This window comes from Hordeum vulgare, chromosome 2H (genome assembly GCF_904849725.1).
Source record: "Hordeum vulgare subsp. vulgare chromosome 2H, MorexV3_pseudomolecules_assembly, whole genome shotgun sequence".
NCBI lineage: Eukaryota > Viridiplantae > Streptophyta > Magnoliopsida > Poales > Poaceae > Hordeum > Hordeum vulgare.
Window position 1 is genome coordinate 657,207,289 of NC_058519.1, and position 70,958 is coordinate 657,278,246.

Consider the following 70,958-nt stretch of genomic DNA (forward strand, 5'->3'; position numbering starts at 1 on the left):
TTGACTCGGGTGAATAGGGAGGCGTCCTCTCATGAATAATGCCGTGTTCCGCACAAAATGAATCAAATTCGTTTGAGAAGTACTCTCCACCACGATGAGACCAGACTCGTTTAATTTTCTTTTCAAGTTGATTCTCAACTTCTGCCTTATAGATTTTAAAGTAGTGTAGAGCCTCATCTTTAGTATTTAACAGATATACATAGCAAAATCTAGTGGAATCATCTATCAATGTCATAAAGTATTTCTTTCCACCTTTAGTCAACACACCATTCATCTCACAAAGATCAGAATGTATGAGTTCTAATGGTGCCAAGTGTCTCTCCTCTGCAGCCTTGTGAGGCTTGCGAGGTTGCTTTGCTTGCACACACGAATGGCACTTAGAACCTTTGGCTAAAGTGAAAGTTGGGATTAAATTCAGTTTCGCTAGCCGCGACATAACACCGAAACTTATGTGACAAAGACGTGAATGCCAAACTTCAGATTCATTAACACTCGAATGAATATTGTTCACGACTTTATTACAAAAATCTGCAAGAGAAAGGCGGAACAACCCTCCGCATTCATAACCTTTTCCAACGAAAAGTCCATATTTCGTAACTACTACTTTATTAGACTCGAATACCAACTTAAACCCTTCTCTACACAGAAGGGGGCCACTAACGAGATTCTTCTTGATGGCGGGGACATGCTGCACGTTCTTCAGCTGCACGATCCTTCCCGAAGTAAACTTCAGATCGACCGTGCCAACACCAAGAACAGAAGCACTCGCGCCATTCCCCATCAATACGGACCCGCGACCGGTGGCCTGATAAGAAGAGAACAATGATAAGTCAGCACACACATGAATATTTGCACCCGTGTCCACCCACCAATCGGTGGACTGACAAACTGTAAATACAGTAAGTAAATTACCGTACCCAGATACACCACTTTCATTGTTGCCCACAATCATATTGGCAGACTTGGAGTCCTGCACCGGCTTCTTGTACTTGTTTGGACACTTGTGTGCCCAATGTTCCTCTGAACCAGAAGTATAGCAGCCATCTCCCTTCTTATTCTTCTTGAAGGGCTTCTTTCCCTTCTTCTTGAAGTCAGTATTCTGTTGGACAGAATTCTTTCCCTTGGGCTTGTGGGAATTGAGGTTCCTCTGATGTACCATATTGGCAGCAGAAGAGCTTTCCACCGCTTTTCCATTAGAGTCCTTTGCTCTCGAGTTCTGCTCAACACTCAGATGGCCGATGATGTCCTCTACTGAGAACTCACGCCTCTGATGTTTCAGAGTAGTAGCAAAGTTCCTTCAGGAATTAGGGAGCTTAGCAATTATACAGCCCGCGACAAACTTGCCCGGTAAATTGCACTTAAGAACCTCAAGTTCTTTAGCTATGCATATTATCTCCTGAGCCTGTTCCAATACAGAACGGTTGTCAACCATCTTGTAATCGTGGAACTGCTCCATAACATACATCTCACTCCCAGCATCGGTGGCCCCGAATTTAGATTCGAGCGCCTCCCACAAGTCCTTGGCAACATGCATATGTAAATATGCATCAACCAGCTTATCTCCGATCACGCTAATGACTGCTCCAAGGAATAGGACGGTGGCCTCCTTAAACATCTTCTCCTGTTCAGGAGTGATAGTTTCCGTAGGAGTGACACCGGCTACCCAGAACACGTTCATAGCCGTGAGCCATAAGGTGGTCTCGTTTGCCAACGCTTGAAAAAGGTACCGGTAAACTTATCCGATTTCAGTGCAGCAGCAAAACCATTACTCGAAAAATTCCTACACACATTAGGTTTTTGGATTGTTGAGTAAATAGGCAATTTTCCGAGTAGATTAATCCATGAAATAATTACTGACATGGCATTGACTAGGTTCATGACATACTGATCACGCAGTATACTAGCAAGTACTACGCATATAGAAGAAACATCTACGCATATAGGCAATACTACTAGTGCAGACAGAAACAGGAGAGAGACAAACATATGGCCGTAGCAGCAGCGGTGGCAGTATCCTCTGCCGCCTTCTTCTCGGCTTCGGCCTTCTCGCGGACGAGACGGTCAGCTTCGCTTGGTGAAGACATGGCGATGACGAGGGCGACGCGGACGTAGACGAAGCAGACGGACGGAGGCGAGCAGTCGCGTGATCGCTCCCCAAAAACCTAATCGCCCCTCTCCCGTACAGGCGGAGAGGCGAGGTTTCGGAGGCCTGCTCTCCCGTCGAGCGTGTACGCGGTAAACGGGACGGAGTCGCCGGCGGCAGCAGCAGTTAAGGAACGAACGCGTGAGGCAGATGTGATTGTTGGAAATATGCCCTAGAGGCAATAATAAAATGGTTATTATCATATTTCCTTGTTCATGATAATCGTCTATCGTTCATGCTATAATTGTATTAACAGGAAACACTAATACATGTGTGAATGAATAAATCACAATGTGTCCCTAGCAAGCCTCTAGTTAGCTAGCTCGTTAGTCAATAGATGATCATGGTTTCCTGATCATGGACATTGGATGTCATTGATAACGGGATCACATCATTGGGAGAATGATGTGGTGGACAAGACCCAATCCTAAGCCTAGCACTAGATCGTATTGTTCGTATGCTAATGCTTTTCTAATGTCAAGTATCTTTTCCTTCGACCGTGAGATTGTGCAACTCCCGGATACCGTAGGAGTGCTCTGGGTGTATCAAACGTCACAACGTAACTGGGTGACTATAAAGGTGCACTACGGGTACCTCCGAAAGTGTCTGTTGGGTTGGCACGAATCGAGATCGGGATTTGTCACTCCGTATGACGGAGAGGTATCTCTGGGCCCACTTGGTAGAACATCATCATGAGCTCAATGTGACTAAGGAGTTAGTCACACGATGACGTGCTACAGAACGAGTAAAGAGACTTACTGGTAACGAGATTGAACAAGGTATAGGTATACCGACGATCGAATCTCGGGCAAGTTCTATACCGACAGACAAAGGGAATCGTATACGGGATTGATTGAATCCTTGACATCGTGGTTCATCTGATGAGATCATCGTGGAGCTAGTGGGAGCCACCATGGGTATCCAGACCCCGCTGATGGTTATTGGCCAGAGAGGTGTCTCGGTCATGTCTGCCTGTCTCCCGAACCCGTAGGGTCTACACACTTAAGGTTCGATGACGCTAGGGTTATAGGGAATTGTTATACGAGATTACCGAAAGTTGTTCGGAGTCCCGGATGAGATCCCGGACGTCACGAGGAGCTCCGGAATGGTCCGGAGGTAAAGATTGATATATAGGACGGATGGTTTCGGAGACCGGAAGTGTTTCGGGCATCACCGGTAACGTACCGGGACCACCGGGACCACCGGAGGTGGTCCCGGGGGACCACCGAAGGGGGGCTGCGACCCCAAGAGGTAAGATGGGCTAAGTGGGGGTGGGAACCAGCCCCTAGTTGGGCTGGTATGCCTCCCCACTCAGCCCATGGCGCAGGGGAAAGGAAAAGAGGGGGGGAACCCTAATTCAGGTGGGCCTTAGGCCCACCAGAGGGGTGCGCCACCCCTCCCCCTTGCCCTGGCCGCCACCCCTTCCCCATCTGAGGGCTGCCGCCACCCTTAGGGGTGGGAACCCTAAGGGCTGCGCCCCCTCCCCCTTCCCCTATATATAGATGAGGTCCGGGGCTGTTTGAGACACGGTTTAATCTCTCTCTCGCAGCCCTGCTTCTCTCCCTACTCCTCTCTGCCGGCGCTTGGCGAAGCCCTGCCGGGAGACCTCGTCTCTCCACCAACACCACGCCGTCGTGTTGCTGGTCTTCTTCCCCAACCTCTCCCTCCTCCTTGCTGGATCAAGGTGCGGGAGACGTCACCGGGCTGCACGTGTGTTGAACGCGGAGGTGCCGTTGTTCGGCACTAGATCGGAATCGCTGCGAGTACGACTCCATCAACCGCGTTCTAGCAAACGCTTCCGCTTAGCGATCTTCAAAGGTATGAAGATGCTCTTACCCCTCTCTCGTTGCTGGTCTCTCCATAGGAAGATCTGAACAAGCGTAGGAAAATTTTGAATTTATGCTACGTTACCCAACAGTGATCTGATTCTCGTGACGGCTAGGGTAGGCGATATCCTGCTTATAAAGGCGGCTGGGTGGAGAGACGTGGGCCAAACCCACGTCCGAGTCGGTAACATCCACGATCCGACGTCTACCCTCGTCGAGGCGTGGCGAGGCGGGCGGCGGAGGAGGAGTGCGCGAGGGTACCTTCTCTTCTCACTCTCCAATAGCATGTGGAAGAGAGACCCTTATAAAGGGGTCCAACTTCTCCTCCACTAGCGGGGTGGGACTAAACTTCCCACCACCTTGTCATGCCACCACCTACATGGGCCCTTGGAGATTTTTCTGAAATTTGTCTTATGGGCCTAAGGCCCATCTCTAATTTCAACAACTTGTTCCCAAGCTTGTCATGCTGCGGTGCAAAGAAGATTCACGCTTTAATTAATATGCTATTTATTACTTGCAAATTCAAAAGTCCATGTGAAATCCTGATGGGATGATTGTAAGATTATGGGAACTCTAAAGGGGATCATCAAGACAGGCGCATCAAATGTCCATGGAGGTGTCCACGGATAGGATACTGGAGCCGATCATCTAAACGGAGTCATCAAATTTTCGCCGTTTTATGAGAACTCTAACGGGGATCATCAAGACAGACACACCAAATGTCCATGGAGGTGTCCACAGATAGGATACTGGAGCCGATCATCTAAATGGAGTCATCAAATGTCCGACCTTTTTCCTAAGATAAGGCACTAGTGGAAAACGGGCCTTTGGCTGGGACCCTTTAGTCCCGGCCTGCCTCTGGGCCGGGACTAAAGGCCCGGCCACGTCGCCCCAATTCTCAATGCCTCCCTCGAGGCTTTAGTCCCGGAACGTAAGGAGCCTTTAGTCCCGGTTCGTGTCCCAAACCGGGACTAAAGGGCTACGCGGTGGGCAGTGGTGGTGGCAACCGTTCGTATCCCCCTTTAGTCCCGGTTGGTGGCTCAACCCGGGACTAACTGCCTAACACGTGGCCTGCCGTGGTGGTGGCAACCGTTCGTATCCCCCTTTAGTCCCGGTTGGTGGCTCAACCCGGGACTAAAGGCCTAACACGTGGCCTGCCGTAGTGGTGGCAACCGTTGGTATACCTCTTTAGTCCCGGTTGGTGGCTCAACCCGGGACTAAAGGCCGGCAAACGGTTTGCATCTCGCGTCGTTTCGGGTGATGAAAAGCACGAACCGAAGCACAGTCGCCATTTCTCTGTTTCTTCTTCTCTCTCGCTCTCCCTCTCTGTTCTTCTCCTCTCTTCTTCCCTTCTCTTCTTCCACCATGCCAACTCGCTTTACAAAGGTGCTCGCACATGGCAAGACCATGCTCGATGTCGTGTACACGAACGAGAGCAGGGAGGTGCCGTTTTTTCTTGAACAGTTGAAGGAAAAATGGCTTGACGCCGCAATGGATCATGATAAGTTCTTGGGGCTTGATCTGGAGTACACAGCCGATCAACGCAGTGTTGCCGTCATCCAACTATGCTTCGCACGCCATGTCTTGATCTTCCAATGGGCGAGGTAAGTTTTGAGGCTTTCTTTGATCCAAGATAATGACATTGTAAGTTTATTTGTTTCAATCATAGTTGGTTCCCTTCAAATAGTTGTAGTGAAACAATTTTGATTAGTTGAAGGGGAACACAATCTAATTGGAACAGTGTTCCATAATCTGAAAAATCATATTAGAATCAACTAGTGTTTAATATGTTCCATTGGAATCATAGTTGGTTCCCTTCAAATAGTTGTAGTGAAACAATTTTGATTAGTTGAAGGGGAACACAATCTGATTGGAATAGTGTTCCATAATCTGAAAAATCGTATTAGAATCAACCAGTGTTTAATATGTTCCATTGGAATCATAGTTGGTTCGCTTCAAATAGTTGTAGTGAAACAATTTTGATTAGTTGAAGGGAACACAATCTGATTGGAATAGTGTTCCACAATCTGAAAAATCTGATTGGTTCAATATGTTCCATTGAAATCATAGTTGTAGTGATACAATTTTATGCGGTGTTCTTTGATCCAAGGTTATGAAAATTGCATATAGCTAGTGATCTCTCTAGGTTCCATTGGATAGCAATATGATATGTCATAGTCATGAAAATTGCATATAGCTAGTGATCTCTCTAGGTTCCATTGGATAGCTATAGTGATCTCTCTAGGTTCCATTGCATATGTTCTATTTGAATCCTAAAGATAATTTTCTCTTTAGTTGTAGTGAAATATGTTTCCTTATTGCAGCAGTATGTAACATTTGTTCCATTTTAATTTGTTTCTGTTGCAGTAGTGACAAGCATTGTCCAGAACTCATGGACTTCCTTCGCAGCGGCATCACTTTTGCTACCGTTGACATAAGGAACGACAAGCTGAAGATGAGGTACAGCTTCGGTATTGAGATACCAATTGGTTGCCTCATTGATCTCCAAACGGTATTCAGGCTTCGACATGTCAGGACTTCGATGGCTCATATGGCAGTTGCCTTGATCGACGAGGAATATGGTGATATGAAGACCAGTTTCCGAAAGTCTCAGCACAAACTTTGGGAGAAGGCCCCACTTGATCCTATCAACATTGAGTATACAGCAAAAGATGCATACGTTTCATACGAGTTATACCGCAAGATTCGAGTCGTCAACTATGGCCAGCGTCACCTCGAGGAAGGTGGACATTCTGATTTAGACGATTCAGACGAGTAGTGTTCTCAACATCGAACACTTGTATATATATCTATGGTAGCTATTATTATGTACTGTTTGGACTAGTATCACGTACTGCTTGGACCAATTTATATATGTCTAGTTTCTGTTTGTGCCATTATAGTTTCCAAATTCGAATGGTTTAGCCCTTTCTAACTTCATTTGCTACTTTTGAATGGTTTAGCCCTTTCTAACTTCATGGTATCATGCATTTCTACCACATATATATACAAAAAGTATTCAGTTCAAATAAGTCTTCAGAGATGAGTTCTCGTTCGAAACTCTGATACTTCAAGAGAGATTGTCCGTTTTGTACACGAAGTGTATCCAGTTTTTGTCGTAGTCCTCTCAACTTTTTAACACATGCTATGTGGGTGAAATGATGATAGCATGCCAACTTTCAACATTTTCAGAGTTCATTTGTAGTGCTTTTCAATTTCAGGGTCAACTAGCTCAAAAAAATTAAGTAAATGCACGAAGAATACCAAATGAAGTCAGAAATTGCTGAAATTTTGTGATGTGCCTTTGAATGGTGCATTTTGAACACACAAAAAGTATGGAGTTCAAATAAGTTCAAAAAAATGAAATCCCTTTGTAAGAGATGAGTTCTTGTTCGAAACCCTCATACTTCGAGAGAGATTGTCCGTTTTGTACACGAAGTGCATCCAGTTTTTGTCGTAACCCTCCCAACTTTTTAACACATGCTATGTGGGTGAAATGATGATAGCATTCCAACTTTCAATATTTTCAGAGTTCATTTGTAGTGCTTTTCAATTTCAGGGTCAACTAGCTCAAAAAATAAGTAAATGCACGAAGAATACCAAATGAAGTCAGAAATTGCTGAAATTTTGTGATGTGCCTTTGAATGGTGCATTTTGAACACACAAAAAGTATGGAGTTCAAATAAGTTCAAAAAAATGAAATCCCTTTGTAAGAGACGAGTTCTCGTTCGAAACCCTGATACTTCGAGAGAGATTGTCCGTTTTGTACAAGAAGTGCATCCAGTTTTTGTCGTAGCCCTCTCAGCTTTTTAACACATGCTATGTGGGTGAAATGATGATAGCATGTCAACTTTCAACATTTTCAGAGTTCATTTGTACTGCTTTTCAATTTCAGGGTCAACTAGCTCAAAAAAAATAAGTTAATAGTTTGGATAGTCAAAATAATTACTTTTGAAAATAGAAAATAGCTTTGCATTATTTATTCAATTTCAAACACTTTTCATTATCATAGTTTTGTCAAATTCTCAAATATGCAAAAAGAATTTTTAATAAACATAGTTTTTAATTGAAAATAACAAAATAGTTAATAGTTTGGATAGTCATAATAATTACTTTTGAAAATAGAAAATAGTTTTGCATTATTTATTCAATTTCAAACACATTTCATTATCATAGTTTTGTCAAATTCTCAAATATGCAAAAAGAACTTTTTATAAACATAGTTTTTAGTTGAAAATAACAAAATAGAGAATAGTTTGGATACTCATAATAATTACTTTTGAAAATAGAAAATAGTTTTGCGTTATTTATTCAATTTCAAACACTTTTCATTATCATAGTTTTGTCAAATTCTCAAATATGCAAAAAGAATTTTTAATAAACATAGTTTTTAATTAAAAATAACAAAATAGTTAATAGTTTGGATAGTCAAAATAATTACTTTTGAAAATATAAAATAGCTTTGCATTATTTATTCAATTTCAAACACTTTTCATTATCATAGTTTTGTCAAATTCTCAAATATGCAAAAAGAATTTTTAATAAACATAGTTTTTCATTGAAAATAACAAAATAGATAATAGTTTGAATAGTCAAAATTATTAATTATGAAAATAGAAAATAGTTTTGCATTATTTATTCAATTTCAAACACTTTTCATTATCATAGTTTTGTCAAATTCTCAAATATGCAAAAAGAATTTTTTATAAACACAGTTTTTAATTGAAAATAACAAAATAGTTAATGGTTTGGATAGTCATAATAATTAATTTTGAAAATAGAAAATAGTTTTGCATTATTTATTCAATTTCAAACACTTTTCATTATCATAGTTTTGTCAAATTATCAAATATGCAAAAAGAATTTTTAATAAACATAGTTTTTAATTGAAAATAACAAAATAGTTAATAGTTTGGATAGTCAAAATTATTAATTATGAAAATAGAAAATAGTTTCGCATTATTTATTCAATTTCAAACACTTTTCATTATCATAGTTTTGTCAAATTCTCAAATATGCAAAAAGAATTTTTAATAAACATAGTTTTTAATTGAAAATAACAAAATAAATAATAGTTTGGATAGTCAAAATAATTAATTATGAAAATAGAAAAAAATTGAAACTATATTCGAAATCATAGAGAAAATTCAATCTAAATTTTTCTCTAGTGAATTTAGATTGAATTTTCTCTATAATTTCGAATATAGTTTCAATTTTCAGCGAGTTTAGGCCCGTAAGCCTGCTTTAGAGAGGAAATCGATGGAGAAGCTGTGACGGGGCTAATAAACAAGTGTTAGTCCCCCTCGCTGGGCGAGGTGGGACTAAACTTATCGTGTAGAGGGGCTTTAGTCCCGGGTGGAGCCACGCCCCGGGACTAAAGACCCCCTTTAGTCCCGGGTGGAGCCACGCCCCGGGACTAAAGACCCCCTTTAGTCCCGGGTGGAGCCACGCCCCGGGACTAAAGACCCCCTGCTTCCCGCCTTTTGGTCTGCCGAAAAAGGGCCTTTAGTCCCGGGTCGTGGCTCCACCCGGGACTAAAGGGGGTCTTTAGTCCCGGATCGAGCTCCGAACCAGGACTAAAGATCCACCTATATAAGCGGGAGTTAGAAAATTTCCAACCCAAATCGTCCATTTCTCTTCTTCTTCCTCTCGTTCTCGTGCCCGGCGCGGCACAACGACGAACTCGACGACGCCGTCAGGCTGCCCGCCGTCCTGCTCGCCGCCGCCTGCCGTCCTCCTCGCCGTCGCGCCGTCCTCCTGGCCGTCGCACCGTCCTCCTCGCCGCCTGCCGTCCTCCTCGCCGTCGCGTCGTCCTCCTCGCCGCGCGCCGTCGACACCTCCGGCCGGTAAGCCCCCCGCCCCTCCTCCCCAACACTCCGGCCAGTAGAAGAAAAGAAGAAAAGGTAGAAGAAAAGAAGAAAAAGGAGAAGAAAGGAAGAAAAAGGGAAGAAAAAGATTTTTTTGTCATTTAATTCCTATTGTTATTAGGTTTGTGCTAGATTATTAGGGTTAGTAATATTTAGAATTAGGAAAAAGGAAAATAAGAAGAGGAGTAGAAGAAAATAAGAAAAAGGAGAATAAGAAGAGGAGGAGAGGAGAAGAAGAGGAAAAATAGAAGAAGAGGAGAAGTAGAAGAGAAAAAATTAGAAGAGGAGGAGAGGAGAAGTAGAAGAAGAGAAGAGGAGAAGTAGTAGAAGAAGAGGAGAAGTAGAAGTAGAAGAAGTAGAAGAAGAGGAGAAATAGAAGAAGAGGAAAAATTAGTTTAGGGTTACAAGAAGAAGAAATATTGTATAGTGTATATGCTTAAGTGTTAATAGTGTTTCTTAGATTATTGCTTAATTTTGCTATTGTATATGCTTAAGTGTTAATAGTTTAATTTTGCTATTGTATATGCTTAAGTGTTAATAGTTTATTTTTAGCAAGAAAATTAATAGAACTAGTTTATTTTTTTAGTTCATTTTACGATGCCTATCCCGCATCCTCGTCGTCGACTCGGCGGAGGACACCTGCTTGATCAGAGGGGGCCTGTCCGGGACTGGGCTCCGCCCGGCTGGTATTGGGAGGTGCTACCTTCCGGGGGCGTAGGTTGGTGAGGAGCCAGCCCGTCGTTGACCCGATCCTTGTTTGGTGGCGGTCGCGTGGGCCAGTGAGGGTGCCGAGGCTTCCGGACACCGCGGAGGTGGTACGTCACCGTGTCAGCGAGGAGGATGAGCACGTCCGTCGCTACATGGTTGCGTTGGAGGGCAGGTTCGAGCATACCTGGCAGGTTCTTCGGGGATCTCACTGGAGCTATGATCCTGTGATGGTTCCTTCTCTTTGGGTGTCCACCGCCCGTGCCGATACCCGTCGGGCGCTACGGTTCTAGATGTATCAGTGATGCTATATGTATGATTGTATTCGAGGAGTATTAGTGATAATATTCGACGATGTACGGACAAAAGAGATGATGTATTTTCTTATAATTGAATGCATGCTAATTTGAATACTACTTTATTTTACGATTTGGTTTTGCTTATTGAATGCTCAAATTGGAAAAGTACTCCTACTTTGAATACTATGCAGAAATCTAGGAGTCCCGGGTGGAGCCACGACCCGGGACTAAAGTTGTTTTGGAACGAAGTTCCTGATAGAGTAATTCTTTTTTGGTACAAAGGTTAAGAGAATCCGTTTTTTGTAGAACTATGGATCCACATATTAGGAACCTCGAAGAGGAAGAACTTCTCGAAGATATAATCAAAGATGGCCCCGACGTTGAACCAGCTGAATCTCCGTCGTCATATCTAAACCACGACGTTGGAATGGAGGTCGAGCGACACGAAGATGAAGCCGATGGGGCAGGAGATAGGTCCAATGACGGAGAAGGTGATAGCTCCACTGATGGAGAAGCCGGTGAAGAAATAATAAAGTCCGGCGAGGTATACATATGAAGTTCGACAATCACTTGTAATATGTGAAAAATATTGGAGATAGCTCTATATTGTATACATATACATTCATTTGACGAATGTTTCTCCCTCTTAGGCCTCCACATCGAGCAAAACTACGAAACGAGGCCCGACTAGAAAGTTGGATGCACGGACGCATTACACCTTTGAGGTGATATTGCCTACGGGCGAACCCAAGCTTCCGAAGAATGCTGCTGACACATTCAAGAAGCAATGCGGAGTTCTTGTTAGGGATCACGTCCCGATCAGCGTTCGGGAGTGGAACAAGCGCAAAGGGGCAGCCGATAGTGACTATGTCGCCGAAAGGTACAAAGATAATCTTTGGAATGATCTCATGTCACATTTCAACCTGCCAGAATGTGAGAATGAAGGCGCCGCAGACAAACTGAGGGCCAAAGTCAAGCAGTGGACTCTGAAGAAGATGGCCGAACTGCTCCGTAGCTGGAAGAAGAATCTATGGAAAAACTATCTGAAGACAAAGAAAGTGCGAGTATTCGAGGGGTATCTAGCCAAGCAGGCGAATCACTGGAAGGCATTTCAAGAGTACAAGGATTCAGAAGATGCCATTATCAGAAAAGAACAAGATAAATGCCGACAAGAAGAAATATCACCACAAGCTGGGGCCAGGGGGCTACGAGACTGCCATTCCAAAGTGGGATAAGAAAGAGCAAGTTCTACTAGATAAAGGCATCGTACCTGAACCACTCCGTGATGAGTGGAATTGAGAGCAAGAAATTGGTTCCTTGCGCATGGTGGGTCGTACGACGAAAAAACAGGGGACCTCATCTGCAATGACGGTCTTAGGATAGCCAGGGAGAATTGGAAAATGATAGTGAAAGTAATTAAGGAGGGAAAAAGAAAGTTCACTGTAGATAGAGATAAAGATTTGCTCACACTGGTCCTCGGCAATGACGAACATGGATGACGAACGCGAGGCTTCGGTCCTTCTTACCCGTGGTGGCTTGGGTTTGCCAGAGACCAAGACACTTACAGAAGCCGAGAGAGAGCAAAGAAGCGACAGCAGGATGAGGAGAATGACAAGTTCAACCAGTTGCTTGCCAGGATTAACGAGCAACAGAAGCAGATTGATGAGCTTAGAGGAGTACCGCGCCAGGAAGATCCTGCACTTGATATTACCGGCGCCCCATCTAAGCGGAAAAGCAGCGTGGCTGAATCTGAGGCCCCGCCCAACGATGCACGAAGAATGATAGAGGGCGGTCCCGGCTACCCCGTGGATGGAATCAAGGAGTCAACATCATGTGAACTCCATCAGAAATTCAAGAACATATCCATGAAGGTGGCCGTCGGACAAGCTTTACCTTCTGGCCCTGATGCACGCTGGCATGGCCGTGAGATTCCAGCTCGCTTTGCTAAAGTCGGGGTGGATGAAATCATGACGGGGTTTCATGATATGGAGCTCGACATAGCTGGACCCGAAGATGAGAGGACACTCGGAGAAGTACTGGGTGGAGTCATCCTATGGGACAAGAACTACATCAAGCTTCCAGGCTCGGCCCCAAGGACAACACCGCCTCCGAGTCGTCGCAGGTCACCTACACCTCCATTACCTCCAAGCCCTCCACATGACGTCGGCCAGCACAACACGAGTCCATCTCGATCACCGCCGCCGGACTTGGGTCGTCCGTCTCCGCCGCCGCCCGCACAGGATACTAAGCGGAAGCGTGCCACCAAGAACGCTCCGCCGACGATTCCTAAGCGATGGAGCCCCCCAAAGCGCAAACGGTCGCCCCTCCCAAAGGTACCTCATGCTAATCTTCCTATCAGACCTTATGATCGTACCCCCGAGGAAAACGCCAGATAGCAAAGGAAAATCATGATGCGCAGATGAAAAAGAAGGAACCCGAGCCCCGCCCGGAATACACCGAGAAGCAAATAGCATGGGCAAAAGACTTCATAACCCTTCCATCACAGTATGACTTACACTATAAGCCTGATGACTATACACGCACATTGCAGAAGGAAGTGAAAAAGAGGAGATCACGTGCAAGTGCAAGTGGGAGCAAATCAAGTTCAACTACAAGCAAGAAAAAATTAGACGTTCCTCAGCTTGGACAACAGGCCAAACAGTCGATCCCACCCCTCAAGGTGTTAACCGAGAATGTTCCCCCTCAGGTGCAGGGGCAAGCTTTTGAAAGAGCAAAGGAGTTGGCGGCTGAATGTGGTATCTCGGTTGAAGATTTGCTGGCTTCCCAAGACGACAGGATACCCAAGGCTGTGGTAGCCCCTAAGCCACAGTTTGTCATGGGAGAGCCTTTGGTCAGCAAAGATGATCTCCCAACAAATATGAGTTACTTGCATCAATGGTACTTAAGTGAATCAAAAAATGGGAGAACGATGATCGTGCTGAGTGTCCCACGGGAGTACTACGGCCGCTCCGAAGAAATCCATATCGACTTTGATGAACTCTTCCAGATGTACAATGGCGACGCCCTCGACAAATCGCTTATGAGTTGCTATTGTCTGTAAGTTTTTCAATTCGTTGTCTACATATAACTTGTTTAGTTATTTCAATTCATTGTCTATATATAACTTGTACTCTATTATGCAGAATGAAGATTCTGGATTGTAAAAGTAAGACCATCCTAAATATTGGGTTTATTGACCCAGATAAAATACATATAGCGACGCTAACTGATAAACCCAAGGAGACGGAGGAAAACCTTCTAAGGTTTCTAATAGATCAAAATTTCTGTGACCACATACTGTTTCCATACAACTTCAGGTGAGGGTCTTTACTCTGTTGTGTCCATTCGCTTATAAGTGTAATTGATAAGTTACTGACACACACACACACACACACACACACACACACATATATATATATATATATATAATGTGCAACTTTCATTGGATTCTGTTGGACATTCAAATTGATAAGGGAAGAGTTGATGCCTTCGACCCATTATCGAGACCCTTGAAACAGTTCCAAAGCATGCAGGACATGCTCCAAGGGTAATTTTAATCATTCTTGCGCTCTATCGGTCTCTTTCGATGATTTTCTGATATATCAATTAATGAAAAACTTAGCAAATCATTATCCTTGTCTGGCAGGGTTTGGAAGCGGTTCAAGTGTGTGACTCCCGGTAACTTTCCTGAGAAGCTGACCTTTAGAGCGGCTCAGGTAAGTAGTAGTATGATATACTTCTATTAATTTTCAATACATTTATGATGCTAGATTATTATTTTGATTATATATATTCTATTCTCGTAAAGTGCGACCAGCAGCCACGGGGAACGCATCTATGCGGATACTATGTTTGCGAGACCATTCGCACGTTTACCTCTGAGCTCAAGGATCACAGATTCGACGTAAGCAATGAACATTCACACCTCTATTTTTACCCGTCATTCTTTGTTATCATGATTGATATTCATATTCATCTCCTCTTCTTATATAGCACACGGCCATGAGGACGAAGGTCCTACCAGAGCAACGCGCGATTGCTGTTGCAGAGGAGCTTGCGGAATTTCTGAGGACGGAAGCTATAGATGACAAAGGACGATTTAGTGTAACTAGGGGCCATTACTGATGTTCATCCATGTAATCGAATAGACGGGCTCTAGTCCCGATAATTCAGATCTCCATATAATTGTATATATATGCTCGCTTGTAAGATAAGTTAATCTTATATATATATGCATAATTATTTCTATTTAAATTATATGAAAACTAATTCCCGAACACCAAACGAGGCATCACGTTAATCTCCCGAGCACCTAAACCCTAAAACCCTAAAACCCAAAAATAATTCCATTCAAAAAAAAAAATCCAAAAACCAGCAAAACCTGAAAATCTTTAGTCCCGGTCCGTGTAACGAACCGGGACTAAAGGGCCTGCCCCTGGGGCGCTACGAGGCGCCCACATGGAGCACCTTTAGTCCCGGATTGTAATAGGGCCGGGACTAAAGGTTAGGCCTTTAGTCCCGCCCCTTTAGTCCCGGTTGGTGAACCGGGACTAAAGCCCCTTACCGGCCGGGGCTAAAGGCCCCGTCCCCACTAGTGAGGGAGTAAAAGTAAACCAAATGTCCTCCTCTCCTCGCTTTGACATATGCATCTAGATCAATAGGAAATTAATCATACATTTACATCAACTCTCCTGCGTCAATCAGCTAACAGGCCGGTGAGCAAGAAAGGAGGTTGCGGAGTCAAATCAACTCTGAGTGACCATGATCCAGCAAGCGTGCTTAGCGCAAAGTTGGGCCAATATGTTTGCTGGCATGTTTACATGTTGAACATCAAATCAAGAGAAGAAGACGATTAATCTATACCTCTCCAATTTTCGGTTGGCTCCGAAAGAAAAAGCGCTTCATCTATATATGTTCAACTGATGCGTGTTTCTCTGTAACGGTAGAAGAAATATTGTCATAGATTTTTCAACTTTTGATTACCATTCAACCAACTAGTTCCAACGAAAAGTCATTCTAAATACCAAGTAATATCCTTTCTATGAATGATCTTAATCTCGGTTGTTTGTGGGTGTGGCTAGGTCTCACTCGACTGAGATCTAACCAAGTCTTAATCCAGTGACATACCATGTACGAAAGAAAAAAGTAAATCTGAAAAAGAAAACTATGCACGGACCTCAGTGTATGATCTTACAAATGTAATATCGACTGAGACATAACCAAGTCTTCGTTGAGCCCGGAATACATATTAAGCAGACTAGTCGAATGCCCGTGCGTTGCCACGTGATAAAATATAGATATGAAACATTTCTTAAGTGAACAATATTTGTCAAACAAGCTATCATGATTCTATCTCATGTCCACTCTTCTCGACAATAATTGTGTCTCCAGAACTATCCTCTCCTAAAAGAAAACATTATTCTTACCATACTTTCCATCGATCTAGAATTATCCTCTCCTAGAAAGAATACATTCCTCCTCACCCCACTTTCCATCGATCTAGAATTATCCTCTCCTAGAAAGAAGACATTAATCCTCACCCCACTTTCCATCGATCTTCAGTCTCGCCAGTTTGTTCAAACCTTCTATTCAAAATTGTATACTTGTACCCATTTTTTATTGAATGAAATAATTCTTTTTGTCTCCTGTTTTAGCATTGGTCAGTTGAACATTCTTTGAGTATTTTATTAGTAGTCTTATCTTCATCTACTTGCCCTAGCATTGTTGGTTACTTTTTGTGCACTACATAGCAAATGGATGAAACGGACCGCGAGACACGATAACCCATTGTATGTATGATTTAAAAATGACATGGTTGTAAACCACATATTACAAATAAAGATAAGATGCATTCCATAAAAATGCTACCTTCCAACATGTCCACTGTCCATAGAAAGCACATACTAATCACATAATACAGCTTGATCAAAATTCAGGAAACATTGATAGAAAATTACAGGCAAAAACATGACACACCGTTTTTAAAATAAGTGAAATACTCAAAAGAATTAGTGAACTGTACCGGAAACAAATTAAGTGGTACTACAACAACATTCACCATGATTATTTATTGTGCTAGTAAGTAAAACAGGTGCAAGGTTTTTCTTCATGTGAGAGAAAAAGGCATATTACAAAAAGGTTGTCTCATGCATACAACACATAGCCAAAGTAAAAATACACATGAAAAAACCCAGCACACATGACATTCTTGCATAGAGTTACTCAAAAAATATCCTCGCATATCATGAATTATACATTGCTTGGCTAAAAGAACTTAGACATAAACTACGAAGCTACCTCCCACACATCCCATCTAGTGCATCAAACATTCATGAAGCATGGTACCTCCAGACACACTGCCAAAATGTTGGCTTGTTACTCACACTTTGTTCCTCCCATGACCTCCATGCAACCCTCCAATAATCCCTTTGTGTGTTGTGTGCTTCAACTCTCAACTTAATTTGGCATTTCTTTGTCTTTCCAACAAACTTGCATTTGGTAGTGAAGCTGCGAGCGTGAGTACTTGTCCCCTAGCTGTAATATTTTGCGATAAATTAAGAAAAAGTAAGTGAAGATCATAACGATACACCATATTTTTAAGAGAAAATGATTTGTCCTGAAAGTAATATTTGTACATGAATCGGGTTCGCATTTTAGTTTTTAATTAATAGGCCTATCTTGATAAAAAATCATGAGCACACAATTCAACAGGGACATAAGAAGCAAGCGCGATTGCTCATATTAAAGAAATATCTCTTAAAAAAATATAATTTCACTTTGGCTTAGACACACCAGACAAAGATAGTTCAAGATCGAACAATGTAAAGAACCGAGAGTAATAAATGTTCAGCATACGTAGAAAGAGTGGTTGCCAAGAAAGCCTAGTAAAACTATTAATTAGTCATTCCATGTTGTAGCACATAAGAAATTTAATTCCGTCCAACATGTAGCACAAAGACTAAGTACTCTTATAGAAACATATACATCAAATAAATATAGTGGTAAGGCTCAACGAAAATAATGACATGCCCGCAAGAGAGCTTCAGCCTCAAGAAACGATACTGACCTTAATCAACACCGTAGAAACAATATTATTATTATGTTTTCTGCAACATGGTACACTATGTAAAAGAGAGCCAATTAAGTGAAAGATAATCAATTATCAAAAAGTAGTGTTATCTCAACATGATAGTCACCCTACATGCATCTAATTTTGTTTTAGAAAACCGAAACCTGACCATTTGACCATCTCTCCAAAACCTCCAAGTTATGGTCTTGGTGCAAAGGTGCTAGCTAGATAGTGTCTTTTTTATCAAAAGATGGAATCAAATGCCTTAAACACTTAAACTATAATAACTGAATGTCGCCTCGCTCGGCTCTTGATTTGCTAAAATTATGTTATGCACAAAATGGTGAGCCTAAAAACCAACCTTCAAATTCATCCAACTTCATAAACAAACCTTAATTCCTCCTACCTCTAAACACAACAACAAATCATTTTTTTTGAACTGAAAAGGATGAACAAATTGACAAATTTACCACAATACTAATGCATTAAGATAAATACCAACCACATATATCGATTGCCGGAGTAGCCATCGATGACATCGAGCTTCGAGATCAAGTGGTTCTCACTGCTGGTCAGAAGCATGGTCAGTCAATGAATGCAAACTAAGGTCCTTATTTAATCTAAGATCTAATACCACAAATGTTCCACCTAGGCGGTGCATTTGTTTCTCCTGATCTGTGTGTTGCATAAAATTGCTTTCATGACAGCTGGAGGAGACAACGCATGATACAACGATGACTCATGGTAATATGCAGGAGACTGTGGCACCGGGACCACCGGAGGAGTGGGGCGGTAGCATCGATCACATTCCTGCTAGGAGTGTGTTGGTGCCAAATATTAGAGAGATGACTCATAAAAAAATAAAAGTGCCGAATTATTTTCAGAATACACGGAATTACCATACATTAAAATTCAAATGACCTTACAACATGAACCTCAAAGAGGCTTGGCGTTCATGACAGCCTTGAGAATTTTCTTTTCCGTTTTATGTTCAGCAACTCAGATTAGAATTCAACTTGCGGAAGAGCTATGTGTGCTCCACCTTACTTTGTTCTTTCAGCCTCTCCTTGTCCGTCCATCTCTCTAGCTTCTCCACTCTTTCATTCATCTGCACATCATCACATATGATTTATAGGCATATTTTCATACTGTGTAGATCTCCTCTAGCTTTACATGCATACACGCCTAATGCAAATCTTAAAAAATGCAAGGAAACGATCGAGGGAGAGGTTAAATTATGGGGGCCTGGCGGAATCGAGCTCGAAGGCTCTGCAACCTTGGTCTATGCAAACATGATCATCAGAAGTATTAAAAGCCAAATCTCATTGTTTCCTTGTCGACTTCACCATAGTCAATTTCAAGCCATGTGTATTTCTTTGCATAACACTCGAAATTTTTGCGGTTGGACCAACTGTTCTTAGTTTTGTCCTCAAACTTTCCTTCGAACTCATATATTGCTTCGTCTCCTGTTGAACAGGGATGTAGCTTTTGTTGACCTCGTGCCCCTACTCTCCCCCATCTATTGAGAACCATGAAGCTTCCACCAGCATCAGATTCTACAGTTAACAAACACTAATTAATTTTCCATTGTATGTTACCCATCATTCATAGATTCCTGGTGCTGGTGCTAGTAAGCAACAGTGACTTGTAGTTGCAGGACGAACCTAATGCTTGAGTGATATAAAACTTATTATTGTTGTCTCCAACAGTAGTCTGGTTCAAGGTGGCATCGTAAATCTCATCACCCTGCAATAAAATATGTATAACGAAGATGTGAAAAAAATAGTAGAAAGAACATATAATTGTTCAAGGTAGCTACTGTACATCTGAATACTAATATGAATGCTTTGTAGCTACTGTGCATAATGAATACTAAGACGATACATGAAGGATGCCATTCAATTTTTTTGTCGGTCTATTCTCTTAACACATGGTATATTAGGCCTGCTAAGCTGGTATATTTGGGTGACGCCATAGTCTATCACATCTATGAATATTTATAGCCAAAGTGACAACCAGAACATGATGTAATGCATTAGATACCATATGAATGGGAATATTAAATTTGGTTAGAGGGATTGTTTAAGTTTGACATTCATGGAGAGATCATCTTTTGCTCTGAACTCACCCATCATGCATACTGCACAGGAAGTAGGTGTTCAGTGAACCATGGTTTCAATTGAAGTGCACACATCCACGGTACAATATGGGTAAGAAAAAAAACAATAATGAACTCACGCACCACTTGCAATACATGATAGGTCATTTTTATATCATCAGGGATGTGCTCATCCAGCACTGCAGCACCTTTCTTCGTAACTTTGACAATCTTCTCCTTTTTCACCTCCTCTTCAACCTCCCCAACACCACCTGCACCAACAAAATACATAAACGACCATGCCAAAAAACTGTTGCACGAGTAAAGTTCAAACCTCACCCTCCGATGACCAATACAAGAAATTAATAGATCAACAAACCTTTTGCAAGTTTCTTCTTGTCCTGGAAACCACCATCAGCAACTGCTGCAGAATTAGCAGGGGTTAATAGAAACCCCTCAATAACATCCTTCTTGATCCCATTCGACGCGAGTCCTCGTGCCTTGGCCAAATCTTGCAGCTCCCGGTAGCTCATGCACTGTAACTGTGCTGCATCCAGCATCACATCTGTGACTATATTTTCCTTTTTCAACTCCTCAACCTTCCCATCATCATCTGCACCAATACACAGTGAACAGTTAATACTCATGTAAAGTTCAGATCCTACCACTCAAGAACCAATATAAGGAAATTAATAGACAAATAAACCTTCTGCTACTTCCTTCTTGTCCTGAATACCACAATCCACAACAGAAGTAGCAGGGCTGGAGAGCAACCTCTGTAGAACATCCTTCTTGCCCCCATTAGCATTGAGCCCACGTGCTCTAGCCAAAGCCTGCATCTCACGACATGTCATTTTCCTCCTCGATTTCACCGTCACCACGTCGTTTCCTCTTCCTTTTTCTCTTTCCTTCCGCTTTGCCATCAATGACCACACCGCCTATGCCATCTACATTACACATCTCAACTGCAGAAGTCGCCTCCTTCTCTTCCTTACGGATTGCAGCGTCCAACCTTAGCACCTGGTGGAAAGGGCATTGCAGGAAGTAAGTCACAAGGACAATCCCCAAATGTGCCAATATTGAAAGCGTAAAGATACACATCACAATCGCACCTAGATGACGTAAACAGACAGAGGAAAAAAATGCAAGTATAGACAGGAGAGAAATTCACAAGGGGAAAATTCAGATAGCATTGCTGATCATGTCCGTGACCGTGCTACTGCTGCTGTCTGAGGCAAAATTCAGAGAAAAGGAGCGCAAACACCCCGTGGCCCCTTCTCGAACGAGAAGCGCACGGTTGCTGGAGCACTCGGAGCACAGCTGCAGCAGAGCCACCACGGCGAACTCCTTCTCCCTCGCCGGGCCGTCCTCGATGGTCTCAACCAGTGCGGGTATCCCACCGGCTTCCACCACAGCATCACGGCCACCGGCTATGCTCGCGAGGCTGGCAAGAACCACCATTGCCTTCTCCGACGTCCCGGTGCCGCGCTCGCCGATGAGCTGCACGAGCGGCACGACGGCTCCCGCGCTGACAACACGTTCTTTGTTCCGGCGCGCCGAGCAGAGACGGTAGAGCATGGTAACCACGGAACGCAGCTTGGGCCTTGACGATGCTTGTTCTTCCTTCAACATCTCCGGATCATTGGACAGCACATCAGACCCGCCAGTGCTCTGCTTATCCAAATCATGGTTCACTTCGTGCTGCACAACCGCCTCGCCTTGCGAGCTGGAATTCTCGCCCTTCCCAACCTCCGGCACTGCGTCATTGTTGCGCGGGGTAACGAGCACCGGCTCGGAGATCACCGGGGAACTCTCCGAGAACCCCGGCTCCTGTGTGACAGCCACATACCCTCTATTGCTCCCGGCCTTCTACACATGGAAAACAACAAAAGCATCAGTTGCAGCCAGCAGATCTCTGCTCTCTAGTTGCAGTCACATAGCAGGCAATTCCGTGGAATCCTCCGAAAAAATCAAATTTGACCTCCAAGTATTGACATACCGATAAATCCTTGGCCTTGGTGGAGGCAGACCTGGAGGTCTTCTTCCCGAAGAGCACGGACTTGAGCCACTTGGCCGGGGACTTCCCCATCGGAGCCGCCTCCTAGCCCGCCGCGCGCCGGAGACTTGGTGAGCCGCCGGGCCGCGAGATCTGCGACCGCGCCCGCGCATCCCTCCGCCAATCCCTTCCGCCTCGATTCCGGTTTCTTGCTCCTCGATGGAAGATCGTGGGCAGAAGACAGTGGAGATCGTGGGTGCTTCACGAGATGGAGGGGATCAGGATCGAGGTAATTGGGAAAGCTATCAAAGGAGGTTGAACCACATCGTGCTCGCGCGTGCGCGATGGATTGGTTTTTTTTACCGCACGATCGAGGGGTGCGACGAGAGTCAAACTGGTTTAATTGTCGTGGGTTTTTGGAGGATATTGAAAAAACCAGTGGGGCGACGGGAGTGGGAGGAGGGATCGTGAGGTGGGATTCGCTGGGAGGTTGAACCATCACGACGCACATCCTGCTTTAACAGTAGAGAATGGCCAAAGAAGCAAAATCGATAGGTCAAGTAACAGTGAGGCTGAAACGTCCCAATCTCTGGCTTGCCTTGCTGGACACTACTCTCTACCTAGGTACAGTACTTATCGTCCGGGTTGGCTTGTTGATTGATTAATCTACTAGAGTGCGCACGGGACCATCTGAAGAATTGTCACATGTTTTCAATTTCCTTTACCGTTGAACACCGATAACTTTCAAGGAAAAGTCATGTTTTCTATGAATGATTTTCAAGGAAAAGTCATCTTGATAAACACCAATAACTTGTCCATCAATGACTATGACGAGCCAACTTGTTCCCGAGCTTGTCATGTTTTGGTGCAAAGAGGATTCACGCTTTAATTAATATGCTATTTATTACTTGTAAATTCAAAAATCCATGTGAAATCGTGATTTTTTTCGAAAATGAGACAAAGTCCCGGCCTCTGCGCATCGAGAGATCATGAAGACAGACGCACCAAATGTCCATAGAGGTGTCCACAGATAGGATACCGGAGCCGATCATCTAAATAGAGTCATCAAATGTCCGCCCTTTTTCCTAAGAAAAGGGAATAAAAGTAAACCAAATGTCCTCCTCTGCTCGCTTTGACATATGCATCTAGATCAATATGAATTCAATCATACATTTAAATCCGAAACTACCGGATGTTTAGCATGTTTCTAATATTCATCGATCCAAAAAACAAAAGAGCCGGCTGTTCGAATCTAACACTCCTCAAGACCTCAACCACATGCAAATGCAGCTGGCCCGGCCATGTTCTTCTTTTTCTCTCCTAACGCAATCAGCCAACTGGCCGGTGATCAGGAAAGGAGATTGCGTAGTCAAATCAACTCTCAATGACCATCAGCCAGCAAGCATGCTTAGCGCAAAGATGAATCAATACATTTGCAAGCCTGTTTATATGTTGAACATCAAATCTAAAGAAGGAAACAAGGAATCTATACCTCTCCAATTTTCGGCTGGTTTCCAAAGAAGAAGGGTTCATCTATATATGTTCAACTGATGCGTGTTTCTCTGTAACTACGGAACAAATATTGTCACAGATTTTTCAACTTTGATTACCGTTCAACCAGCTAGTAATGATTTTAACTTGTCATTTAAACACCAAGTAATATACTTTCTATGAATGATTTTATTGTCAGTTGTTCATGAGTGTGGCTAAGTCGATTTAACCAAGTCTTAGTCCAGTGACATACCATGTATGAAAGGAAAGAAGAAAATATGAAAAAGAAAACTTCGCACAGACCTCAATGATCCTAGGAATGTAGCATCGATTGAGACATAACCAAATCTCAATCGATTGAGATTTAGAGCATCTCCAACCGCACCCCGAAAACGCCCTCCCAAGCGCCTTTTTAATCGCCGACGCTAAAAAATAAATCATCTCGTGCCTTCAGGATGTTGTTTTACGCCGGATTTGGCCAAAACTACCCCTAGCCCCCCATAGACCAAACCTAGCCCCCCATAGACCAAACCTAGCCCCCCAGCGAAGGCTTGGTGGCGTCTGACGTTATTTTTGCATGCACAAACTCTACCGGTCAGCCTCTCTCCTCTCTCTCTTCCCTTTTTCTGCTAGCCCCACCATATGCATGTAAAAAATAATATTTCTTCACTATCTATATCTCTCTCTCTCCTCATTTGAACGGCTGGGTGGGGACGCCTTTTTTTCGTCGGTTGGGCCCCAGACGGCGCTATTTCGGCCCCTGGGGGTGCCTAACGGCTGGAGATGCTCTTAGCGAGACCGCTTGTCAAATGTTTCTAGTGGAGCCCAGTGACAACATGATTGCCGCTAGCTTTGATCTACCAGTTTCTGAAACCCCTGTGAAAATATTGATGTGGTGATTGTAACATCAATTCTGCCACACTGTTTCCGAGATGCAGCTGCCATTTTTTTTGTCCATGAATATACCTCCTACCTCCTCCGTTCCTAAATATTTGTCTTTTTAGAGATTCAACTATAAACTATATACTGAGCAAAATGAATGAACTTACATTCTAAATTATGTCTATATACATCTGTATGTAGTCTACGGTGGAATCTCTTGAAAGACAAGTATTTAGGAACGGAGGGAGTACATATTAAGCAGAATGGCCAAAGAAGCAAAATCTCTACAAAGTACAATCCCAATCCTAATACTGAACTGCAATGCTTCAGAAAGTGAAAAAAAATAGAGATACATCTCCAAGTAGATCATGCTTCGCCGGTCATATCTTCGACAGTCGGTTCAGCACTGCTTATTTCACATACTTCAACAACACATACAGGCGCATGTGTTTGTAACAACACATAACATACCCATGGCTGTTAATTGCACCATCTGATCTGACGGACAACAACAAATGTCATGAGGCTCAGCCTGTCATGCACACTATACATACATCATCACCGTTACTCTTTCTTCAGAAAACAAAGGAGCAGTTCCCCATCCATCACCATCTCAGGGGCAAGACTGGCGGTGTCCAAGTTTTCAGCCTCTTTACTGGGTTCGCTCCGATTTTTACCGGAGAAAGAGCACCGGTTCCTACAGCTGATACACTCTGCTCAGCCAGGTTATATTACGTACTCGCGGTTAACATACATCATCAAGGGCAGCACGCCTTCTTCAAGGCCTCGAAGACGCCTTTGAGTGTCGCATCCTGCACCAGCACGACCTTCTCCCTCGATTTCGAGCCGGAGCCGATGGACACTTCTCTTTTCTTCACCCCAAGCACCTGCGCACATGTACATTTACACAAGGTTTTCACGATTTCATATGGAATAAATAAAATGAAGCATATCAAAGATCGACTTCATCTGTGCTATTATATTATCATGCCAAACCAGTGAATGTATTTCCAGCACAAGCGCAGCAGTTTGTTTAGCCCCTCTTGATTAAGAAGCTAAACATTGTAAAATGCGCCTATTGCCTCAATCAGCGACCAATAAGGCACTATACAAAGAACAGTTGACATTTTTGTCCATGGAATTGTCTCCTTGAATTGTAGGTTGACACCGGATTAATGCGGTCAGTAGGAGATAAAACAAGATACTAAGCCATAGTGCAAGTAGGATTATGGACTGTAACTGTCTGCTCAGCAGCAACAAACCCCTGGGTGATAGTGGCAGTTAGGTGCAAACAGCCACTGGATTCTTCAGATTTTATGTTAAAAGAAAGAAGCGGAGTTATTTGTGGTCTTAGATCAACCAAAGTTCAAATGCTTGAATTGCCCTTGACAGAATCATACAGACACAGGTATCAAATTCACTGAACTTGGATGCTATCTTCCTCCTACTGAACACCCCAACTATAAACAGAATCTAAGATGGCCGATTCTGAAGCAAAATGGCCAAAGAAGCAAAACTAGCAGCCCCAGTAACACAAAGGCTAAAATGTCCTACCATCTCCAGGGAAAATAAAGGAGATTCAAAACTCAAGAAAGAACACCAAACATCTCCAAGGGCACAAGCTTCGCCCCTCGACGGTCTACTTGTGTCATATGCTTCAACAACACTCTCTAACATGCTTTAAGTCTGAACTTTAATGGAGAAGATCTTAGGCCATCAGTTGGTAACAATGTAAGTTGAAACAAATCATACTAGTGTACGCCCTCAGCTTGTTCTCCTGATTCCCAAACCAATGCCGACTCCCTTAAACCTTCTTCAATCTAGTTCACGCAATACAATGGAACTAGCAATTCATCATCTAGGTGGGCAGTTCGTCTAGATCAAAGGAACAGTGAGCTACTACTGTGTATCCGCGGGAAGGGAAGCGCTCAATTACCGAGCTGATGAAGTCGACAAGGGCGGCGTTGGCCTCCCCGTCCCTCGCCGGCGCGTCGATCTGCACGCCGACGGCCTCCTCGCCGATCTCTGCAAAGCATCACGGTTAGCGTGTCGAGCAGGATGGGGGCCGAGGACCAGGGGGGGGAGGCGGAGTACGGACCGGTGATGGTGGCCATCTTGGAGCCGGGCTTGGCGTGGACGGAGATGGCGACGGTGGACGGCGGCATCAGGCGGAGGCAGCCCGGGAACTCCCCGCCGGCGGCCGGCGCCGGCGCCGGGGCCCCCTTGGCCTTGGCCTTGCTGCCTCGCTTCCCTGGAGCCATCTCCGGGTCTTCACTTGGGCCGGGCCGGAGTCCATCGGCACAATATATCCAGTGGAGGCCCAGGAGACGACCATCCTCAGCACAGCGCGATGACTCAGCTCCAAGCCACGCCGCTCAGAACCCTAGCCCTCTCCGGCCGGCGGGGCGCCGGCGCCGCCGCGCGGCCGACGGCGGCCTCCGTACGGTGCTACGCCGCGGCCAGGAGCTACAGCATTACGCTCCTCCCCGGCGACGGCATCGGCCCGGAGGTCGTCGCCGTCGCCAAGGACGTCCTCTCCGCCGCCGGCTCCAAGGAAGGCAAGCAAGCTCGCCTGAACTCAGCTCGGCGTCGCCCAATGCCACTAGCAGGGTGACGACGATGATGGTAGCCCGTTTGTTTTCCTTGCGTCGCAGGCGTGGAGCTCCGGTACAAGGAGATGCTGATGGGAGGCGCGGCGCTGGACGCGGCCGGCGTGCCGCTCCCCGACGAGACGCTCGCGGCGGCGCGGGCCTCGGACGCCATCCTCCTAGGCGCGATTGGAGGGTGAGTGCAAATTTGCTGTTTTTAGCTGCAACCACGGTGGCACCAGCTTTGTGTTGCATTTGCTTTGGTCAGAATCAGTGGTGTGCGCCTGCGTTTTCTTTCAGTAATTGGAGGCAATGATGATTTGGTCTTGCAGGTATAAGTGGGATAACAATGAGAAGCATCTCAAGCCGGAGACGGGGCTGCTCAACATCCGTGCCGGGCTCGGCGTGTTTGCCAATCTGCGGCCAGCCACTGTGTTACCGCAGGTATATCAACGTGTCATTTTAGTTCGACAACACTGCAGTTGGTACTTTAGCTAGCTATTTGGCTTAAGTTGCATCTGAGGTCATGTATCAAAGGCATCAAGAGTGTGTCCTGCATCCCGGCTTAATCTGTACTAGTAGTGGATCAACTTCTTTGTTTCGTTTAGTACTGACAACATTGTCCTGTTTTTCTAATGGTACTACTCAAAACTCTGCCTTTTGTACTTTAGGTAGCTAGTGAACTATATGACCTAGATCACTTATGTTGCATCCAAGGCCATGTATCGAAAGCTGAGTGTCTCCTGTGTCCCGATGTGATCTGTACTAGCAATACATGGTTTAAATAAGCAATAAAAATATGAAATACTACCAAAGGAAATCATAGCTGCAAAATTTGGTCTGAAAGGACTTGTACTTATTACTGGTTATATACTTACAATAATGTGCTGATTTGGTCATATGTTCCCTGTGTAATTACTTCTCTCTTTGGCCTCACACTTTTGTAGTTAGTAGATGCATCTACTTTGAAGAGAGAGGTAGCTGAAGGAGTTGACATCATGGTTGTTAGAGAGCTTACTGGAGGTAATGTTGACTAAACTACAATTGAACATGTCTGGTTATTCCTCTTTCCTTGCCGATCTATATATTTCTAGGTGCATTCTGATGAAACTTGAAACTTCTGCTGTTATTTTATTATTCTGCATGGCAGGGATCTACTTCGGCAAACCTAGGGGATTTGGAACCAATGACAAGGGAGAGGAAACTGGCTTCAACACTGAAATATATTCAGTTGCTGAGGTGACTCCACTGTTCCTCTTGTACTTCAATCATCTCCCTGATAAACTATTTCTTGAATGAATGATAATCCCTGCTGCCCCCGATGGCATAAACATGGCTAAATCTGTTAATCATTTTGTTTCTCTGTTTCTTTCCTCTATGGTGTCAGGATGTATTTTCTGGAAGAACACGTGTAATTAGATTTTTGATACCATTTTTTTTTAATATAGTGCATTAACTATTTGTTTCAACAACACTATCCCCAGATCGATCGTATTGCCCGTGTTGCATTTGAGGTTGCTCGCAAGAGAGGAGGGAAACTATGCTCGGTGGACAAGGCGAATGTGCTTGAGGTAATTGATCATACGAATCCAAAAAAAATCAGTTGTCCCAAACATTATGAATTATACAAATTCCAAATGTGTATGGCAATTAGAACTGAGCCATGGAGCATATTCGAGACAATATTATATTTAATGTTTTATAACTCTTTCTTAAATATTATGCAAATTCCAAATGTGTATGGAAATTAGAACTGAGCCATAGGGCATATTCGAGACAATATTATATTTAATATTTTGTAACTCTTTCTTAAATATTTAGTTGGATGCAATGATTATGACCTATCATTTTGCCGAGTCTAATGCATCATTTTTCCCTAACGCTATTGCAGGCATCTATGCTTTGGAGAAAACGAGTGACTGCAATAGCTTCCGAATTCCCTGACGTTGAGCTCTCACACATGTACGTTGATAATGCTGCAATGCAGCTTGTTAGGAATCCCAAACAGGTTTGTTTCTTTGTATGTAACTTATCTCACCCAGAGCTAAGCGGTATGGAGATGTGCTGACCTCCTGTATTCCCTTCCCTTCATTATCACAGTTTGACACGATTGTGACAAACAATATTTTTGGTGACATATTATCGGACGAAGCATCAATGATCACAGGAAGCATTGGAATGCTGCCATCTGCCAGTGTTGGCGAATCGGTAACATAAGTTGTTTTCAGACGCACTTATTTTATGCTGAAATTGCTGGAAGTAAAGCGCTTATCAAGGATCTTCTTTTTCTGTACAGGGACCGGGTCTTTTTGAACCCATTCATGGCTCTGCTCCTGACATTGCTGGCCAGGTTGACATAGCCCCTAACTTCAGAAGAATCCTTTAGATACTACTACGTTGCCTTTTGTTATCTAACTCTGTTCAAAATTCTGCTCCCTTCTACAATTTGCTGAGTGCAGGACAAGGCAAACCCATTAGCTACAATTCTTAGTGCGGCAATGCTATTGAAATATGGCCTTGGCGTAGAAAGTGCTGCAAAGAGAATCGAAGTTGCGGTTACAGAGACACTGGACAATGGGTTCCGAACTGGGGACATATATTCTCCTGGAACGGTAAGATTAGTCTATGCAACATGTTCAGTAGTTGCTGCACTGAATATTTTCTACATTTATGTTTGAAGAGAAATCCAATGACTACGTTCCTGTCAAACAAATAGTTAAATATTCATTTGCTTCGTACGGTTGTATACCTCTACTTGCACATCAATTACAAGTACTTGGATAGTTTGACAGATAGAAGACTTTCGTCCTCTTTTCCATAACCTGCCAAACTTATGACCTGTGACACTGGTTGTGTGGAATATACTCATCAGCAAGCACTACTTTTTGCTCTCTTGTTTCCTCTTTTTCCCGAACTTACATAGTTATATGTTCTTGTGCTGCAGACATTGGTTGGATGCAAGCGAATGGGAGAGGAAGTCCTGAAGGCTCTGGAGTCGCAGAAGTAAACAGTAACCTGATAGACATCGGTATGGACGGTGTACCAAGCATGCCACATGGGATGGTCGAAAGCGCCCTAGGATCAATCTCATCCCTAGATTGCGTGATTTTGTTTCTGTTTGTCTGCTTCCGCCCTTGTAGTTCAGTGCAGGAATTTAGCGGATGAGTCGCCTTTTCCCTTTCCATTGCTCGTCGGAATGATTTTCGTGTGCCTCGATTGAATGAATTGTGTCCATGGATAGAAAAATGGGGATGGTTCCCTTTGCACCTGGATGGAATGGAACGGAAGTTTGATTTATATTTTGGCACTGTCATTTGTGATGAGTCGGCAAATTCCTGTCATTGATCAATCATGTCATCTCATGTATCTTGGAGAAACGAGTGGATAAAATCAGATTTTGGGATAATTAAAGAAGTAATCTAAGCAGCAGGTTCCAAAGATGGATTCATTAGGTATATCAAAAGTAAATAAAGTGGAAGATGGATTTATTTTTTGGGGGTATGAAAAGATAAAAGTGTTAATGCTAAAAAAATCCAACCTTATAATGGACCTTATGATTGCATTTGTGGGTGAATTTCTGACATTGGTCGATCCTCTCTTGCTATTACGTCATGATGAGTGGATAACAGAAGCAATCATCAGACATTGGTGGTGGTGGGGGGGGGGGGGGGGGGGGGGGGCTAATCTAATGGTCCGATGAGCAGCAGATTACAAATGGCTTGGTGAAATTGAATCTCCAACCATAAATTTATTCCCTATTTGAGAAGATCATTTTCTATATTTAAAAAGATTGGTAGAAGAAACAATTCCAATGTGATGGTCCGATGAGCAGCAGATTACAAATGGCTTGGTGAAATTGAATCTCCAACCATAATTTTATTCCAATATTTAAAAAGATTGCTAGAAGAAACAATTCCAATGTGATTTTGTGTGAACCTAAAAGATTCTCGGACGAAACGAAAGAGGATTTTACATTTTTGTAAAGAGTAAATAAAAAAGAAAGGAAAAAAGAAAAAGAATGTCCGACCTACCGGATTCGAACCAGTGACCTAAGGATTTAATCTGCATCCACTACAGTCCTCCGCTCTACCAACTGAGCTAAGGTCGGCTTGTGGTGTTGAATCTCCCGTAATCTTTTGATAGCTAGTCACCCGGAGTCTAACGGTGCTGCCTAATAACCTAGGCTGAACATAAGCAGCAACTCAGTTCAGCATGCCATTCTCTACTGGGATGCAGTAACACGAGTACTATTTTTTTCCTTCCGAAAACTGCACATGAATTACAGGCATTGTAAAAGTAACCGACGGACAGGATGCGGTTCAGCAAATCAGATCAGGTTATCTGATGAGATGGAACGCCATGACAGATTGATTCAGACAAGGATGCAACAAAATCTAGCGTGAGCTCCAAGAAGAAGTTGAGCCGAGATTTCAAGTGAATTCGGCAACGCACGCACTTGGCTAATGTGAATCAATTCTCAGCCCCCTTTGTTGCAGTCTAAACAGATTCATTCAGACAAGGAAAAATTGAAAGGTTTATTACAGGGGGTCAAGCTGCCCACCGCCATGAAACATTTTGGCTAACCGCGGCAACACAGTAGGGATAGTGTCAGCATACCGGCTAGTTGCAGGCAGGCCAATGCATTATATCAGTCCATTCCAACAAGAACTCGACTCTCCCGGGTATTGCACATTCCCCCTTCCCAAGTAAAATTCAGCAATGTACTGGCTAACCTATATGCTGAAGTTGCTCATCACACTTACTAACTAAACATTCATTTTGCTGCGACCAGACATACCACCAAGGCCAAAGAAAAATCCAGGGCGATGCGAGGTCCTGGGGACTCCGTTTTTAACTGACGTACCGGCAATTCAAAAGCAATCTGGAATGGCACCTTCCTTCCTCCAGGAGCTTATTACATTTCGAAAACAAGCGATCCGCGCCTCCTAATTTTCGTACAAGATCACGCTGCCAGAATGCCGTGACCAAATCGGTGTTCACATCAAATGCTCAGCCTCACTTGGAGTTGGAGATATGGCCAGCCAATTCCCAAATCTCCTTCCAGAAAGGACCATCATCAGATCAGATCAGATTGTATGTTGCCCGCAGCCTGCAAAACTGCAGGCAGACCAAATATCTTGATGACAAACCAAAAGTATGGCCATGTTTTCTGGCATTTCGTTGGTAAAGCCGTTTGTGTTTCTCTTCCCTTTTGTCAAGCCAGCCTATGAGGTGTGTGTTCCAGTGTGACTTGTGTAATGTGTGTCACCAGTAGTCTTTGCAGGAGCATGCGCCGTCCTGGAACCTGTGGAACCGGTTGGCGTCCCTGACCACCATCACCCGCCCCACCACCCGCGACAGCCCCTTGAAGAACTCGTGGCAGTCGCCGCACACCCGCAGGTTCTTGTACACCCTCAGCACCTCCCTCCTCCCCTCCTCTTCCTCCTCCTCCTCACCGTCGCCATGGTGCAGCAGCCACAGCCCCACGGCCAGCCTCTCGCTATGCGCCCGGAGGCCCTCCGCGTGCGACTCCTCGTCCACGTCGTGCAGCTGTGTGCCATCGCCGACCACCGCGCCCGGGCTGTACCCGAGCTGCTCCCTCATCCTCTTCTCCACGTCCAGCAGGACGCGGCGGATGTCGGCGGCGCGCGGGTGGGTGGCGTCCCCGCCGCCGTAGAAGAAGTGCGCCTCCTTGCCGACCTCCACCCAGCTACACCCTCCCTGCTTCCGCAGGCCCCGTCGCCGCATGGCATCGCGCAGCCGCTGGTGCTCATGCCACTCGCCGGCCTCTGCGAAGATGTTCGACAGCATCACGTAGTTGGCCGGGTTGTCGCCGTCCATGGCCAGGAGGGCCTCACCCGCCTCCCTGGCTATGGAGACGTCCTTGTGCACCCTGCAGGCGCTGAGAAGCGTCTGCCACACGCCAACGGTGGGCGCCATCGGCATCGTCGCAACGAGGTCCCTGGCCTCCGCGAGCTCCCCGGCGCGGCCAAGGAGGTCGACCATGCACGCGTAGTGCTCTGCTCTCGGCCTCAGCCGCCGGTCCTGTCGGATCACTGAGAAGTACCGGCGGCACTCGTCGATGAGGCCAGAGTGGCTGCACGCCGACAGAAGGGCAAGGTAGGCCACCTCGTCAGGCTCCACGCCTTCTGCTTGCATCTCCTCGAACATGTCAATGGCTTCGCGTCCATGGCCATGCTTCCCGAGGCCGTTGATCATCGCTGTCCACGACACGACGTTCCTTGCCGGGGTTTCCCGGAACCGCTGCTCCGCCTCGTCGGTCAGCCCGCACTTGTGGTACATGTCCACGATGGAGTTGGACACTGACACGTCCATCCCTGCCGGGTTCTTGACTGTGTAGCAGTGCATCTGCCTCCCTTGCTCCACAAGGGCGAAGTCTGCAAACACACCGACGACGCTGGAGAGGACATGCCCATCAGCACGGACGCCGGAGCTCCAGAACCGCCGGAACAGATCCAATGCTTCCTTCACCTGCCCTTCCTGTGCATGCCCGGTGATCATCGTTGTCCACTGGATGGCATTCTTCCTTTCCAACCGATCGAACACCTGCATCGCCACTGGCAGGCACCGGCATTTTACATAAACATCAAGCAGCGCGCCAGCAAGGATGGCATTGGACGCTGTGGAGAACCCTCTGATTGCCATGGCCGCATGAACTTGCAAGCCCTCGCGAGCCGCGCCAAGGCCGCTGCAGGCCTTCAGCAAGCTCGCGAAGGTGAACTCGTCAGGCTGACAATCCTCGTCACCTCGCCGCTGCATCTCCCGGAAGACGAGCAGTGAGTCCCTGCCTTGCCCCGCGTGCGCGTAGCCGGAGATCATGGCGTTCCAGGTGACAAGGTCCCTGAACGCAGCGGCACCATCGAACACCCGCCGCGCATCGCCAATCCTCCCGCCCTTGGAGTACACGAGCACCAGCGAGTTGGCGACGACGCCGTGCCCCTCGAACCCCATCCTGACGCAAGCCCCATGGACACGAACACCGGCGCAGGTGTCACCGATGACGCCGCACGCCTTGAGGGTCGCCGAGAGCGTGAACTCGTTCGGCGCGGCCTCCGAGACCCGCCGCATCTCCCCGAACAGCCTGAGGCACTCCCCGGCGCGCCCCTGCTGCAGGAACCCCACCATGAGGGCCGTCCACGACACGACGTTCCTCTCGGGCATTCCGTCGAAGACCTGGCCGGCCGCGTCGAGCCTCCCGCACTTGGCGTACATGTCGACCAGGTTGTTGCCCAGCATGGTGTCCGACCCGTGGCCGAGCTTGGTGAGCGAGCCGTGGAGCTGCGCGCCGCCACGGAGGTCCGGGCCCCTCGCGCTTGCCCGGAGGAGGTCCGCGAGCATCCTCCGCCGCTCCATCGGCTTCGCGGGGCGAGTTGGGAAGGGAGACGGCGCTGCGGAGACGGCCGCCGGACAATGAGAGATCGCGGCGAGATCAGCATGTGGAGGGACGCCGGCGCCGGTCGTCGGCGCGTCCAGTGCGCGCTAGGAGTGGCGTCGGACGGGGAAAGGGAAGAGGGAGAGCGACAGGTGCGGTATTTTCTTCTCTGTAATTTCTGAAGTGATGGAACGTGAATTTCAAGGCCATATTCAAATGGAATTTTGAAGTGCGTGGCATGATTTTATTTTCAGAGTAGCTGGTGTTGGCCACATACTTGATACTCCCTCCGTTAACAAATATGAGATGTTTTAGATGTTTCAATAAGATTTCCCCTACTCCCTCCGATTCATAACAAGTGTCGTAATTTTCAAGTACATACAAACTGAAACGAATGAACAAACACACTAAAACAGTTGTATATAGGCACGTTTTAGGCCCTGCTTGGAACCACCCAGTTTATATAATCAAGTTTGTATAATCTATTATGTCTGCAAACATGACAAATTATATTGTAGTTTATAAAACTAGATGACCAGATTATTAAAAGTTCATAATCTACTCTACCCCAGCTAAAATCAGATTATGAATTACTAATGAGCCATTACCCTTGGAAACTTGGAGATAATTAATTATCTACTGCCACCGTCACCGTCCTCCAAACATGTCCACCTAGATTATTACCTTCGCAGCTAAAAAACAGAGGGCAAACATGTCATCATACAATGGTAAAACCTGGATTATAGTTTATATAATCTGGCCTTCAAACATGCCCACCTATATTATTTTTATAAACCGGATTATATAATCTATCTTCATAATTCTGATTATTATAATCTATTGTGGTTCCAAACAGGGCCTTGCGTTTGTTCGGTCATTTTAGACCATACGTAGTCCACATTGAAATATTCCAAATATTTTATATTCATGAATGGAGGGAATATTGTTTTTCTCAGATTCCATGAAAACAAGCGAAGTCAGGAAAGATCAAAACTACTCTATCCGCTCCTAAATATAAACTTCTGTAGAGATTTCAATATAGAATACATACAAAACAAAACGAGTAAATCTACGCTTTAAAATATGTCTATATACATATTTATATAGTTCGTAGTGAAATCTCTAAAAAAAATCTTATATTTATAAAGGAGGGAGTAGCAGTGAATTCTTCTGTCAGGGTTAATCGGCAAGAACGATCCTCCTCGCAGCAGGAAGTTGCTTATTCGCCCAGGCCATCTCCATAGGCAATTGCTTGCAAACCAGAACCACACAAAATATAGTAATTGTCATTTTTCTTTCTAAATTATATTCACATTTACATTTTTCCATACAGTAAGTCAAGCACAGTAAACTAATCAGCCACTCCTAAGCTTCAGGTCCTACAGGCTACAGTTAAATGGCACGAAACTGTACATGGATGATTTAAAGTACAAACATTCAGATCTATATATGTTGCCACTATCTGAAGCCAGCACAAACAAGCCAACGGATCCTATGCATCAGATGATACTGCAGCGCAGAGCCAAAATCCTCTTCAGTTTCAGTGTGGCATCTATGGTCGAAGGAAGCCGTGGTTGATGAATTCTTGCAAGGACAGCCGCTTCACTGAAAACAAAACAGCCGTCCAGACGTCAGCTATGTAAACCATTCAGAGTTTCAGCATTTTGGTTGGCGGAAGAGGTGGCATGACCAGCCAGCGTAGGCGGACCTGGGTTCGTGCATAGTAGTCTGGTGCATATGTCGATGGAGTCAGGATGCAGGCTGGGCACCACGAGTTGTGAGAACGGAAGGGAGCCAGTTCTGTTTATGCACTGAAGCATCTGAAGAAAGGAACGGTGTGAGCTAAGGAATGTTGTGAAGTCTAAGTTTCTGATAGGATGATTGAACACCATTGGCGAGTAAAAGGGCAGCACCTGCACATTGCTTCTACCACGGAATGGCGGGTAGCCGTTCAAGAGCTCAAAGAGGATCGCGCCGATACTCCACAGGTCTACCTGCACGCAGGAGAGTTCAGATTGGCGCCATTCGTTGTGTCAAAACAATGTTGGGCACGCGAGCATATATACAGCATACCTTGTCATCGTACTTCTGGAATAGCATGACTTCCGGGGCCATGTATAAGCGGGTACCGCAGGCTGTCTCTGCATACTCCCCAGGATGAAGAACCCTATAGTAAACAGCAACAAATGTGACTAGATTTCTGTTTGCCCAGAAACTCGATCACCTAACTAACGAGCCTTACTTATCACCGCCTAACTAACGAGCCTTACTTATCATGCTGAATCGACTCCACCATGTTAGCATCACTACATATTTTTGGTTTCTGCTACTCTGATGTGGTTCAGTAGCTAGCTAATAGATATTGGAAAAAGTCTAATGATTGATTTCGCAGTTGACTGAAAGAATAGAAAGGTCGGCTAGGATGAGTGGCATATTTTCGTTTTCTACAACTACTCATATATACAGGACTAAAACTAATATAATTATCATCAATCCAAGAACATATATACCTGGACAGTCCGAAATCGGATATCTTGAGCATCGCATCGCTGCCACGACAAGAGAGTAGGATATTCTGCAACAATCCATTCAACAGCTCTATCAATTCAAAATTAACAGCTCAACCTAGTTAGGAAGCACTATAAACAAATAATTTAACAAGGGATTTCTTCACTCCCTGAACCTCAGGCTTCAGGTCCCGGTGGACGACATGGTGCCTGCGTAGCACTTGCAAACCAGCCCCTGCCAGCCACAAGAGGGCAAGCTCCAGTTTTCACACATGACATGGAATCGACGGTGGCAAATTAAGATGCTGCTGTCACTACTAGTGGAAACAAAGATCCAGCGAACAATTGGGGGAATTAATGGATGATAGGATCAATTGGTACCGATCTGTCTCATGAAATTCCTGGCGACGCTCTCGTCCACCCTGCCGCCGCTGCGCTCGATGTAGCTCGCCAGGTCCCCTCCCTCGCAGAGCTCCATGACGAGGTAGATGCAGCCCGGGGTCTGGGGCAGGACAAAATGCTCGATTGGTACAAGACGACAGGCTCCGGCAATCGAGGGAGGCCTAGGGTTGGTCGTACCCGGATGACGTCGAGGAGGCGGATGATGTTGGGGTGGCTGACGGCGGCGAGGAAGCGGAGCTCGCAGTCGAGGCTGTCGCGGAGGCGGGCGGGGAGGCCGGCCAGCCGCACCTGCTTCACCGCCGCGGGGGCGCCCGTCGAGATTCGCACCGCGCGCCACACCGACGTGGCCGGGGCCCGCCCGCCGAGGCGCTCGCGCAGCTCGTAGCCGCCCACCACCGTCGCCGGCGCTTCCGTGCTCCTCCCTGCCATCGAGAACGAACTGGAAGCCCCGTACCAGGCGAGACAGAAAAAAAAAGTTATTGGAATGAAAAGTTCCTTGGTCCAACACATACCTGGCAAACGGGCCGGCACGGCACGGCCCGTGCTAATCGGGCCTGGCACGGCACGGCCCGCCCAGACACGTTTATTAGTCGGGCAGCGCCGGTCCGTGGGCTGCGCTTTCAGGCCCAAGCACGGCCTGACTATTAAACGGGCCGGCATGTCGGTCCGATTAGCATGTTGGGCCTCATTTTTTAGGCTTATGGGTCTAGTGGGTCATATTTTTACATATATATATAAAAAAATCTAAAAATATATTAAAAAAACGGGTCGTGCCGTGTCGGCACACGTGCCCAGCCTCCAGGCCCAGGCACGGCCCGAGACGTGCTTCGTGCCGAGCCCGAGCACGATTAGCCCGTGTCGTGCCAGGCACGCGGGCTGTTGGGCCGGCCCATTTACTCGGCCCGTTTGGCCAGATCTGGACCAACACAGTCCTGAAATTGAAAAGTCCTTCATTACGGTCATGATACTTGGAAATACGTGATGCCTATGTAGGACACACCTGCCAGTGTGCGTGTGAAAAAAAGAGCTTTATAATGCGAGTGGCGTCAGGAGTCGAACACGCACGTGCTACCAAATCAATCGGCGCTGCTGATGATGTTAAATTGACTCTTTCTTTGTGACCATTTTAACACCTGCCTGCATTTTAAAATCTACTCCCTCCATTCGAAAAAGAGCTTTATATGACTTGATTTTATGGTTCAGGCCGGTGTGAGGGTGAGAATGAATATAATAAGCAAAGCGGTCGGGCCCAAATTTGGCCTAATAATAGCCGTGCTTTGTGGGCCGGCCCAGACACGTCCGTCGGCCAATGTCTAGCCGGGCCCGAGGCAAGCTGGTCTTATACAACAAGACTAACATACGCGTAAGCATCCTAAGAGCATCTTCAACAATCCATATATTCAATCGTTGGTATAAATATCCATATCAACGACCGACAGCACATCATACAAGCTCTTCAATGGAGTGTATGTTAATCGTATGTAAAATAACTAAACGGGTCCACTAAACATGGAAGAAATAACCATGCTTGCCTCGGAGGTTGTGCGTGAACCGTTGCTTCAAGTTCATACGATTCCATTCTCTCTCTTATTTTATTATGTGTCATGTCGTCAAAATCATCTATGTGGCAATTTTACCAACAATGATCATACAACCATTGAAGATGCCCTAACCCGGCCGTTTCGATCGAAACCCTAACGCGGGAGAGAGTGGCGGTGAATATAGCAATCTCAGGAGTCAACACCCCTATCCCCACCACCACAAGAACTGCGATGGCTGGAGGCGAGTATAGCAATCTCAGCGACCCCACAAGATCTGCGACGGCGGATGGCGGCGGGGAAGATGTCGTGGAGGGGAGCCCTCTGCCATTCAAAATCCGCAAGCTGGGCGCTCCAGGTACAAGTTCAATTGTCGCGGAGGATCATACTGAGGCCATGGCTACCAGGGACGGCAAGGTCGGTGAGCGGATGGATTCTGATCAAGTACTCGGTGAACATGAGGTGGAGGAGGACAAACCTGCGATGGCTGCCAGAGAAGGGCATGTGGATAGGATACAGAGATGACCCAATTCAAGTATGGCGAGGTTGCGGATGAGGAGCTTCACAAGGACAAGATGATGAACGAAGGCAAATCAAATCAGCAGATCGAGAACCAGACGACCCCGGGGGAGGGGGACGACCAGCACAAGATGAACGGAGGCAAATCAAATCAGCAGATCGAGAACCAGACGACCCCGGGGGAGGGGGACGACCAGCACAAGATGAACGGAGGCAAATCAAATCAGCAGATCGAGAACTAGACGACCCCGGGGGAGGGGGACGACCAGCACAAGATGAACGGAGGCAAATCAAATCAGCAGATCGAGAACCAGACGACCCCGGGGGAGGGGGACGACCAGCACAAGATGAACGGAGGCAAATCAAATCAGCAGATTGAGAACCAGACGACCCCGGGGGAGGGGGACGACCAGCACAAGATGAACGGAGGCAAATCAAATCAGCAGATCGAGAACCAGACGACCCCGGGGGAGGGGGACGACCAACACAAGATGAACGGAGGCAAATCAAATCAGCAGATCGAGAACCAGACGACCCCGTGGAAGGGGGACGACCAGCACAAGATGAACGGAAGCAAATCAAATCAGCAGATCGAGAACCAGACGACCCCGGGGGAGGGGGACGACCAGCACAAGATGAACGGAAGCAAATCAAATCAGCAGATCGAGAACCAGACGACCCCGGGGGAGGGGGACGACCAGCACAAGATGAACGGAGGCAAATCAAATCAGCAGATCGAGAACCAGACGACCCCGGGGGAGGGGGACGACCAGCACAAGATGAACGGAGGCAGATCAAATCAGCAGATCGAGAACCCGGGGGAGGGGGACGACCAGCACAAGATGAACGGAGGCAAATCAAATCAGCAGATCGAGAACCCGGGGGAGGGGGACGACCAGCACAAGATGAACGGAGGCAAATCAAATCAGCAGATCGAGAATCCGGGGGAGGGGGAGGTTCAGATGGACGACTAGGCAAATCAAACTCCATCATCTCTGAGCAGGAGATCAAGGAGCTCTGTACGCACATGGACGATATGGTCACTTTTATCAATTACAGGATCATACCATCAGCCCCACTTATCTGCAGCATCAAGGAGACGCTGAAAGATGAAGACAAGGCCCCGCAGTCCGGCATCTTACAGCGGCTAGCCGATATGCGGAGTGACATGTCCAAGATCAAATCGGAACTGGACCCTTTCTGTCACGAATACCCAGATGAGAAGGAGTCGGAGCTGACTATGGAGCAGGAGAGGGACAAGAGGATCAAGTTCTGGCACGAGTATCAGAAGCTGGATAACAAGGACAAGGCCCGCAAGGAGATGGAGTTCGACGTGAGCGACTACGAGGGCTATTGTCAAGGCATGACAAATTTAGTAGGACACTTCAGACACATAAGTAAGATATATATGGCCAACACTCTTAGTTAGTTAATCACACAGCATTGTTTGTTTGCTTGTTTGTTCTCTAATTGCCAACCAGCAGATTCCTACCTTCCTTGTACAAAGTACCAATCAAATTCTTGGTTTAGTAGGATCAATATGTATACTAACTTATTTTTGTTGACAAAATTGTGCGTGCAGCCCTAGTGAGCCCCATGCACTTTACACACTACACGCCCAGACAGATCCCACCCGGTCTTGCTTCCAACGAGATCACCTTACAGATCTTCTCCTTCAAAATTGCCAACATCGATTTGGACCTGCAATGGCCACTCCTGGAATGGCCACTCAAAGTGTTCGGCCTCGTCGCTGCACGAGACAGTGTCGACCGCAGACGCAATATTCTCTTCTTGCGGGAAAGGGAGAATTTCCAAGAGATCACTCAAGAAGTAAGCGTCGTATTCTGTTAATTTTCCTTTTTATCTCTTTACTGTTTCATGCATCTTAGTTTGTTGATCTATTGGCTCGTTGCGATCAAGCATGTGTAATGATGATGCCTGCAGAAACCCTTCTTGTGCTTGACTGGCCCATCTCGTGCAATTTTGGCTGAGGACCATGTTGGCCTTGAAGTCCAATTAAAACTTAAGGGCCCCTCAGAGTCCGAGGACACAGTGTTGATAACTAAGAGATGCCAGCACAGTCACTATCATGCCGATGATGGTTTATATACTCTTACCTTGGAGAACCGTCTATGCACAACAGAGTTAACCCTGCAGCAACTATACCGTGAATCAGTCCAAGCAACTTTCTTGCGTGACGGTGGCTTTGTGGAAGGCAGTACAACCCCGTTCATTCATGGAGGCCGAGTTGCTTGCTCCTCACCACCTCATGGAGGTCAAGTCAGTGCCCCGCCCACCCAAGTTGTGTTGCTTGATTCTCGTTATTGTGATGGTGGGAAGATGCGAATAGGTGAAGAATATGGTTACCTTGATCTGTCAAGGCATATTGTTTCTGTTGAATTAAGGAAAGTTGGTGATGATTCTGAAGAATTGGAAGAAACCTTGAATGTTCTCATAGAAGCCTACTCAGACTCTCCTCCTAAAGTTTCTGTGAAAGCTGATTTCTTGGTCAAGCCTCAGTATTGCGGCATAAGTGAACATGAATGTGTCCTTCACGGCTCTACGGTGAAGATTACCATTGCTTGGTCACCTATTCTTCAAACCAACAAGGTTATTCTGTGAGAGGGATAGATGTTCGATGGTGCTCAGGCGTGAATGTTATGAAACATGATACCCACTGCCCTGTTATGTCTGTTTATTTCTCTGTTTTGCCAGTAGTTGTTTGTCTGTTCAAGTATTCGATCAGTTATGTAAGATGTGGACCTATTGTATCGATTTGCTATGTAAGATTTCGACCATGTGCGTATTGACTCTGTTTAATAATTCATCTCTAGATGTGTTTCTACTCTTTTTTTTTGAATAAAAAGGGTTTCCACCTGCTCCATTTTTATTGAATGAAGCAACGAAGTCATCAGTTTTTACATCCATACCAAAACACCATCATAGCGACAGCAACTCCCAGGAAACATTCAAGAGCTAGCGAAAAAGTTCAAAAGCAGGAACGAGCTGGACATATTACAGACGAGATTATTTAGTTTGCTCTCAGTTTGGCAACCATGCGATGCGCAGCAGCTCTCCCCTGAACTTGTCCAGCTTAGCGATGAACTGACGAAGCAATTCCTCAAGTGCAGCCCACTGCCGAAGAAAGCTTCGAAGCTTCACAAGAACGCAACCCAGACCTCTCCAAGATCGGCCCTGGAAACAGAAATCATTAGTCAGTCTCCAAATACTCCATAAGGAGGCAGCAACAATCATATTTTGCACAGACATTTTCTTGTGAAGCTGCCACAAGGCACATATATCAGTAAAGAAAGAGATATTGCGTATTTGAAAAGATTCAGCAAATAGTCTCCAAACACATCTAGTAGACACACATTCAAAAAACAGGTGTTGTACAGATTCCAACTCCTTGCAGAATAAATAAGTAAGATCATCAACACTCTTACGTTTGGCTAGGTTGTCTCTGATTAATATTTTGTTATAAACACTCAACCAAAGAAACACATGGATCTTTTGTGGACAAAGAATTTTTCAAAGCTTATCACCAATGGTAGAGACCACTACCCTAAAATTAATAGTGTTATAGAAAGATTTAACCGAGTAAACCCCACCTTTTTCCAACAACCAAATGGGGGTATCAGGGGCCTCAGTTAAAGTAACATCCTGAACAATTTCCAGCAATTGTTTCCATTTATCCAGCCCCTAGTCCACACATCTCCTAAATGAAAGTTTAAGGTTTACTCCATTCCACACCTGAGAGACAGTGCAATCAGGTTGGTTACATATAGAAACAGCTCCTAGAATTAAACCTTTAGGGAACAATCCCCAACCCATAAATCATGCCAAAATTTGATGTTTTTACCATTACCAACATTCCACTTTTAAAAATTCCTAGAAGCATTTAAAGCCCAAGTTACACTCTTCCAAAAAGAAGGACCATTGTCAGCTTTAGACCAAAAAATATTAGGAGATTCAGTGTTATATTTGAAAGAAATAACTTCTTTCCAATCTTTTCATTGGGTATCAACAAACTTCCTCCCCCAAGAAGCTAAAAGGGACATATTAAACTCCTTTAGGTTAGGAATCCCCATACCCCCAAAGGACTTATTCCTGGTAATCAGCCCACAGTTGGCCAAATGATACTTATCTTGGTCTCTCGTATTCCCCCAGAAAAAATGGGCCATCTGCGAATTAATAGCATCAATTGCCCATTTGGGGAATTTAATAACCGCCATAAGATAAGAAGGGATACTAACTATGCAAGCACATAGCAGAATCAACTTACCTCTATAAGTAAGATGTTTACCCAACCAGCCAGAAATGCAACTAATAATCCTATCAATGATTGGCTGAAGGTCCTCTCTACGCAATTTGTCAAAATGCAGTGGCACACCTCAATATTTGATGGGAAAGGAACCAATCTTACAACTAAAGATGTGGGCAAACGATTTAGTCATCTCTTCTTCAATGTTAATTGTCAGCAGATCACTCTTATGAAAATTGATTCATCCCAGAAAGGTTTTCAAAGCAAGATAAGATCCATTTGAAGTTTCTAACTTTGTCACAGGAATTTGCTAAGAAAAGTAAAGTATCATCAGCATACTGTAAGCTAATAATCCCTCCATTAATGACATGAGGCAGAAGCCCCGAAATTACGTTTTGTTGGGAAGCTTTAATCAACATTTTGGAAAACACATCTGCAACTAGATTAAAAAGAAGGTGAGAGATTGGGTCCCCTTTCTTGAGGCCTTTACCACCCAAAAAATAGGGACCAGTCACATCATTAATGCGGACACTAAAGGTACTTCTAAGAATCACACTTTTGATCGAGGATATCCACCTGAATCCAAAACCCCTAGATCTCAGCATTTCAAATAGAAACTCCCAACTCACTCTATCATATGCTTTTTCATAATCTAGCTTGAACACAAGCCCTTGAGTTTTGGATCGCTTAATTTCATGAATTACTTCATCTGCTAACACCACACTCTCAAGAATAAATCTCCCTTCAATAAAAACAGTTTGATTTGAGGAGATCAATCTATCCCCAATAGGAGATAACCTTGTAGTCATGGCTTTAGTTAGAATCTTAACCGCGCGGTTCCCTAGACTAATAGGTTTAAATTTCTTCATATCCTTGGCATCTACTTCTTTAGGAATTAACACAATTATGGCAAAGTTCAACTTATAGATGTCAAGTTTACCCTCTTCAAAATCCTTACCATGGCCATGAAGTCGTTTTTAATCAGTTCCCAGAAAACCCGGTAGAATAAAAACGAGAGACCATCTAGGCCTGGTGCACCATGTGCATAAGAACTGAAGATGGCATTCTTAATTTCCTCCTCAGATTTTTTTTTCTGTAATGAGTCATTTCCTCCGAAGTCACCAATTCATCTTCCTTCCAAAAGGAAGGGCCCAGACTTATATTGTGTTTCTGTTCATATCCAAAAAGATTTTTATAGAATGATGTGGCAACCTCCAACATCTCTTTGGTAGAATGAACAGGTCCATCATCACCATTCAATTCAAACAAGTGGTTCTTCCTATGACGATGGTTAGCTAAGGCATGGAAGTACTTATTGTTCTTGTCACCATCTTTGATCCTCCTATCTTTGGAACGCTGCCACAAAGCAGTTTCTTCTTTTTTCCAGATCTCATCTAATTCTTTCTTAATCTCCTCCATACGGGTCCTATCAGCGTCATCTAACCGGTTAGACTCAGAGAAGACATCAAGGATATCAAATTCTTGTAGAAGATCTTTTTTCTTTCTCTTCAAAGTAGCCTCTAAATTAATACTCCAGCCCTTAATCTTTTTCCATAAAATTCTAGTCTTATTCAACCAGTTATCAACAGCCACATCTAGGCAAGGAGTATTTGCCAAAGTTCTGTGAACTAAGTCTTTGAAGTCAGGTTGATCCAGCCACCATTTCCCAAATCGAAATGGTTTGGGGGAGGTAACCCTCCTAGCCTTAGTATCTAAAAGAAGCGGGGTATGGTCGCTCCCAACACGTGGGAGAGCAGAAATGACAGATAGGGGAAAATGAGCATCCCAAGATGTGGACACAAAAACACGGTCAATCATCACAAAAATAGGATCATCTTGGTTGTTGCTCCAAGTATAGCTCCTATTGGCGATTTTAATTTCCATGAGGCCCCATTTGTTGATCCAGTCATTGAACAAATAAGAAAACTGGTTATTAATCAGCCCATTATTTTTGTCAGAAACAGACCTAACTAGGTTAAAATCTCCACCAAGGAGTACAGGATAGGACACCTGATGCATGACATCATGCAACTCAACAATAAATTCAATTTTGTGCTCATTGTAGGCAGTACCGTAAATCGCAACAAAGTGCCATAAGAAACCATCATCTTTATTCTTAACAATAACTATCATGCATAATTTTTTGTTAATAACACCAATGATCTCAAATACATCATTTCTAAGGCCCACCAGGATGCCACCAACAGTATTAATTGCAGGGAGAATATGCCAGCAAAAATCACTCCCACTAGCAATGGTTTCCAAATTGTGGTTATCAATATTCTCTCTTTTGGTTTCAAAGAAACCCACAAAGTCAATTTTGTGTCTACTAATAAAGTCTCCTAGGCACTGTAGTTTTCCATGTTGTCCTAACCCCCTAATATTCCAAAAAGCTCCTATCATGGGATTTTGAAAGGATGAGCTTGTCACGCCCAAGATGCGACCCTATCCTCAATTTGGCACGAGGGCCTCGTCAGGGATAGAAGCGCATCTCGTCGTGTCGCAAGAATGGATATCGTTACAAGTACATGTACTGAAAAGAAGAGATACATAGAATTGGCTTACACTCGCCACAAGCTACATCAGAGTCACATCAGTACATTACATAATCATCAAGAGTAAGAGCAGGGTCCGACTACGGACGAAAACAAACGAGAAAAATAAGAACGACGTCCATCCTTGCTATCCCAGGTTGCCGGCCTGGAACCCATCCTAGATCGATGAAGAAGAAGAAGAAGCAACTCCAAATGAACAATCAACGCGCTCGCGTCAAGTAACCTTTACCTGTACCTGCAACTGGTGTTGTAGTAATCTGTGAGCCATAGGGGACTCAGCAATCTCATTCCCAAAGGTATCAAGACTAGCAAAGCTTAATGGGCGAGGTAAGGTTAAGTGGTGAGGTTGCAGCAGCGACTAGGCATATATTTGGTGGCTAACTTACGAGTACCAGAAGTAAGAGGGGGAAGATCTACGCATAGCGGACGTGAACTATTGTTGATCAAATAAATGATCCTGAACACCTACCTACGTCAGACATAACCCCACCGTGTCCTTGAACGGAGAAAGAACTCACGAAAGAGACAGTCACGGTTACGCACACAGTTGGCTTATTTTAACTAAGTTAACTTCAAGTTATCTAGAACCAGTGTTAAACAAAGCTTCCACGTTGCCACATAACCGCGGGCACGGCTTTCCAAAAGATTTAACCCTGCAGGGGTGCTCCAACTAGTCCATCACAAATTACCACAAGCCGCATAGAAATCCTCAATCACGAAGCTCGCGATCTCGTCGGATTCCCTAGTGGAAAACCTCAACTCTGAGATTACCCAAATCATCACCGGAATCCCGATGCACAAGATATCTCGTCAAAGGTAAAACTAATCCAGCAAGGCCGCCCGACGTGTCGACGATCCCGATAGGAGTCGCGTACCTCGTTCTTAGGACACGGCGGATGAGCTAGACGTCGGGATCGCTAAACCTCCGGGTGACCAAAGGGGCGCCGGACATCGCTCAGGTGGGGCCAACACTCATGAGGAGCACTGGCCCGGGGGTTGATTAAATTATCCTCGGGGCCCGGGAAGTCCCTATGCAATTTTATTATGTGATTAGGCAAATGTAGTACCAAAGTTGGGCCTTGCCAGACCAGCTTTAATCTAAAACGAATTATCAAGGGGGTCCCCATAACAACCCCGATCGTGTTAGGAGCGGTCATTTATGGAACATAACACCGGTAGCCGAAACTAAGGGGGCAAAGGTGGAACAAAACACCAGGCTAGAAAGGTCGAGCCTTCCACCTTTTACCAAGTATATAGGTCCATTAAATTAAATAGCATTAATACGGTGATATAACAAGGAACCTATGCTTTCACATGGAAGCATCTGTAGCTGCAACTAGCAACGCTAACAACATGGATAAGCAAGCGGTAACATAGCCAATCAGTGGTTTGCTAGGTCGAACAGGTTGAAGGTTATCATGGCATTGTTGAGAGGCCGATATTTAACAAGTGGTAGGCAGCGAGACATAATCGATAGCATCGAAATAACTAGCATGGCAATGATAGTAATGGTATCTGGGGAAATGATCATCTTGCCTGAGATCCCGCTTGGAAGAAGAATGCCTCCGTGAAGGAGACGAACCGACGTAGTCGAACGGGTCCTCACAATCCGACACGCTTGCGGAACTGTAACGAGACGGGAAAAACCGGAAACAAGCATCAACACAGAGAATTCACCACACGATGCACAACACATATGATGCATGAGCAACTGAAAGCAAGCAAGTCACGACATGACAAATCACACAATCAATCGCTACACATTAAGTGAAGTTCAATATGCAACGGGTTGCATATTGACGAAACCCCACATAGGAATTATTTAGTTCACTCCCGGTTAGGTACACGGCAATATTAAATATGATTAAACATGGCAAGAGGTGAAGCGTACTTAATCTACCTATCTAGGCATTTTAAATGAGGTCGGAAATGACATATAGCACCTCCGAGACGACCTCACATGTTAATTTACAATTCTGTCCAGATCTGAACTAACGCATTCAATTAGTTGTTAAACAGCAAAACAAATAGGTTCACGTGATTCTACGCGTCATGGCAAGCAATTTACACATAGAGATCATCTCCAACGGAGCTACGGATCAAAAGTTACAATCACCGCAAGATATGATGGCATGAATGCAATATGTGTGCAAAGACAGCTACAAGTACTTCAAAACATACATACAGCAAGAGAAAATGAAACTACACAAGACTCTAAGCAAGTTTCATGTAGGACACGATCAAATCGGAGCTACGGTTCAAAAACTACGAGCAAAACAAGAAATGACTATAACCTGCCAAAATTAGACACATAGCACTTTCTACACCCCACAACTACGGCTACACAACTCCGATATGCTCAAGCAAGGCATGGCACGGAAGAGGGAAAGAAGCGTTACTACAAACAACTAACAACAACTAGCATGGCAGCAAGGAGCACTAGAAAAAGAAGACACAAAATGGCATCTCACACACTATTTCAGACTTAGTGAAAATTACACCTCATGAAAGTGCAGTTTTCGATCTGAAGCTATATTGACAGCAGCAAAACCTATATCTACAGGACTCCAAATGGCATTAAAATTTACAGCATGCTAGAGAAACACAAGGGGTACAACTAACTCCATTGGACCAACCTCAAAAGAGCTACAGATCACAAGATGCAAGCAGGTCAAGACATCAACAAAATAATAACAGATCCCAGACTTAGAAATATTTCAGCTCCTCCAAATCAGCACTATTTCTAGCAACTTGAGGGCAATCAAAACACACCTAAACATGCATTTCTATTGCGACTAGAAATACCAGAGGCTAATCTAAACACCTAAGAACAATTCCCTAGTTGACAACTTAAGCAAACGGGGCACGGAATAAATCCTACGAAATAAACAAGAGGGCAACATGGCAAAATATCTCGCGAACTAACTTGCTCTAATGCTAAAACTAATTGCACAGAAAAATCCATGGGATTTTCTACCCCGGAAACATATAAAATATGTGGGGTTGCACAACAAAATAAAGCCACACATTAATGCGGGAAAATAACCTATATACGGGAAAATAAACTAGAGGCAAATCCCTACACGCAAAAATACAAATGACCGCTCTAAAATACATGGAAAACTAGTCCCTAAAACATAGGCATTTATACTACGGTATACGGGCAGTCCGGACACACACGAGAAATAACTAGGAACGGATCCTAGTGAAACAACACGCAAAACAAGGCGTTTGGCACGTAAAACTACGTCAAATAATTATGCATGTTGTAAATTCGTAATCTATGCAAAACCCTACACGAAATCCATATACTACACTTCCGATCCGACTTACGAATAAAAAGATACGGGCGAACGAATATTACTATTTTTTCTAGAATTTAAATAAATTCCAAAAACTCCTAAATATACTAACAGGCCGAACAGGCAGCGCAATATAGCTAACTATCGCCGGGGGCGGGGAATAGACGGGCTGGAGGGATGCTCACCTCATGGGGCAAAGCCCATGATGCACGGAGGCAGAAAGGCTCGCGCGGGGCGCCTGGTAGTGGGCCGAGGCGGCCAGCGCGGGAGGCCGGCCCACGCGGGCGCTAGCGAGCGCTGGGGCGCTCCCTTGTCCCGATCTCAACGAGACCGAGAGAGGCGGCGGCGGCGGCGCTGGGACGGCCGCGACGGGGAGAGGCGGTCGAGGCTCCGGCGACGGGAACCGAGGGCGACGGCGGATCTGGCGGCCCGGTCCGTGCAGCGGCAACGGCAGTCGGCAGCGCGGCGACGGTAGTCGGCAGCGCGGCGACGAGGTGCATGCGAGGTTCACCGGCATCCGACGCAGCTGCAGTTGGCGGCGGGGCGGCGCTGGCGGCGGGGCGGCGCGGGAGACCGGAGGCGGCGCTCGGGAGAAGGAGCAGCGCTCGGATCCGGCGGCGGCAGGAGGAGAGGCGGTGGCCCGAGGGAACCAGCAGCGAGGACGGCCTCCTGCGGCTGCACAAGCAGCTCGGGAGGAGCAGGGGAGAACGCACAGCTCGGGTGGCGGCGCGACGTCGGGCTGCTCCGGGCCCCGATGGGCTCGGGCGGGCCCCGATCTGGGCTGGGAGGGCCGCGCGAGGAAGGAGACAGGGAAGGAGGCGGCGGGGAGCTGGTTGGCTGGGCGCGGATCCCAAGGAGGCTAGGGTTAGGACAGATTAGAAAGGGCTAGCCTTTCTTTTTGTAGCAAGAGGGGCTAGGTTTAGGGATAGAGACCGTTTTGGGGCCGTTCGATCGAGATCAGACGGTTCCGGAAGTGTCCTAGGTTTAGGTTTGGCTAGATGGGTCGTGCAGAGTGGCTTAGACAGAGATGAGAGGGAAGTAGCGCGGCGCGACAACACGGTATTTAAAACCCCGAAAACATCCAATGAATAACCGAAGATGGTGCCGCTACGGTCGACCGTTCGGGTACCAGACGGACTCCGATCGCGACGAAATTCGACAGGCGGCCTAGCTATAACTAATTAAGACCGCACGTCAATTTTCACCTCGATCAGAGAAAGTTTTACGCACATTTTTAAAACAGGGTTTCGACCGATGCCGCGGGCGCGTGCGAGTGCGCTCAGGCTCGGAACGAACAACGACGATAACCGGCAACTACTAACGGATGCAAGTTTGAAAACTGGTGGCAACGGAGATGCCGATGCAATGCAGATGATGCGAATGATGCAATGATGATGCGAGAAAAGAAAAATAGTCACACAACGAAAACGGAATAGAAGGGGAATCTTCGGGAACGTCGGCATCGGGCTGTCACAACTCTCCTACACTACAAGAGGATCTCGCCCCGAGATCCAAGAATGAAAGGGGGAGAGGATGAGAAAGAACACGAGGTAAAAACTTAATTGCTTCTTTGACAAAGGAGTGAAACCAACGATCTTGAAGGTTGCAAAGAGATGAGGAATGAAAAGAGAAACAACAAAGAATTCACGGAAAATTTCGGCAGCACTTCGGTAGGAAAATGGGACAAAAAATTCGATAAGAAGAGAGAATTAGACAACATTCACAACAGACAACTAAATAGAACAAGGGAACACCATGATCTTGATAGAACAACATGATAGACCCAAAAGAGCAACATCACAATGCCTCGAGAACAATAGAATCGGAACTAGCTTATATGGAAGAAGAGAATGAAGAGAGAATGACAACTACTAACTCCAATGAACTTGGCAAGCATCCTTGCAAGAAGAATTGGACGGAGTTGTTGGAAAAACAACAACGAAAAGAACAAGATAGTAGTGGGCTTATGGAAACCTTTCAAACTAATGAAGTGAGAACCAGCCACTAACAGAAACAAGGGTTGATTGGGAGAAACAAGATATGAACAATTTCTTACACCAAGAGGATACATTGAGAACTTGGATTAATGACAAGCACCATGATAGCAACAATCCATAGGAAAAGCTTTAGGTGAATCCAAACCAAGATAGCTCAATGAAGAAATCATGGGTTGAAATATCTCATGATCATAGAATTGGTGGTTTAAATTATCTCATTCTTGAAAGGAAAACTCTTCGAGGCTCCTACACTAACAAGAATGCTATAATACCACCTCAAAGGATAAAGGAAGAACAATTGCACATATAAATGCAAGAGAAAGGATACTTGAGGTTCTCCAACAAGAATCTTGAAGAACACTTGAAAATGGATTGAAACCTTGATGAACCACCAAGAAGGACCTCCGTATACGAATGAATGATGCAAAGATATCAAGGTAGAAAAGAATAAGATTATGACCTTGCCAAGATTTAGATGAAGCATCACAAAGAGATACTTAAAAGAACTTGGAACTCCGGAAAAGAAAGATAGCACACGAGAAAAGAATTGAAACCATGAGCCACTCCGGAAGAAGAATTCAGATTACTTATGAACAAGAATAAGAATTATGTCATGCTTATCCTTCATCAAGTTTAATTGATGACAAGCAACGGATTTAGCAAACAACTTATTCTTCTAGAAATGAATCTTGGAGAGACAGAGAGAAAAGCACCACTTGAAGCATAATTGAAGGAAGCACCGGTAAGAATTCACAATTGAATGGAATATCAAGAAAGCATGGAGACACAAGAGAATGAAGAGATCATAAGCGAGCTGAGAGAAAACTTGAACAAGGCACCGGATAATCGAGAGACGAACGAAGAGACAACAATGGAGAAGAATTGAGGATGAAAGCTGAAAGCTGAGAACGAAGAATCTTCTGAAATGATGGCCTTCGGAGGAACGAGAAATAAAAACAACTCAGAAATGCACCGGATAAGAAGAAAGGGATACTCATGATTGGCAACAAATGAGAGGATACACGAAGCTGAGATGATAGTCTTCGCAAGAATGGACAAAGATTTGAGAGAAACACTCCTTCGAATTGCAAGCTGAGAATGATGACGAGAAACAACACCACGAATAACTGAGACACTCCGGAATAAAGAAGAATGAAAGGTTGAGCCAATATGAGAATTAATTCAAATAGATCTTGGCGAAGGGATATGACTGATGAAAATCATACTTACGTCATAGTTGAAAAGTATTAAAGATCTCCGGAAGGATTACAAGAGCTAGGAAAGATCCTGGGAAAGAACCTGTGGGTTATGGGCCCACTCAAAGAAACCACCGTTGAAAGGAATGCTAGAAAGAGAGATATTGCACCGGTACAATGAAAACTAGATGAGATGAGACCCTCGAAATAACTGAAGGATTGAAAAGCAGAACTTCTGAAATATCTTCAACGCACCGGATAGAAAAGAGAAGAATGAATAACAAGATAGTCTGAAAAGAATTTCCAACATGGGAAAGAATTACAAGGACGAAAAGGATATGATGAACACGGACAACTGAATTGAATTCACCGGGAAGGAACAAAATGAAGAAATGATGAACTCGACTCCTGAGAATGTTCACAATGAATCACCGGCTACAAAAAGGAAGAAGAGATAGCGGAAGCATCACTGAATAAGAAGGCACTTGGACGAAATCGAAACAGTGAAGAAAAGGGCGGGGAAAAACAAAGACAGCTTGGGATAGATGAGATGAACTCCGGAATAAAGACAGAATGATGTGCAATAACTGGAGAAGATTGAATTCAGTTGCAGAGAAGCACACCGGTTGGAAAGAATTGATACGATGACTCCGGTTGAAAAGGAATTGACAAGACGAACTGATTGAGGAAAGAATTAATTAGCATTCCCATAGAAATATGAGAACCGCTCTTGGAAAGATATGAAATCACCATTTGACATCGAAGCAACTCGAATTACCAAACTCCAACAAAACAAAAGGAGAGGCTTATGAAACAAGCCAGAACAAACTCATGAGAAAGATTGCGTCCGATATTTTCGTGGACAGGATTGCACGGGCTCGATTTTACAGTAGCCATCAAGTGCAAGGCAGTGCACCCGACATACAAAGTATCCCCGAGTCGTAGCAAGCTACAATGACTCTTTAAGACACAACGTGTACCGCTGTAAGTCGACCGTGAACAAACGAATCCACTAGATGTCGAACCCCAACCTAACATCATGTATTTGTTGGAAGATTGTCCTATAAGCAACTACTTGAATTCCCACCTATGAATTCCCGAAATATCTGGTCATGCAATCTGGTACACGGATACAAGGAGTAATATCACACAACTCCTATACTAACCCGTCACCTGTATCACATCCGTCAACACACAACCAGAATCTTGGACCTTCATCTACTATAGACCCTCATGATCACGACGATACAAAGTATGGCAGTACTCCCGAACAATCTGCACCAGTACTGGGGACATCGGGGTTATCTCGCCACTACTAGTATTGAAGCAATTACGAACATCCTTCGTTCTGAGATACTAAGAAATCTGAATGATAATGATGTGCTCAAGAATCCCCTGGAGCTCAACTCCCCTGAGACATAGAGCAGATAGGAGGCACCAAGACAGAACTCCGTCACATCGGCATCATATAGATTCCAAAAATATCCGCGTGATCCTAAATTTTTTTTTGAGTGAGAAGAGGAGTAGGATTAAATTATTACGTCAAGATTCCTCACCAGAGCATAGAAGAGGAGAAAAAATAATCCTACTCTCTGATATATAACTAGACTCAAAGTAGTTTTTCACTAGACTCGACTCGGCCAAGTTCGATCAATGAAGGGGCTCCTAGGTCAGTACTGCTCTGATACCAACTTGTCACGCCCAAGATGCGACCCTATCCTCAATTTGGCACGAGGGCCTCGTCAAGGATAGAAGCGCATCTCGTCGTGTCGCAAGAATGGATATCGTTACAAGTACATGTACTGAAAAGAAGAGATACATAGAATTGGCTTACACTCGCCACAAGCTACATCAGAGTCACATCAGTACATTACATAATCATCAAGAGTAAGAGCAGGGTCCGACTACGGACGAAAACAAACGAGAAAAATAAGAACGACGTCCATCCTTGCTATCCCAGGTTGCCGGCCTGGAACCCATCCTAGATCGATGAAGAAGAAGAAGAAGCAACTCCAAATGAACAATCAACGCGCTCGCGTCAAGTAACCTTTACCTGTACCTGCAACTGGTGTTGTAGTAATCTGTGAGCCATAGGGGACTCAGCAATCTCATTCCCAAAGGTATCAAGACTAGCAAAGCTTAATGGGCGAGGTAAGGTTAAGTGGTGAGGTTGCAGCAGCGACTAGGCATATATTTGGTGGCTAACTTACGAGTACCAGAAGTAAGAGGGGGAAGATCTACGCATAGCGGACGTGAACTATTGTTGATCAAATAAATGATCCTGAACACCTACCTACGTCAGACATAACCCCACCGTGTCCTTGAACGGAGAAAGAACTCACGAAAGAGACAGTCACGGTTACGCACACAGTTGGCTTATTTTAACTAAGTTAACTTCAAGTTATCTAGAACCAGTGTTAAACAAAGCTTCCACGTTGCCACATAACCGCGGGCACGGCTTTCCAAAAGATTTAACCCTGCAGGGGTGCTCCAACTAGTCCATCACAAATTACCACAAGCCGCATAGAAATCCTCAATCACGAAGCTCGCGATCTCGTCGGATTCCCTAGTGGAAAACCTCAACTCTGAGATTACCCAAATCATCACCGGAATCCCGATGCACAAGATATCTCGTCAAAGGTTAAACTAATCCAGCAAGGCCGCCCGACGTGTCGACGATCCCGATAGGAGTCGCGTACCTCGTTCTCAGGACACGGCGGATGAGCTAGACGTCGGGATCGCTAAACCTCCGGGTGACCAGAGGGGCGCCGGACATCGCTCAGGTGGGGCCAACACTCATGAGGAGCACTGGCCCGGGGGTTGATTAAATTATCCTCGGGGCCCGGGAAGTCCCTATGCAATTTTATTATGTGATTAGGCAAATGTAGTACCAAAGTTGGGCCTTGCCAGACCAGCTTTAATCTAAAACGAATTATCAAGGGGGTCCCCATAACAACCCCGATCGTGTTAGGAGCGGTCATTTATGGAACATAACACCGGTAGCCGAAACTAAGGGGGCAAAGGTGGAACAAAACACCAGGCTAGAAAGGCCGAGCCTTCCACCTTTTACCAAGTATATAGGTCCATTAAATTAAATAGCATTAATACGGTGATATAACAAGGAACCCATGCTTTCACATGGAAGCATCTGCAGCTGCAACTAGCAACGCTAACAACATGGATAAGCAAGCGGTAACATAGCCAATCAGTGGTTTGTTAGGTCGAACAGGTTGAAGGTTATCATGGCATTGTTGAGAGGCCGATATTTAACAAGTGGTAGGCAGCGAGACATAATCAATAGCATCGAAATAACTAGCATGGCAATGATAGTAATGGTATCTGGGGAAATGATCATCTTGCCTGAGATCCCGCTTGGAAGAAGAATGCCTCCGTGAAGGAGACGAACCGACGTAGTCGAACGGGTCCTCACAATCCGATACGCTTGCGGAACTCTAACGAGACGGGGAAATCTGGCAGATGGATGTCAAAACGGCGTTCCTTAACGGTTTCCTTAAGGAAGAATTGTATATGATGCAACCCGAAGGTTTTGTCGATCCTAAAAATGCTGACAAGGTATGCAAGCTCCAGCGATCCATTTATGGACTGGTGCAAGCATCTCGGAGTTGGAACAAACGCTTTGATGAGGTGATCAAAGCATTTGGGTTTATACAAGTGGTTGGAGAATCTTGTATTTACAAGAAAGTGAGTGGGAGCTCTGTGGCGTTTCTGATATTATATGTGGATGACATATTACTGATTGGAAACAACGTAGAGCTTTTGGAGAGCATAAAAGGTTACTTGAATAAAAGTTTCTCTATGAAGGACCTAGGAGAAGCTGCTTACATTCTAGGCATTAAGATCTATAGGGATAGATCAAAACGCCTGATAGGACTTTCACAAAGCACATACCTTGATAAAGTTTTGAAGAGGTTCAAAATGGAACAGTCCAAGAAAGGGTTCTTGCCAGTGTTACAAGGTACGAGATTGAGTAAGACTCAGTGCCCAGCAACTGATGAAGATAGAGAGCATATGCGCTCCGTCCCCTATGCTTCAGCCATAGGCTCTATCATGTATGCAATGCTCTGCACTAGACCGGATGTTAGCCTGGCCATAAGTATGGCAGGTAGGTTCCAGAGTAATCCAGGAGTGGATCACTGGACGGCGGTCAAGAATATCCTGAAGTACCTGAAAAGGAATAAGGAGATGTTTCTCGTGTATGGAGGTGACGAAGAGCTCGCCGTAAAAGGTTACGTCGATGCAAGCTTTGACACAGATCCGGACGACTCTAAGTCGCAAACCGGATACGTATTTATTCTTAATGGGGGTGCAGTAAGCTGGTGCAGTTCCAAGCAAAGCGTCGTAGCAGATTCTACATGTGAAGCGGAGTACATGGCTGCCTCGGAGGCGGCTAAGGAGGGTGTCTGGATGAAGCAGTTCATGACGGATCTTGGAGTGGTGCCAAGTGCACTGGATCCAATAACCTTGTTCTGTGACAACACTGGTGCCATTGCCTTAGCAAAGGAACCGAAGTTTCACAAGAAGACCAGACACATCAAACGACGCTTCAACCTCATCCGCGACTACGTCGAGGAGGAGGACGTGAATATATGCAAAGTGCACACGGATCTGAATGTAGCAGACCCGCTGACTAAACCTCTTCCACGGCCAAAACATGATCGACACCAGAACTGTATGGGTGTTAGATTTATTACAATGTAAATCACATGGTGATGTGAGGGCTAGATTATTGACTCTAGTGCAAGTGGGAGACTGTTGGAATTATGCCCTAGAGGCAATAATAAATGTATAGTTATTATTATAATTCCTGTATCAAGATAATAGTTTATTATCCATGCTATAATTGTATTGAATGAAGACTCATTTACATGTGTGGATACATAGACAAAACACCGTCCCTAGCATGCCTCTAGTTGGCTAGCCAGTTGATCGATGATAGTCAGTGTCTTCTGATTATGAACAAGGTGTTGTTGCTTGATAACTGGATCACGTCATTAGGAGAATCACGTGATGGACTAGACCCAAACTAATAGACGTAGCATGTTGATCGTGTCATTTTGTTGCTACTGTTTTCTGCGTGTCAAGTATTTATTCCTATGACCATGAGATCATATAACTCACTGACACCGAAGGAATGCTTTGTGTGTATCAAACGTCGCAACGTAACTGGGTGACTATAAAGATGCTCTACAGGTATCTCCGAAGGTGTTAGTTGAGTTAGTATGGATCAAGACTGGGATTTGTCACTCCGTGTGACGGAGAGGTATCTCGAGGCCCACTCGGTAATACAACATCACACACAAGCCTTGCAAGCAATGTAACTTAGTGTAAGTTGCGGGATCTTGTATTACGGAACGAGTAAAGAGACTTGCCGGTAAACGAGATTGAAATAGGTATGCGGATACTGACGATCGAATCTCGGGCAAGTAACATACCGAAGGACAAAGGGAATGACATACGGGATTATACGAATCCTTGGCACTGAGGTTCAAACGATAAGATCTTCGTAGAATATGTAGGATCCAATATGGGCATCCAGGTCCCGCTATTGGATATTGACCGAGGAGTCTCTCGGGTCATGTCTACATAGTTCTCGAACCCGCAGGGTCTGCACACTTAAGGTTCGACGTTGTTTTATGCGTATTTGAGTTATATGGTTGGTTACCGAATGTTGTTCGGAGTCCCGGATGAGATCACGGACGTCACGAGGGTTTCCGGAATGGTCCGGAAACGAAGATTGATATATAGGATGACCTCATTTGATTACCGGAAGGTTTTCGGAGTTACCGGGAATGTACCGGGAATGACGAATGGGTTCCGGGAGTTCACCGGAGGAGGGCAACCCACTCCGGGGAAGCCCATAGGCTTTTGGGGGACACACCAGCCCTTAGTGGGCTGGTGGGACAGCCCCAAGGAGGCCTATGCGCCAAGAGAAGAAAATCAAAGGAAAAGAAAAAAAAAGGAGGGAAGAAGTGGGAAGGGAGGGGGACTCCTCCCACCAAACCAAGTCCAACTCGGTTTGGGGGGGGGGAGTCCTCCCCCCCTTGGCTCGGCCGACCCTTTGGGAGTCCCTTGGACCCCAAGGCAAGGTCCCCCTCCCTTCTCCTATATATATGGGGCTTTTAGGGCAGATTTGAGACGACTTTCTCACGGCTGCCCGACCACATACCTCCATAGTTTTTCCTCTAGATCGTGTTTCTGCGGAGCTCGGGCGGAGCCCTGCTGAGACAAGATCATCACCAACCTCCGGAGCGCCGTCACGCTGCCGGAGAACTCTTCTACCTCTCCGTCTCTCTTGCTGGATCAAGAAGGCCGAGATCATCGTCGAGCTGTACGTGTGCTGAACGCGGAGGTGCCGTCCGTTCGGTACTAGATCGTTCGGTCCGTCCACTACATCAACCGCGTTCTTTAACGCTTCTGCTGTACGATCTACAAGGGTACATAGATCACTCATCCACTTTCGTAGATGGACATCACCATGATAGGTCTTCGTGCGCGTAGGAAATTTTTTTGTTTCCCATGCGACGTTCCCCAACACTAACTCGCTCTAATGTTAAAACTAATTGCACAGAAAAATCCATGGGATTTTTCTACCCCGGAGACATATAAAATATGTGGGGTTGTACAACAAAATAAAGCCACACATTAATGCGGGAAAATAACCTATATACGGGAAAATAAACTATATGCAAATCCCTACACGCAAAAATACAAATGACCGCTCTAAAATACATGGAAAAATAGTCTCTAAAACATAGGCATTTATACTACGGTATACGGGCAGTCCGGACACGCACGAGAAATAACTACGGAACGGATCCTAGTGAAACAGCACGCAAAACAAGGCGTTTGGCACGTAAAACTACGTCAAATAATTATGCATGTTGTAAATTCGTAATCTATGCAAAACCCTACACGAAATCCATATACTACACTTCCGATCCGACTTACGAATAAAAAGATACGGGCGAACGAATATTACTATTTTTTCTAGAATTTAAATAAATTCCAAAAACTCCTAAATATACTAACGGGCCGAACAGGCAGCGCAATATAGCTAACTATCGCCGGGGGCGGGGAATAGACGGGCTGGAGGGATGCTCACCTCATGGGGCAAAGCCCATGATGCACGGAGGCAGAAAGGCTCGCGCGGGGCGCCTGGTAGTGGGCCGAGGCGGCCAGCGCGGGAGGCCGGCCCACGCGGGCGCTGGCGAGCGCTGGGGCGCTCCCTCGTCCCGATCTCAACGAGACCGAGAGAGGCGGCGGCGGCGCTGGGACGGCCGCGACGGGGAGAGGCGGTCGAGGCTCCGGCGACGGGAACCGAGGGCGACGGCGGATCTGGCGGCCCGGTCCGTGCAGCGGCGACGGCAGTCGGCAGCGCGGCGACGAGGTGCATGCGAGGTTCACCGGCATCCGACGCAGCTGCAGTTGGCGGCGGTAAGGCGCTGGCGGCGGGGCGGCGCGGGAGACCGGAGGCGGCGCTCGGGAGAAGGAGCAGCGCTCGGATCCGGCGGCGGCAGGAGGAGAGGCGGTGGCCCGAGGGAACCAGCAGCGAGGACGGCCTCCTGCGGCTGCACAAGCAGCTCGGGAGGAGCAGGGGAGAACGCACAGCTCGGGTGGCGGCGCGACGTCGGGCTGCTCCGGGCCCCGATGGGCTCGGGCGGGCCCCGATCTGGGCTGGGAGGGCCGCGCGAGGAAGGAGACAGGGAAGGAGGCGGCGGGGAGCTGGTTGGCTGGGCGCGGATCCCAAGGAGGCTAGGGTTAGGACAGATTAGAAAGGGCTAGCCTTTCTTTTTGTAGCAAGAGGGGCTAGGTTTAGGGATAGAGACCGTTTTTGGGCCGTTCGATCGAGATCAGACGGTTCCGGAAGTGTCCTAGGTTTAGGTTTGGCTAGATGGGTCGTGCAGAGTGGCTTAGACAGAGATGAGAGGGAAGTAGCGCGGCGCGACAACACGGTATTTAAAACCCCGAAAACATCCAATGAATAACCGAAGATGGTGCCGCTACGGTCGACCGTTCGGGTACCAGACGGACTCCGATCGCGACAAAATTCGACAGGCGGCCTAGCTATAACTAATTAAGACCGCACGTCAATTTTCACCTCGATCAGAGAAAGTTTTACGCACATTTTTAAAACAGGGTTTCGACTGATGCCGCGGGCGCATGCGAGTGCGGTCAGGCTCGGAACGAACAACGACGATAACCGGCAACTACTAACGGATGCAAGTTTGAAAACTGGCGGCAACGGAGATGCCGATGCAATGCAGATGATGCGAATGATGCGATGATGATGCGAGAAAAGAAAAATAGTCACACAACGAAAACGGAATAGAAGGGGAATCTTCGGGAACGTCGGCATCGGGCTGTCACAGAGATAAGCCACAAGGCTTACTTTTTGTAAGAAGGGTTGGACTATCCAACACTAAAACAACAGTGCCCCCTGTTTTAGAGTTTGGAATAGTGTCACCAGATGAACATTGAATCTGAATATTCACATCTAGATTGTCAGGGAGAACAATCTCCGGGTTAAGGTCAGCAAATTGCAGGCATCTTAATTTCTCATCATCAATCATGTTATCAATGATAGCATCTTGTTCAGTTTCATTATTACCAAAGCAGATATCTATTTTTCTAGCTTGGTCCACAAGAATATGATTCTCGAGACAGGAAAAGGAGTTACCTTTGAAGGACTTGGGAATCTCCAGATTTTTCTTCTTTTGATATTCTTTGGCTTTATCCATAATATTGATATCTCCATGTCCTCTAGTGTTCGGCCTGATGGACAGCACCGGACCCCATTTGGTAGATCCCCCTTGAAACTTCCCCTTCTTTTCTGATTCAGCTTTTTCCAAGGTATCAAGTAAAGATCTCTTAGTGGAGCCAAAGACTCTCACCATCTCATCAGGCAGGCATTGCATCTCTGGTAAATTGTCCACAATCTCTTCATCAGATTCAGCCATGTCAAAGTTTTTGAGCTGTTCAGAACAATAGTCCATATGGGCAGACATGGAAACCCCATCAAGCGGGGGACATGGAAGTATCCTCATAGGAGAATTCAGCTCTTCATCAAATTTATCACCAGAGGCACTTGCAAGAAGACCACATGATTTGATCTCCTCAACAAAAGCCTCATGGTCAACATCTGACATAAATTGGGGGTTGAATTCAGCTGCAGAAACAGCTCCTTTTTGCTTGCTGCTAGAAGCCGAGGCAGAAAGATTGTTCTTGGTGAAATTGGCCTTGTCGTGTTTCTACTTCTATTACTGCTATAACGTGCAAGTCCTGCTGTGAGAATTGCTTCTGGTTTGAACTGTTAAGCAGGCACATTATGCAAAGTGTCTGAAATGTTTTGTTAATATTCCATGCCATGTTACTCTCTAGAATAATGTTTTCTTTCATTTTGTTATAAATAGAATCAGATGGATATGCTCTGCTGGGAACTTGAGCTGCTGCAAAACGCCCAGTTTTCTTTTTTGTCTTGCCTAAAACCTCTGCCCAGTCGATAGAAATATGGAATGTGAGCTCAGTTTACTGGTGACATGGCATTAGTTGTACACTGTATGCAGGCATGTTACGTTGCTCATGTACTTGATCAGTCTTGTTTAACATGTGATCAACTTGGTGCACAGCTATACTGCAGAATATTGTGACAGAATAATGCTATGAAGTATGGTATGATACCCTTTGCCCAGTATGGTGCTCATCTATGTACTTCTGTTTTGCCAGTAGGTTGTTGTTTGTTTGTTCAAGTACCAAGCCACCCTTTGCCCAGTTATATCTACCGACTATGAATTGTTAAGTTATGTTGTGTGAAATATTCTGTTTTCATTTCTACCATAACTTGTATTTTGTTTCTAATATTCTTCTTATCGAAGTTGCATTTAACTATTTACTGTTTAGTTTCATATTATCTCCTTTGTTCATTTAAGCTTACATGGAACAAGCCAATCAATTATAAATTATCTTTTATGGAATTCGCTTAATAATTATTTTATTTCCTATCTTACCGTTTCTATACTCTGTTTAGTTAACCATGTTTTTCATGCTCTGTTTTGTTAGAAAGAGATGACATGTATGTTTCATGGAAATTTGATTGTATTCATGTGATGTTTTCTTTTTTTTCGAAAAAACACAAAAGAATCTTTGCGTTTCATTGCATTGAAAAGACGAGAGAGAGTACATGCCTCCTAGGAGGTTATAGATACAGCATCCTAGCGCCCGATCAGTGGACATCCCAGGAGGCGGGCAAGACAACCCTCAGCCCTTGTGCCGCAGCTTGTGCCCAACATTTGGCCTCGTCTTTAATCCTATCGACTAGCGCATCTATCGAGGGTCTTGCATTGTCGAAGACGCATTCGTTCCTCTGTTTCCAGATCATTCAGGGAACGAGCAGTGTGAACGAGTAGTGTGCATTCTTAGTTTTCCTTGTTAGATTAATATGAAATCAGAAAAATGTCACAGCAGATCAAAGAAAACAAGACAAGGTCGCCACAAATTCCAACTTTCTGGTGTGTGTGCCAAAATGATCAAACAACTTTCCACTGTTTAAAACAGATGATCAAGTGTAGAGTTGGTTGGGTGGGGTTAACCTATACCTCAAATTGGAAACCACAGTGCCCCCACAATCACCGTTTTCGTTCCCAGCAGACTCGGCATCCTGCGGTTTGTCCTCCTGAAGGTACTGCCCATGGAAAGAAAGCATGATACAGTAAGCGGCACTGCAAACATCTTGTTCAACACACACGCATCGACAGTGTGCAGGGAAGATTCAGTTCAATGGATGGATTAGGATCACCCGTAGGAATCGTGCGTGGAAGACAGGGCGGTTGTCGGGGTCTGCGCACTCGGCGAGGATCCGGCGGTGCAGCAGCACGTCCTCGGCCTCGTTCACGTCGAGATCGATGTAGTAGCTGCACACAGACAAGACATCAGAAACTAGTACCCCTCTGTCCCAAAATAACTGTCTCAACTTTGTACTAGCTCTAGTATAAAGTTATACTAAGCTTAAGACACTTATTTTGAGACGGAGGAAGTATGTAAGTGTGTGTTTGATAGCCTGCATAAGGGTGCATAAGACTAAAATGTTTTCTTTCCGATCCATTTTTAGACGTTTGGTAGGGTGGATGAGCTCTCCTGAGCATAGCCCAACAGATGTCTGCACACAGACAAGACATCAGAAACTATGACAAGCAGTACATCAGAAACTATGACAGCTGCACCCCGCCGTGGCTCCAGGAAGATGAGTTGGTGTGCATTTATCTTCAGGATCAAGTTTTTTTTTTCTAAGAATCATTAACTGGAGACATTTTTTTCTGGGAAACATTTACGTTCAGACAGCAGATCGCACATGACCTATCCCCGGCTCCTTTGTGCTACGCGTGTCTTCCTTTATGTAACTTTACCTGTGTTGTAAAATTACCCCCACAACAACACATATGTTGCAAAAGATAAAAACGAAGAAAAACTAGAAAAAAAATCTGCAACATTGACCGTGTTGCAATTTATTTTTTCCGAAAAAACACCCATGTTGCAAAAATATATAATTCGCAACACAATCTCTATTGTAAAAAAGTTCCGCAACACAATCTCTGTTGCACAAAAATTCCGCAACCCAATCTCTATTATAAACGTTTCTGCAACAAGGTCTTTGTTGCAAAACAAAGAAATGTTCATCTCGCCACATCCTATGGCTAGCTAGGCGGTGGATCTTTTAAAAAGATCCGCCGACCGATGCGTATCAGTCCCTTTTTTGTAAAAATTACTCGATCAGTTAGCTCGTGTGTTTTGTGGGTAGGACCTCATCCCACGCTTGGGCCGAGCGAGTCGTTCTTGGGCTTCTCCTAGTGTGCTTCTTAGGAGTTAGAGCATCTCCAGCCGCGCCCCCAACAGGTCCCTCTTGGCCATTTTTTCCGTCGGCGGGGAAAAACAGCCCAGTCGCGCCGTCAGGAGTCCGTTTTCCGTCGGTTCGGGTCGAAATTGGTCCCGATGGTCCCAAGCCGAACCCAGCACGCCGGGGTCGCCCAGGGGCGCCGGTGAAAACGTTTTTGGCGCGAAAATACGTTGGGCCCGCCGAGTCACCGACTGGCCGCGCGGTCGTCGTCCTCATAGCCTCGTTTCCTGCGGGAATCAATGCGAAGGATGCGCCGTCGGTTAGCCTTCCATTGATTCACGGGCGGCGCAGTGAAGGCACGACGATGCGCGTTCGTGCGACGCACTTCCCGTCGGCTCCTGCCACGCGTTCACATGTCGCCGCTCCGCGTGCCCGCCCGCCCGTGGCTATATAAGGCGAACCACACCCCGTCGGTGGCCACACACCTCTCCCCACCGACGCTCTCTCCTCTTCTTCTTCACCATCGGCGCCTTCTCTCTCTCCTCCCCTAGAACGATGGTTGAACGCTACCCCAACGATGGAGCGGCCGCCAATGGATTCGGCCGCTGGCACCTCCGCGAGGACGAGGCCCGCCTCCTCTATGAGGCGGAGTACCCGGCGCCGCCGGACATGCGAGTGCCAGGGTCTTGGAGGCTGAGCGCCGACGGCGTCCCGATGTGAGCTCCGCCCACTGGAGCTGAGAGGCAGGCGGAGATTGGGCGCATCCAGTCTGGCATGTCGGAGAACTCGCGCAACCTCCCGTGGTACGCCCCCAACAGCGATGCACTGTGGACGGTGTTCTTCGAACACCGACCATCTCAACGCCACCAACGGGGTCGAGCCCAGCGGCCGGCACAACTCCGAGGGGCGGCGCCAATGGTGGGGCGTCCCCGGCCGCACCTTGAAGGCCGTCCTCGAGCACATCGAGGGCGGCAACACGCCCAGGTACGACTACCCTCCACCACCAGCCTTCTCCCGCCGCCGTGGCAGCTCCTGGACGCCGAGGAGGATGGAAATGGTGACGTCCTATCGTACGGCTCCCGCTCCCGCTCCTCCGGATCGCCTGCGTTGCTCCCCGTCAAGCCGGAGCCGCAGGAGACGCCGCTGGGCGGCGCATGCGCAGCGCCGGCATCTTCATCAACGAGCCCGACGTTTCCTCCCGCCTCGTCAAGCCGAAGACGGAGCCGGGACTCCTGCCCGTCAAGCAGGAGCACCTCGCCATGGCCGCTGCCGATGAGGCTGCCCTGAAATGGGCGCGGGACGACTACGTCCGGGAAGAAATGGAGTGCACCCTAGAGGAGATCGCCGCCCGTCGCGACCGTGAGGAGGGCATCATCGTTATCCTTAACGAGAGCGACGAGGAGGCGACGGCGCCTTCGAACCCCGTCGTCTTGGCGACCCAGGCCAAGGGTGCAGCAAGAATGGCGGCAGAGCGGGCGACGACGGCAACGACGACTACACCAACTTCTACAAGGTCCTCGGCATGTAGAAGGTGGCGGCGTTGGGCGGTAGCGGCGGGCGACGGGCGCTAGTTTTAGCTTAGTTAATGTTTAATTATGTTTCTATTTCAGTTTTTGTACAAATTGAAATGGAACTATGAATTTTGTTTGAATTTGACTAGGTTTTAACTGAATTTGGGACGATTTAAATTTTTCAAAAATCCTTTTGAACGACCTTTGGGGGGGGGGGGGCAACTCCCAGGGCGATTATTTCGCCTCGCGCCCCAGGCGGCGCTATTTCACACCCCTGGGGCGAACGGCTGGAGATGCTCTTATAACCGAGGATGTGAGATTACATCAAAACATATCCACTACATGCACTTGTGCTTTATGTGGAGCTACGGATTCTTGTTGGAGGCATTCTCTCCTTGAATGTACTATGGCAAGGTTTTTTTTTTTTTGTTATGGTGATCTAGTGGAGTATTTGTGTGAAACAACGGAGCCTAGTGCAAAGCAATGGTCACGCGACTCATTTGTGAAGCTGGCGGTGACGTTCCGGGCAATTTGATGGGCAAGGAGACATGTGATCCATGAGGAAATATACGGGACAACTTTCGTGACTCATCAGTTTATTAACAGATTCATAGCTGAGCTAGAACTAGTTCCAATGAGAGAAGCATCGAACCAGGTTGCAGCAAATTAAGAACACTGCTCAAAGGTCAAAAGCACCACCACCGGGATTTGCGAAGATCCATGTTGATGCTAGTGTGCCTAGAGCTGTCACGTACGAGGGGCTCGGCCGCGGCAATATGCCGCTAATGGTATGTTTTGCGCATCTCGGCTATGGTCATCTATGGAGTCACAAACGTTGCCACTTTGGAGGAGATTGCATGTCGTCGTGAGGCCTTATCACTCGCTGAGGATCTGCTGCTCCAGAATTTTGTGGTTGTCTCCAACTCGAAGCAGGTGATCAGTGATATAGATAAGGACATGATCGGTAAATTTTAATTGCATTTTTCTTGTTTGAAGGCCAAGCAAAGAATAAAGATGCAGATAGTCTAGCCAAATTATCGAATTCTATGGATGAGGGGTGCCATGTGTGGTTCCAACCCCACGATCCACTTTGCATTCCACTTCATGTGGTTTTTGATCAATAAAATTTAGCTTTACCCAAACAAAAACAGTGATCCTATTCTAAAGAAAACAAAAAACCATAGCCAGTGATCTTTCCCCTAAAAAATCACATAGCCGGTGATATGCCGACACAGGGCACATCCTTGTCCATTTCAAAAACCAGGCCCACCTTTTTTCTGTATACACGGTACTTTTCTGCATATAACAGAAATAATTTTTATATACATGTTTAACATTTTTATAAACATGTTTATCATTTTTATTTTTATTTTATGCCAAGTGATTCTTTTTAAGAAGATATATTTAGAATATTTTGACATATAATAAAAAATAAAAAGCAAAAATGTGAAGGAAAAAATGGTGAAAAAAGGAGCGCATTAGGCCTGTGGTCCATGCTGGGCCGGCCCATTGTGGCAGTTGTTTTAGGCGAGAGGTGCTACTAAAAAAAAAAACTGTTCTCTATAAAAAAAAAAGTACAGTAACCAAATATGCCAACGGGGCAAACAGATCCAATATCAGAGATTAGCCAATGGCTAGCAATTAGCAATGCCAACTGGGCTCAGTCTAGACCCTGCAGAGGATTCTTTTACTCGATTCCTGCTGCCATCGAATTGTTATCATTTCCAACAAAAAATCTGATGCCAAAGAAACTAAAAAAAAAAAGTCAAATTATCGGACTCCAGATAAGGAAAATATATTGAATGATACCGAAACGGAATATCTGATGGCATTTTCATCTGTTCTTTCTTACAAGACCAACTCATCAAATTGCATGAACCAGAATGCAAAGGGTACATCACTATTAGCCAGTTGAAAAACGAAAAACCATGCAACACATAAGACTACATCACCAAGGTTATGTTGCACAAGCATGCGACAACATAACCCAGTTCTGCCGGCGTCTATTTTAGGAGACCGAGCACAAAATTCAATATACATGACATAGATACAGGAGACGGTCGACGCAATCAAGCGCATTCAGCGCGACAATGTGAAAAGGGGCCAGGCCCTTGGTGTTCTATCAATGTGATTTGATTATCTTTGGTTTGGAATGTTGGTGGACTCCTTCGGAGCCTGCAGGAAAAATTGCGGCTTTTCATCAGCCACAGCAACGTGCAGAAAAATCAGAAGCCAGAATACTTGGCTTTATTTGTCAGATTCCATCTTCTCATGAGCCTTGTGGCCTACAAATTCCATCAAAACTTACCTGAACATGCTGTAAGATATCTTCCAGTTCTGAGGTGATCTAATGGGTCACGTGATGGGGTTTTCACCCCGACATCATCGAATTAGACAGTCTCAGATGCACGTTCGAGGGGATCACCAAGCGAAGTCCCTGACACAAGGAGCAATGCTCATTTTCCATACCTGCACGTCCACTGTCAACAGCTGATGCACAATACCGAACCTGTAACTTAACTTTGTTGCAAGGAATGTCATACCTTCCTTACTGACAGTGCAGCTTGGAACGGTGTCAGATTTTCATAATGGACCTGTATAGCAGGACCAAGCAGGGTTATCCTACCTTTAACCAAAGTACTGATGTTCCATGAAGAGAACACCGAACACCAGCATTTTACCTTTGAAGTGACCAACTCCCACAGAACAATAGCAAAGCTGAAGCCTTGTGATCATAAGGGTTATGGTTTATCACCTGGCAGGACAATAAATTCTAATAAGCAGATTGTGAGGAACAATACCTCAGTTGCATAGAACCTGTCTTCTCAGCTCTGACGGAGGTTCAAGCAGATATAGTACACAGAAATATGCATTTCTTCATGAACTTGCTGTGAAGATGTCGATGAGTAATAAAACATGAAGGAAAACAGGACAAGCTATCGGTTACGAAGTTATAGCACAGTTTCTGCGCGATGTTCAGCGATTTAATCTTGGTATATGTGTGTTGCAACAATAAAATAGTGGTTGAGGAAACATAGGACATTGGATCAGTGTTCAGCGATTTAGTCTAGAAAGGGGAAAGGACGCAACACACCGTGCTCCTCTGTGTTCCTCCCTGCCATCTAGAAAGCACTGGAATAGGTGCATACCAGCAAGATCTTTTTTCTTGTCTTTTCTTTCTTGAGATCTACTCCCTCCGTTCCTAAATATAAGTCTTTTAAGAGATTCCACTAGGAAACTACATACAGATGTATATAGACATAATATAGCTCATTTTGCTCCGTATATAGTCTCCTACTGAAATCTCTAAAAAGACTTATACTCCCTCCGTTCCTAAATATAAGACCTTTTAGATATTGCACTATAAACTACATACGGATGTACATAGACATATTTTAAAGTATAAATTCATTCATTTTGCTTTGTATGTAGTCCATAGTGAAATTTCTAAAAGGTCTTATATTTAGGAACGGAGGGAGTATTTAGGAACGGGGGGAGTACCTTTTATTTTCTCTTGGAATGAAATTAGTAAATATGTCAAATGGGCCAAGAGATCCATTACCTGAGATTGTATATGTGGTGGTAATTACTGGGCCAAGCCCAACCACATACAAGACTTTTTCTTCCCTCGATTCCTGCGGCCACCGAATTGTTATTGTTTCCTGCAAAAATATGTTGGCAAACAAAGCTGCAAAAGGTTGTTAAATTATCGTGTTCCAGACAAGAAAAATATATTAAATAATAACCAAAATGGAACATGTGATGATGGCATTTTCATCTCATGTTCCTTACAAGACCAACTCATAATCGTACATGAACCAAAATTCAAACACACCGAACTATAACCCACTCGCGAAACAAATAACCACATAAAACATAAAACTATATCACTCAGGTTATGTAGAACGGGTGTGCTAACTTAACCCAGTTCGTCCTGTGAGAATTTTAGGGGGAATCAAAACAACCGATCACAAAATTTATGTACATGACATATATACAGGAGACGGTCTCCGTATGTCGCGCTTTTTAGTGGGCGACCATTTGAAAAGAGGTCCCAGCTTCTTGAGCAGGCGCCTTCTTTCTATCGCTGTGATTTCATCTGTATCTTCTGTTTGGTATGTCGATGGCCTCCTTTGGAGCTGGAGGCAGCCTGCAGAAACATGCTGCTTTTCATCAGCCGGAGGAACTCGTCAAGTATTAACCAGAATAACTTCACTTCATTTAGTATTCAATCTTCTCAGGAGCCTTAAGGCCTACATATCCAGCAGCAACCTAACCTGAATAGGCTGCAAGATATCTTCAAGTTCCGCGGTGATCTCAGAGAAAACAGGTCGTGTATGGGGGTTTTCGCCCCAGCACCGTTGAATCAATTTAGATATTCTCGGATGCACGTCCGAGGGAATCACCAAGCGAAGTCCCTGACAAACAAGGAGCAATGCTCACTTCTCATACTTGCACGTCTAGTCGTCCACTATTGACAGCTGATGCACAATATCAAAACTGTAATTTAACTTCGTTGGCATCAAATGTCGTACCTGCCTTACTGACAGTGCCGCTTGCAATGGTGTCAGGTTTTCATATGGGACCTGTATAGCAGAACCCAGCAAGGTTATTACCTTTAACCAAAGTACTGATGTTCGATGAACTCAATAAGACTAAAAGCTGGAGAGAACACAAAGTTACCTTTGAAGTGACCAACTCCCATAGAACAATAGCAAAGCTGAAGACATCTGCCTTGTGATCATAAGGCTTATGGTTTATCACCTGGCAGGACAACAACTTTTAATAAGCACATCGCGTAGGCACAATACCTCAGTTACACAGAACCTGTCTTTTGAGCTCCGACAGAAGTTCAAGCAGAGATAGTACACAGAAATATGCATTTCCTCATGAACTTGCTGGGAAGGTTGGATGAGTAATAAATGACGAAGAAAAAACAAGGATATTTGTTACCAAGTTATA

General features: G+C 45.5%; 5 protein-coding genes and 1 non-coding gene across 10 annotated transcripts in view; 1 reads left to right on the forward strand and 5 right to left on the reverse strand.

Annotated features, from left to right (window-relative positions):
* Positions 1–24,607: 24,607 nt before the first annotated feature.
* On the reverse strand, positions 24,608–26,652 carry LOC123428497 (UPF0235 protein C15orf40 homolog). Its single transcript, XM_045112714.1, has 3 exons — positions 26,475–26,652; positions 26,313–26,401; positions 24,608–25,263 (listed from the first exon to the last, which is right to left on the reverse strand). Exons 1-3 carry the CDS (start codon positions 26,635–26,637, stop codon positions 25,135–25,137), a joined length of 381 nt encoding a protein of 126 aa, XP_044968649.1. The 5' UTR covers positions 26,638–26,652; the 3' UTR covers positions 24,608–25,134.
* Positions 26,653–26,686: 34 nt separating this feature from the next.
* Positions 26,687–30,261, forward strand: LOC123428496 (3-isopropylmalate dehydrogenase 2, chloroplastic-like). Its single transcript, XM_045112712.1, has 11 exons — positions 26,687–26,934; positions 27,031–27,160; positions 27,297–27,408; positions 27,912–27,987; positions 28,115–28,203; positions 28,449–28,535; positions 28,856–28,972; positions 29,065–29,172; positions 29,261–29,314; positions 29,424–29,576; positions 29,909–30,261. Exons 1-11 carry the CDS (start codon positions 26,727–26,729, stop codon positions 29,969–29,971), a joined length of 1,197 nt encoding a protein of 398 aa, XP_044968647.1. The 5' UTR covers positions 26,687–26,726; the 3' UTR covers positions 29,972–30,261.
* Positions 30,262–30,985: 724 nt separating this feature from the next.
* TRNAY-GUA lies at positions 30,986–31,072 on the reverse strand. Its single transcript is given in 2 exon segments — positions 30,986–31,021; positions 31,036–31,072. It is a non-coding gene; the product is annotated as a tRNA-Tyr (tRNA).
* A 402-nt stretch (positions 31,073–31,474) lies between these two features.
* LOC123428498 (putative pentatricopeptide repeat-containing protein At3g15130) lies at positions 31,475–34,650 on the reverse strand. Its single transcript, XM_045112715.1, has one exon. It carries the CDS (start codon positions 34,336–34,338, stop codon positions 32,230–32,232), a length of 2,109 nt encoding a protein of 702 aa, XP_044968650.1. The 5' UTR covers positions 34,339–34,650; the 3' UTR covers positions 31,475–32,229.
* A 982-nt stretch (positions 34,651–35,632) lies between these two features.
* On the reverse strand, positions 35,633–37,710 carry LOC123428499 (serine/threonine-protein kinase ATG1t). The gene is made up of 8 exons (XM_045112716.1): positions 37,444–37,710; positions 37,246–37,366; positions 37,041–37,099; positions 36,868–36,932; positions 36,431–36,524; positions 36,271–36,351; positions 36,066–36,177; positions 35,633–35,962 (listed from the first exon to the last, which is right to left on the reverse strand). Exons 1-8 carry the CDS (start codon positions 37,693–37,695, stop codon positions 35,910–35,912), a joined length of 837 nt encoding a protein of 278 aa, XP_044968651.1. The 5' UTR covers positions 37,696–37,710; the 3' UTR covers positions 35,633–35,909.
* Positions 37,711–67,841: 30,131 nt separating this feature from the next.
* LOC123428500 (serine/threonine-protein kinase STY8-like) overlaps positions 67,842–70,958 on the reverse strand; it is a 13,415-nt gene continuing 10,298 nt past the window's right edge. Inside the window, exons 13-20 of one of the 5 annotated variants that reach the window (XM_045112721.1) lie at positions 70,680–70,760; positions 70,532–70,582; positions 70,274–70,414; positions 69,559–70,146; positions 68,678–68,751; positions 68,540–68,590; positions 68,305–68,433; positions 67,842–68,171 (exon numbers count right to left, since the gene is read on the reverse strand). In XM_045112721.1, the coding sequence (XP_044968656.1) occupies positions 70,078–70,146; positions 70,274–70,414; positions 70,532–70,582; positions 70,680–70,760 (342 nt within the window). In that variant the 3' untranslated portion in view covers positions 67,842–68,171; positions 68,305–68,433; positions 68,540–68,590; positions 68,678–68,751; positions 69,559–70,077. Of the gene's footprint in view, positions 68,172–68,304; positions 68,466–68,539; positions 68,591–68,677; positions 68,885–69,558; positions 70,160–70,273; positions 70,415–70,531; positions 70,583–70,679; positions 70,761–70,958 lie in introns of all 5 variants that reach the window. The other 4 variants (XM_045112720.1, XM_045112718.1, XM_045112717.1 and 1 more) reach the window with 4 other exon arrangements.

Excerpts from the sequence above, each read along its gene's own strand:
- LOC123428497 (XM_045112714.1), bottom strand. The coding sequence starts at position 26,637 with ATGGCTCCAGGGAAGCGAGGCAGCAAGGCCAAGGCCAAGGGGGCCCCG. Across the intron at positions 26,402-26,474 it reads CAAGATGGCCACCATCACCG|AGATCGGCGAGGAGGCCGTC; the intron begins GTCCGTACTCCG and ends GATGCTTTGCAG. Across the intron at positions 25,264-26,312 it reads TTGTCGACTTCATCAGCTCG|GTGCTTGGGGTGAAGAAAAG; the intron begins GTAATTGAGCGC and ends ACATGTGCGCAG.
- LOC123428499 (XM_045112716.1), bottom strand. The coding sequence starts at position 37,695 with ATGGCAGGGAGGAGCACGGAAGCGCCGGCGACGGTGGTGGGCGGCTAC. Across the intron at positions 36,352-36,430 it reads TCCAGAAGTACGATGACAAG|GTAGACCTGTGGAGTATCGG; the intron begins GTATGCTGTATA and ends TCCTGCGTGCAG. Across the intron at positions 35,963-36,065 it reads ACTACTATGCACGAACCCAG|TGAAGCGGCTGTCCTTGCAA; the intron begins GTCCGCCTACGC and ends TTTTGTTTTCAG.
- LOC123428496 (XM_045112712.1), top strand. The coding sequence starts at position 26,727 with ATGACTCAGCTCCAAGCCACGCCGCTCAGAACCCTAGCCCTCTCCGGC. Across the intron at positions 27,161-27,296 it reads CTCCTAGGCGCGATTGGAGG|GTATAAGTGGGATAACAATG; the intron begins GTGAGTGCAAAT and ends TTGGTCTTGCAG. Across the intron at positions 28,204-28,448 it reads AAATATATTCAGTTGCTGAG|ATCGATCGTATTGCCCGTGT; the intron begins GTGACTCCACTG and ends CACTATCCCCAG.
- LOC123428498 (XM_045112715.1), bottom strand. The coding sequence starts at position 34,338 with ATGGAGCGGCGGAGGATGCTCGCGGACCTCCTCCGGGCAAGCGCGAGG.